The sequence below is a fragment of the Nicotiana tabacum genome, chromosome 24 (genome assembly GCF_000715075.1).
Source record: "Nicotiana tabacum cultivar K326 chromosome 24, ASM71507v2, whole genome shotgun sequence".
Lineage (NCBI taxonomy): Eukaryota > Viridiplantae > Streptophyta > Magnoliopsida > Solanales > Solanaceae > Nicotiana > Nicotiana tabacum.
The window spans coordinates 12,262,305-12,334,393 of NC_134103.1; the positions used below are offsets into that span (position 1 = coordinate 12,262,305).

The 72,089-nt window shown below is 37.5% G+C and overlaps 1 protein-coding gene and 1 long non-coding RNA gene across 2 annotated transcripts; both read right to left on the reverse strand.

The window, feature by feature from the left end:
* Positions 1–19,669: 19,669 nt before the first annotated feature.
* On the reverse strand, positions 19,670–22,657 carry LOC107817657 (uncharacterized). Its single transcript, XR_001655252.2, has 4 exons — positions 22,355–22,657; positions 20,593–21,441; positions 20,348–20,492; positions 19,670–20,242 (listed from the first exon to the last, which is right to left on the reverse strand). It is a non-coding gene; the product is annotated as an uncharacterized LOC107817657 (long non-coding RNA).
* A 19,808-nt stretch (positions 22,658–42,465) lies between these two features.
* LOC107764118 (F-box/FBD/LRR-repeat protein At1g13570-like) lies at positions 42,466–44,424 on the reverse strand. The gene is made up of 3 exons (XM_016582648.2): positions 43,473–44,424; positions 43,213–43,377; positions 42,466–42,935 (listed from the first exon to the last, which is right to left on the reverse strand). Exons 1-3 carry the CDS (start codon positions 44,298–44,300, stop codon positions 42,633–42,635), a joined length of 1,296 nt encoding a protein of 431 aa, XP_016438134.2. The 5' UTR covers positions 44,301–44,424; the 3' UTR covers positions 42,466–42,632.
* Positions 44,425–72,089: the final 27,665 nt, after the last annotated feature.

Here is a 72,089-nt window from a genome sequence, read left to right on the forward strand (position 1 = left end):
GCATTCCGAACCGGAAAGAAGCATTCAGGGCGGTGCTCGATCCGTAGCCCAAGACACCCAAAACCCAGAGGAGATCGGGGCCAGCTTACGCATGATCTTCGAGATGTTGCAAGCCCAGCAATTAGCGATAGCTCGGCTACAGAGCCAAACTCAAGCACAAAGCAGGCCAGTTTCCAATCCACTTCGAGAGGTCCGGCAGGGGTTACTTCGAGAGGTCACCCCCAGAACAGAGCCTGCCATAGTAAAATCTAACGAGCAGGAATCGGGGACTACTCCCGGAATTACTAAATTGCTCGAGGAACTCACAAAACGAGTCGAAGCAAACGGCAAGAGGGTGAAAACGTATAACGCCAGGGTCGATCAAATCCCGGGGGCTCCACCAATGGTAAAAGGGCTTGATTCAAGAAAATTCATACAAAAGCCTTTTACATCAAGTGCGGCACCGAAGCCAATCCCCAAAAAGTTTCGTATGCCTGAAATTCCCAAATATAACGGTACGACCGATCCTAACGAACATGTCACCTCTTACACGTGTGCCATAAAAGGCAACGATTTGGAAGATGATGAGATCGAATCCGTGCTATTGAAAAGGTTCGGGGAGACCCTCTAGAAAGGAGCTATGATTTGGTACCACAATTTACCACCAAATTCCATCGATTCTTTTGCCATGTTAGCAGATTCGTTCGTAAAAGTGCATGCTGGAGCCATAAAGGTTGCAATAAGAAAATCAGACCTCTTCAAAGTAAAGCAAAGGCAGGGAGAGATGCTGAGGGAATTCGTATCCCGATTTTAAATGGAACGCATGGAATTACCCCCGGTCACCGACGACTGGGCCGTACAAGCTTTCACCCAAGGGTTGAACGAGCTAAGTTCGACAGCATCACATCGGCTGAAGCAAAATTTGATCGAGTATCCGGCGGTAACTTGGGCAGATGTGCACAACCGATATCAATCAAAAATTAGGGTCGAGGATGATCAGTCGGGGACCCCGTACGGACCTGTTCATCAGAACAAGACAGTTATTAATCAAAAGCAGATCGACAGAGAGCAAAGGTCAAACAGAGACCGATATCGACCGTACGTCACCGATCGAGTACAATGGTTCAACACGCAGCGCAGTTCGGAACAGTCAAAGAATTGATCGGGGACAAAACTCTCGGGGGCTTATGAATAAGAGCGGCTTCGACAAATATGCCGAGCCTATAGAAGCACCTCGATTATCGGAATATAACTTCAGCGTGGGCGCATCCGCTCTCGTGTCGGCCATCGGACGCATCGAAGACACTAAATGGCCTCGACCAATGCAAACCAATCCTGCCCATAGAAATCTCAATCAAATGTGCGAATATCATGGTACCCATGGCCACAAAACGGAAGATTGCAAGCAACTAAGAGAGGAAATAGCTCGCCTATTTAACAAAGGGCATCTTCGGGAGTTTCTGAGTGATAGGGCAAAGAGCCATTTTAGAAGTAGGGATTTCAGCAAGCAGAACGAGCAAGAAGAACCACATCACGTTATCCACATGATCATCGGCGGCACCGATACCCCCCGGGGACCGATGCTTAAGCGCACTAGAACGTCGATGGTGAGGGAAAAGCGATCTCGGACTCAAGACTACGCACCCATGGGGACTTTGTCCTTCGGTGATGAAGACGCAAAGGGGGTCATCCAACCTCACAACGACACACTGGTAATATCCGCACTCGTAAATAAAACTAAAATTAAGCGTGTGTTGATCGATCCAGGTAGCTCGGCCAATATCATCCGATTGAAAGTAGTAGAGCAGCTCGGCCTGCAGGATCGGATCGTACCTCAACTCTGGTCCTAAACGGGTTCAATATGGCATGCGAAACTACCAAAGGGGAGATAGCCTTACCAATAAACGTGGCCGGAACTATCCAGGAAATAAAGTTTCACATGATCGAAGGCGATATGAGGTATAACACCCTTTTCGGAAGACCATGGATCCACAACATGAGAGCCGTGCCTTCGACCCTACACCAGGTCCTCAAATTTCCGGCGTCGGGAGATGTCAAAACGGTATACGGAGAGCAACCAGCTTCAAAAGAAATGTTCGCCGTTGACGAAGCCAAACCAATGTCCTCACTTTTGCCGATAAAAGGATCGGGCCCGGAAGGAGAACGGGACACCAAATAGCAATCACAGACAGCGACTTCAATCCAGCCAGACAACTAGAAAGTCGAAGAGGGTGAGGACCAAAGGGTCCCTCGATCTTTCATAATTCCCGATGATTCCGATGCCACAAAATCGACGATCGAAGAGCTAGAGCAAGTCATATTAATCGAGCGCCGGCCCGAGCAAAAGGTAAACTTGGGAACGGGGTTGAGCCCTGAACTCAGGAAAAAACTCGTTCAATTTCTTATCAATAACATAGATTGTTTCGCCTGGTCCCATTTAGATATAACAGGGATCCCGCCGGACATAACGATGCATCAGCTAAGTTTGGATCATAGGTTCAGACCGGTGAAGCAAAAAAGAAGGCCCCAGTCCGATAGAAAGAACGCCTTCATAAAAGACAAAGTAACCAAATTTCTCAAAATAGGGTCCATTCGGGAGGTAAAATATCCCGAATGGTTGGCCAACGTAGTTGTAGTCCCTAAAAAAGGAGACAAACTTAGAATGTGCGTGGACTATAAGGATTTGAACAAAGCATGCCCCAAAGATTCTTTTCCGTTGCCCAACATCGATCGCATGATCGATGCCACGGTCGGCCACGAGATCCTCACTTTTCTCGATGCCTACTCCGGGTATAATCAAATACAGATGAACCCGGAGGACCAGGAAAAAACCTCATTTGTCACCAAATATGGAACGTATTGTTATAATGTGATGCCCTTCGGGCTAAAAAACGCAGGGGACACTTACCAACGCCTAGTGAATAAAATATTCGAAGAACAAATAGGAAAATCAATAAAGGTTTATATTGATGACATGTTAGTCAAATCCCTACGCACAGAGGACCATTTAATTCATTTGCAGGAAACGTTCGAGATTCTGAGAAAATACAAAATGAAGCTCAACCCTGAAAAATGTGCCTTCGGGGTCGGTTCGGGCAAGTTCCTCGGCTTCATGGTATCACATCGGGGAATAGAGATTAACCCCGATAAAATCAGGTCCATCGAAGACATCACCATCGTAGACAGCGTGAAGGTCGTGCAAAGACTAACGGGTCGGATCGCCGCCCTAAGCCAATTCATATCGAGATCGTCCGATCGAAGTCATAAATTTTTTTCTCTACTAAAAAAGAAGAACGATTTTTCTTGGACCCCGGAGTGCCAACAAGCATTAGAAGAACTAAAACGATATCTATCAAGCGCACCACTGCTTCACACTCCAAAAATTGATGAGAAACTTTGTTTGTACTTGGCAGTATCGGAAGTCGCCGTAAGCGGTGTCCTAGTTCAAGAAGAGCAAGGTACGCAATTCCCAGTTTATTATACAAGTCGAACCTTGGGAGAGGCGGAAACTAGATATCCGCTCCTAGAAAGGTTGGCGCTTGCACTGATAAGTGCCTCAAGGAAGTTAAGGCCATACTTCCAATGTCACCCCATATGCGTATTGTCTACTTACCCACTTCGTAATATTTTGCACAAACCCGAGTTATCGGGCCGACTGGCCAAATGGGCCGTCGAACTCAGTGGGTACGATATTGAATATCGACCCCGCACGGCCATCAAGTCTCAAGTCCTAGCAGACTTCGTGGCCGATTTCACACCAGCCCTCGTACCCGAAGCCGAAAAAGAACTGTTGAAATCAGATACATCATCGGGGGTATGGATCCTTTTTACGGATGGGGCTTCAAACGTAAAGGGGTCCGGGCTAGGCATAGTTTTGAAACCACCCACGGGTGGCATTATTAGACAATCTATTAAAACTATCAGGTTGACTAACAACGAAGCCGAGTACGAAGCCATGATTACAGGCCTCGAGCTAGTTAGAAATTTGGGAGCAGAAATCATCGAAGCCAACTGCGACTCCTTGCTGGTGGTAAGTCAAGTAAACAAAACTTTCAAAGTTCGAGAAGGTAGAATGCAGAGGTATTTAGATAAACTGCTTATCACTTTGCGCCATTTCAAACAATGGACTTTACGACATGTGCCACGGGAACAGAATAATGAGGCCGATGCACTGGCGAATTTGGGGTCATCGGTCGAGGTAGATGATACAGGCTCGGGGAACGTAGTTCAACTTTCGAGATCGGTAATCGAAGAAGGACACGCCGAAATAAATTCTACAAGCTTAACCTGGGATTGGAGAAACAAGTATATCGAATATTTGAAAAACGGAAAACTCCCATTGGACCCTAAAGATTCCAGAACCCTACGGACCAAGGCTGCTCGATTCACTCTGGCTTCAGATGGAACACTGTACCGAAGAACGTTCGACGGACCATTGGCGGTATGCTTGGGTCCGGGGGATGTCGATTATGTCCTACGGGAAGTGCATGAGGGTACTTGCGGGAATCACTCTGGAGCCGACACATTGGCCCAAAAATAATTAGAGCAGGGTATTATTGGATCTATATGGGCAAAGATACGAAGGAATTCGTTCGTAAATGTGATAAATGTCAAAGGTTCGCACCAATGATCCACCAGCCCGGAGAGCAACTCCACTCGGTCCTATCCCCGTGGCCTTTCATGAAATGGGGAATGGATATCGTCGGCCCTCTGCCATCGACCCCAGGTAAAGCCAAATTCATTTTGTTTATGACTGACTATTTTTCTAAATGGGTTGAAGCACAGGCGTTCGAGAAAATAAGAGAGAAAGAAGTTACAGACTTTATTTGGGATCATATCATATGCCGGTTCGGAATACCCGCCGAAATAGTATGTGACAATGGAAAGCAATTCATTGGCAGCAAAGTAACAGGATTCCTCGAAGACCACAAGATAAGAAGGATATTGTCGACACCGTACCACCCCAGTGGGAACGGGCAGGCCGAATCAACGAATAAAACTATCATTCAAAACTTAAAGAAGAGATTGAACGATGCTAAAGGGAGATGGAGAGAAATCCTACCCGAAGTCCTTTGGGCATATCGGACAACATCAAAATCCAGTACGGGGACGACCCCGTTCTCCTTAGTATATGGATCCGAAGCATTGATACCAGTCGAGGTTGGTGAACCCAGTGCCAAATTTTGATTCTCGATGGAAGAATCAAATAACGAGGCTATGAACACAAGCCTCGAACTATCGGACGAAAGGCGAGAAACTGCCCTCGTTCGAATGGCCGCCCAAAAGCAGCGAATCGAAAGGTATTATAATCGAAGAACCAAGCTCCGCCATTTCAAGCCTGGGGATTTAGTGTTGAAAAAAATTACCATCAATACCCGAAATCCGAATGAAGGGAAGCTAGGACCGAATTGGGAAGGACCATATCAGGTACTCGAGGACATCGGAAAGGGGCCGTACAGGATCGGCGTTATAAACGGCAAGCAGTTATCAAACAACTGGAATGTATCACACCTAAAACGGTACTACTGTTAAGGTACAACCTTTCCATATTCGTTTATATCTCAAAACTGACCCCTGCAGAAGTCCGAACAAGGGACGGATCTCTCATCAGAAAGCACGCGTTGCACTCTTTTTTCCTTATACCGGTTTTATCCCAAATGGGTTTTTCGGCAAGGTTTTTAATGAGGCAACCACTGGTCGTGCAGCATTTATAATGATATCCGAGTCCCCGTAAGAGAATTACTTCACAGTAACAGGGTCCCGATAGGAAAACTGTAAAGAGACAAATGGTCGAAGCGAGCCATGCTCGTATAAATTGGCCCGAACCCGGGCGTGTAATAACATGCGAAGAATTAAGTTATAATGCGACGATTAAGCCTACGGGCTATTTTTTCATTTCGAGTTCGAGCAAACACTCACTCGACCAAATAGCCTACGGGCTGCATCAATTCGAGTTCGAATCATTCACTCGACCAGGCCTACGGGCTATTTTTTATTTCGAGTTCGAGCAAACGCTCACTCGACCAAATAGCATACGGGCTGCATCGATTCGAGTTCGAATCATTCACTCGACCAGGACTACGGGCTATTTTTCATTTTGAGTTCGAGCAAACACTCACTCGACCAAATAGCCTACGGGCTGCATCAATTCGAGTTCGAATTATTCACTCGATCAGGCCTACGGGCTATTTTTCATTTCGAGTTCGAGCAAACACTCACTCGACCAAATAGCCCACGGGCTGCATCGATTCGAGTTCGAATCATTTACTCGACCAGGCCTACGGGCTATTTTTTCATTTCGAGTTCGAACAAACACTCACTCGACCAAATAGCCTACGGGCTGCATTAATTTGAGTTCGAATCATTCACTCGATCAGGCCTACGAGCTATTTTTTATTTCGAGTTCGAGCAAACACTCACTCGACCAAATAGCCTGCGGGCTGCATCAATTCGAGTTTGAAATATTCACTCGATCGAGGCCTACGGGCTATTTTTCATTTCGAGTTCGAGCAAACACTCACTCGACCAAATAGCCTACGGGCTGCATTAATTCGAGTTCGAATCATTCACTCGATCAAGCCTACGACCTATTTTTTATTTCAAGTTCGAGCAAACACTCATTCGACCAAATAGCCTGCGGGCTACATCAATTCAAGCACAAGCGAACACCCGTTCGACCGTCAAAAGCCTAAAGGGCTACATTGCCCCAAGTTTGAATAAACGCTCACTCGGTTGCAGAAACCACGAGGTTCAAGTTTGATTAAGTGGTTTAATAGATAGAGATATGCTTATACACAAAAATTATCTACATAGGTGGCTACAGCAAAAAAAAAAAAAAAAAATTTAAACGGGAGCGGTCTCTTCTTTATCAGGTTCCCCCCGTTCTCGGATCCGCTTTTGCTCCCATCGTCGTCGTCATCATCATCGGAAACCAGAGCTTCAGTATCAGCTTCGAGTTCTTTTGCCCTTTTTATCTCTTCTGTGAGATCGAAGCCGCGAGCATGAATCTCCTCGAGAGTTTCTCTCCTGGATCGGTACTTAGCAAGTTCGGCGACCCAATGCGCCCGACCATTGGCGGATTCGGCTGCCTCTCTTGCCTGAACTTGGGCAGCTTCAGCATCAGCCCGATAGACGGCCACGAGCGCATCCGCATAAGTCTTTTCCATTTTAGCATCGGATTCGGCCTTGGCGAGTACTGAGGCCAACCGAGCCTCGAGCTCCACAATTTTTCTTGCTTGAACCAGGCCCTTTTCCTTCATTGTCTGAAGTTGGGTTTCAGACGATGATAACTGGGCTCGAGCAGTTTCTTTTTCTGCAGCAAAGCGGTCTATACCTTCTTTCCACCGCAAGGATTCCATCCTTACCACATCGACCTCCTCGCGCAGCTTCCCTATCATCTCGATTTTTTGCTGCAGCTGCGAGACCGAAATGTTAGCTACCATTCTGGTATCGAACCCATAGGCTTTCAAAATCATCATTACCTGCTCAGACAAATCATTCTGATCTCGATAAGCCTGGGCCAGCTCGGCTCGGAGATCTTTTATTTCCTCATCTCTCTGCACTAAGGAAAGTTTGAGAGAGTTCCTCTCATCGGTAGCGCGTTTCAGGTTGGCCGCGTATCGATGCAGCTCATTATGGGAACAAGAACATTGTTCTCGATGGACCGCCACAGCCTACGGAGGAACAAGAAGCGAAGTTAACGAAAGACGAACATAAAGGCAATACCAACAAAACGAACATAGAGACTCACCTGGTTCAAAGCCTGCCGCAAACCGTGAAAAAGATCTGATTCATCACTGGCACGGGCAACATCCTCGATACCAGTAAACAGGTCACGAAACGGATCCTCTTCATTGTGAGGCCTACCTAGATCGAGGGCTCCCAGAGCTTGAGCTTCCCGAATCACCCCTGCGGAAAAGGCGGGAAAAGTAGGCGAGTCCTCGATCGCTGCTGCCCTAAGTGACTCGCTCGGAGCATTCCCCTCGGCTTGGAGGGGTTCGAAGGGCTCTTCGATTATAACCCCTACCGGTTGATTCCGGTGAGAGGCGTCTTCGACGTCCGATAGTTCGGGGACTCTACCAGAACCTCTGTCCGGTATATTTTCAGTTCGAGATGGAGCCCCATAGGGCATCATCGATCCAACCGGCATTGAAGCATCAGTGGCTCTCTTCGTCCGGACCGCCATCGTGTACTCATTATCCTCTTCCTCTTCTTCCTCATCCCTTAGGCGCAAAACGGATTCTACGGTCAAAGGAATAACGTTCTTGTTTGGCTTACGAGCCGTCCTCTTCTTCGGTTTTGGACATTCGGGCAACGAAGCTCTCTTCCTTTTATTTTCCTTCACCGGCTTTGGAACGAAGGTAGGGACATCCTCCTCATTAGACAGAGGTCTCAAGACTACATCCTTACCCAAACCTACTTATGGGAAACCTTATAAAAAATATCGAGAAATGCCTCGTCAGAGTCCGAGAAATGAGCTTACCATGATTTTTGGCCTCCCATCGACCTTTAGACAAATCACGCCATGAGCGTTCGGCGTATGTGGAAGTCGAAACAAGATCCTGTACCCAATTCTTGAGGTCGGGAACCGCTCCGGGCATCCAGGGAACCGCTACATCACGAAAAGAGGAGCATTGATAAGAGAACAAATGAAAGAACCAAATAGAAGCAATAGCAAAATCACACTTACGTTTCAGATTCCACTCCTCGGGAAAAGGGCATCTTTTCAGTCGGGATCAGGTCCGAAGTCCTTACTCGAATGAACCTGCTCATCCAACCCCGGTCCCTGTCCTCGTCAATACTCGAGAATAAAGCCTTGGTAGCCCGACGCTGGAGTTTTATTAACCCTCCCCAAAAAAGTCGGGGACGATACAGCCGGATAAGATGATCGAGGGTGAATGACATCCCCTCGATTTTGCTCACGAAATATCGGATCAGAATAACGATCCGCCACAAAGAAGGATAGACCTGGCCTAAGGTTACCTGATACTGTCGACAGAAGTCGATAAAGATGGAATCGAGGGGACCCAAAGTGAAAGGGTAAGTATATACGTTCAAAAACCCTTTCACGTGAGAAGTGATGTCTTCGTCAGGGGTAGGTATTATCACTTCTTTTCTCCCCTAATTGCAGTCCTTCTTTAGCAGATCAAGGTGCTTCTCAGTAATCGAGCACATATACCTCGATACCGGCTCACACCGGCCAGGGACCGATGAACCTTTATCAACTTTAAAATCTGAAGTAAGGACGTATGCCTCGGGGACACACTCCTCTGGCCGTGGCTCCGCCGATGTCTCATCGGCGGCACAATGTGAAGACGAAGCTTTCTCTTTCTGAGGAACAGTTTGCGATGTTTTCGCCATTCTTTTTTGAATTCAAAAAAAAAAGGGAGTAGAAGAACGTGATAGAGATTTGGTAGAATTGAGGGGTCTTTTCGGAAAGAAATCACAGCTTTTTGGTAGGCTAGAGAGTATAAAGAAGAAATTGAGAAATTTTAGAAGATAGAAAATGCAGAAATGGTAAAAGATAAAGGTGAGAGTTATTTATAAGTTCAAAGCGACGGCGGTTCGTTATCAGCAGTGGCCGACCACCGCTGACATGCATTAAATGCCTTGAAAGACTAAACCGACAGGACAGCTATCATGTGTATCACGGTCGAACTTGATGGAATCGACAAGGTATAATCCGATCGAGCCGTTGAAAATCATATCGTTTCTTGCCATATTTCTTTCTGAGAAACGAGGGGACTATCTGTATACGGTCGAAATGAATCTCAGCCTTGGCATGTCCGGTACGGTTCGAAGGGTGGTGTATCGAAGTAAGATCCCGAAGGGGGAAACGAACTAACCTAGGGCCCGGGGAGGCCGGTCCGTGTTGAGATCGATATCATAATCAAACTCGAACAAGAATCGAACCATGGCGCGGGTTCGAAGCCAAGATCACGAGTTCGAGCCGAAGTCAAGCTCGAACCAAAATCGAGGATTCTAAGCAAGATCGAGCTCGCAGACAAAAGCCGTTGTAATCCCACTAGAGGGAATCTTGGCAGAAATTATGAAAAAACTGATTTATCATGGGTCTCCCACTGAATGTTTATTTTATTATACTTGGAGCCAAACCCCTTCACTATAAAATGGCTTGTTTATCATTCTGAGGAGGGCATCTTTTTGGAGATTAAGACTATCAAAAACTGTATTATTTTCTCTATAAGGAAAAGTGATCTTTCTAGTTTCTTAGATTGATTTTATTTTGTTAAATCCTAAATTCACTATTCATAATTGCTTCGCCTGGATTATGTTTTCTCTAACCCATATTCATCCTTTTATTTATCCTAGCATTCTGTGTTAAGTTGTACCACATATCTTCGGAACTGCGTATAAATTCAACTATATCCATTTTTCGGGTAAACAGAATAGTAATCTACAATATACACAACTTCTGCTTTAGATGACGCCCACTTATTTTGTTATTTCCGCTTTGAGAGATTCTTTGTCTTCTAATTCATAGGGCTCGATTACCATTCTCGCCAGCAATGGAGACTTTGCTAATAAAACCTTGATAAGGTGCATTTCAGCCTCTGCTCCTGCTAAACTCTTAATCTTAACTGTCCTCAGGTGATTTAACGTCATATCCGAGAAGCTTGAAGGAATCTCATCGACAGCATCCCGGGGCACAGGTTCATAATACTCCCCATCCATATCAACACATACCTAAGAAAAATCAAGAAAAACTCATCAGCCTGAATTTAAAATTGAAGATCAAATGGGCATGCCAAATAAGGAAGAGAAAAATAAACATCATTAACAACCTCAATTTCAATTTCTTCTAAATATGTATAAAATGTATATTGCCAATGAAGACAAATGACCTCAGCTTGAGGGTACTAATTTCCGTGGGGTTTGATGTATCTACGTGTTTCAGCACCAAGTTCTCAAGCAACGGGCACTTGGAGATTAAACTTCCAAGAAATTCAGAAGAAATTGTGACTCCACCTAGTTCTAGGCTAATTTGTATGGATTACTCCTGAATGGAAGTTGAAGAACAAGATGCTGAATACCATTCCTAGAGAGGAAACATATCAAGTTGTCAATCTTAGGACAGTTGACATGATCAGAAATGGAGAGGATAAACTTACAAATTGGTCCTGTATGAAGGGCCAAAAGGTGATAAATAATGTTTGTAAATTTAATTGTAGGAGATATTAAGTCCTTTATTGTTTTCCAAAACGTCAACTGTGGGAGTCTGCACCAGTTATATCTCCATTTCTTTGATAAGATGCTTGTCATCTCGTAAAGGCAACCTCATTAGAATGTTGTCAATTACACTATCGGGAAGGTCGCTAAACACCTTGAGAAGAGGTAAATGTTGCCTTTTTCCATAAGGAGGCATCATATTAAATGACTGCAACAAGAATCTGCAGAAATTTTTGTACTAATATCTTCACTGCTAATTTGTATGGTCTAATTAATCTTAGTAGTTTATCACCACAATGTACAAAATCTTAAGCTGACTTGGTATGTGTAAAGACTGTAAACACAACAAAAGCTGAATAATCCTGTCATACATCAACAGCAAAACAACTTAAGTTAAAGAGGCGACAATGTTATCAAAAGGCGCACTTAAAGCATGCTTAAGCCCTGAAGCAAGGCACGAAACATGTTGAGAGGTTCGACTCACTTAGCGGGTACTTAAGTATCGTCGTCAAGGCTCTAAGACATACTTTTCCTTGCCAATGAGTGTAACAAGAGCCGACAACTAAACAATTGATATTTTCTTTAGTGTATTCTTTTTTAATTTTTTTGTCAATATATTTGTTATTCATGCTTATAATTATTACTCTTGGACTACACAAACATGTTTTTTTTTAATCCATTGAAACCCATGCTTTATTGTGCTTTGCACTTAAAGCCCAAACAGACATTAGAGCTTTTTTGCTCCTTTCGCTTTTGATAACACTAAGGCGATCGATTTCTATGATCCCCTACCCGCCAGTTTGATTTGATTTACTAATCACCCTAACAAATGGCAGAATTCCAATCGTAAATCTAGTTTTTTGCTGACAAAAGAGTTTTTACCTATATGGAAAAGTAATTTCATATTGTAGCATTATATATCAATAGGTATCACTTGATACTTCCTTCAAGACCTAAATGTTGTTTCAGTTATCACAACTTAAAAACTGTTACCAAACAGTAGCGTCCATTGGATTTCTTTAAGTAGTTGTCAATCTATTGTCGCAATTTGGCTCGTATATACATCTTTTGGTCCGGGGCTGTGTGTTCTTGTTCCAAATTGATGTAAACTTTGCATTATTCTTTAAACGGTGTCAACTTATTGTACGTATACATATTGTTTTCAAGAAACCTACTTGGTCCTTGCACTGCCTAGAATGGGTGTCATCGGAGGCGGACCTATGCTTGGAGAAGAGGGGTCACCGGACCCCTTTAACTTCGGCAAAATTTCTAAATATATAAGTGTATATACGTTGATAAAGGTCATATATTTTACTTGGAATCTTTAAGCTCAAAAGTATAAGGAGGCACTAGTTAAACAGTTCGCTCATGTGCTGCCGACACCTTCAAATCCTGGATCTGTGTCTGGATGTTATCCGACACCACTTTGTCTGAAATTTTTTACCAAGTATATGTAGTATTTTTCTATAAAAGAACGTGTGTATATATAGAGTAAACCAACACTGCTTAGAAAATAATGCAAAGTAAACATCTATCAATATGCTACATCCATGATAACGTTAACCCCCATCAAGTTTTAAGCACAACCCTAGTCAATTTCAGCTGATTTAATTATACCCAAAACATAAAAATACAATCTCGATTTGAAAATTCTACAGAACCCCAGAACCATAAAAGCACTTTGAGTTGTGCTAACAATTAAGAAAACAGTAATAATTTAAAATAGGATAAATAGAGAGAGGAATTTATGAACCTAATGAAGATGAATTGTGAAGTATTCACTTCTCAAATTCGGAAGTGTTTGGAAGAAACTGAAGAGAGAAGCAATCTATAGTTCACACTTAAATGACGAAATCCAAAAGGCGACACCACACTGAAAAATTGGTAAATTGCAATAATGCCCTTATTATTGTATTCGATTTTTCTTACAAATACCCTCTATTAACCTATGTTGTAAAACCTTTTGTAAATGTGGATGTCCACTACTCCCGCTACTTTCACCTATGATGTAAATAATCTCCAATTACTCATTATTATTATGATTGTAACTCCCACACCTCCATAACGTCTTACCATTATCTTCCCCATGATCTCAACTGTTAATGTCATATTTAAGACAATCATTTTGTAACCTTTTATGTAATAGAATAAATAGAGACATGAAATGTGATATGGGACACACTTGAACACTCAATAAAATAAGAAAGTTATCTCTTCTTCTCTTATTCTACTATTTATATTCTTATTTTATATTGTTACTTTGAGCTACATTTCTTAAAACGTTATCAACACGACTTCAGCCTTCTCCAAAGTTAAGTGCAATTCTTCATCCGAAAGGTATAACACGTTATCTTCTACATTTCTTCTTCTCTTCTTGCCATTTCTAGTGGTATTGTACTGTGAATTAAGTCAAATTGTTATCATGATCAGTGATCATTTCGAATCAATATGAATCACACTACACTGTGGCAAACATGATAGATTGCTAGTTATTGGCGTTATAAGCCATCGCCTTAAACCTATATTATTATCAATATTTTGTCTTCATTTATAGAAATTGTTGTTTGATATAATACGTAACTTTACGTTCTGAAATCTGCATAAGTACTAATAAATAGATTAAGGTTATCATTACCACTATATTGTATTATGACAACACAATTTAAACATTCGTAATGTTCATATCCATGTATTTATTTTCACTATTATCTTAATCATTTCTAATTCATTTATTTTCTTTGATAGTTTTCGCTATGTCTTGTCAAAACTTGAGTTTGTGACACTTGATATTTCTGGAAAGAATTACCTATCATGGGTTCTTGATGTTGAGATTCACTTAGCAGCTAAAAGTTTTGGTGAGACCAATACTTAGGGTAATGAGGCATCAAGCCAGGACAAAGCGAAGGCCATGATTTTCCTTCGTCACCATCTGGATGAAGGTTTGAAGGTTTAATATTTGACAGTGAAAGATCCACTTGAATTGTGGACTGGCCTGAAGGAAAGTTATGATCACCTTTAAGGCTATAGTATTGCCAAGGGCTCGATATGAGTGGATGCACTTACGGTTGTAAAATTTTAAGACCATAAGTGAGTATAACTCTGATGTATTTCGAATAACTTCCCAATTAAAATTACGTATTATGAATGATGAGGATTTGTTGGAAAAGATTCTTACGACTTTTTATGCCTCAAATATGGTATTACAACAGCAATACCGTGAAATGGGTTTTAAAAAGTATTCTGAATTGATCTCATGCCTTCTGGTGGCTGAGTAACATAATATTCTTTTGATGAAAAATCCCGAAGCCCGCCCACAGGGTCAACTCCAATTTATGAAGCGAATATGGTAGCGAGACGTGATAAGTCTAGAAAAAGATAAGATAATTATAATGGCCATATGAATGTACGTGGCATGGCAATAGCAAGAGACGATATAATAATCGTCATTGTGGTGGTAATGCAAATGAGAGAACAATATAGGTTTTCAATACAATTCTTCAAGAGGCAAAAGTGATAACTGCCACCGTTGTGGCATGAAAGGTCACTGAAAAATTGAATGTCGTGCACCTGAGTATTTTGTCATGCTTTATCAAAACTCCATCAAAAGAAAGGCAAATAATGATGGAACATCTTCTGCTAATGCCCCAGTGGAGTCTCACTTGACCTTCAAAAATGATTTTGAGGCAGGGCCTTCAAACAAAAATGATGATAATGCCGATGCAGATCTTGCTTTGAATAATGATGATGATTTTGAAGGCCTCGATGATTTTACTCATTTGGAAGTGGAAGACTTCTTTGAGGATCAAAACTAAAGTTTGATCATTTTATTGGGGAATGCAATTATGTCATTATTTTCAGTATTTCTTTTTCTTGTTCTAAAGTTAATTTTTATTTTCAAGTAGTACTTAAGTTGTCTTATGTTGTTGTTGGTAGTGTTAGTTTTTTCGTATTTCTAATGGTGTACTTTTATTTTTTATGATGAAAATAAAATTCTCAGTCTTCAATTGGATCCAAGATGAGTAATAAAGATTTATGCCTTTTGGATAGTGCTACAACTCACATAATATTAAGAAAAAAGAAAATTTTCTCTTATTTGGTTATAAAAAAGGCATATGTTAATACAATATCTGTTAGTACAAAATTAATTGAGGGCTCTGTATGAGCGTCCTTATTACTACTTGGAGGAATGATATTGACTATTAATAATGCATTGTATTGTAGTAAGTCTCAAAGAAACTTGTTGAGTTTCAAAGCTATTCGCCAAAATGGCTACCATGTTGAAACCTCTAACGAAGGAAAGATTGAACACCTTTATATCACTATAATAAAAGCGGGAAAAAATGCGTGCATGAAAAATTACCTGCATTTTCTTCTGGGTTATACCACACAAACATTGGTGGGGTTGAATCACATGCCATAGTAAACAAAATATTTACTACTTTCAATAATTTTATCATTTGGCATGACCGGTTGGGCTATCCCGGTTCTAACATGATGCGCAGAATAATAGAGAATTCAAATGGGCACACATTGAAGAACAAAAAGATTCTTCAATTTAAGGAGTTCTCTTGTGCTGCTTGTTTTCATGAAATATTGGTTATTAAACCATCAACAACTAAAGTTGGGATTGAATCCCCTGCATTTCTGGAACGTATACAGGGTGATATATGTGGGCCTATACACCCTCCATATGAATCATTCAAGTATTTTTATGGTCTTGATATGCGCATCTACAAGATGGTCACATGTGTGCTTATTGTCAACTCACAATATGGCATTTGCGAGATTGTTGGCCCAAATAATAAGGTTAAGAGCACAATTTCCAGATTATGCAATTAAGACAATTCGTCTTGATAATGCTGGTGAATTTACATCTTTGGCCTTTACTGATTATTTTATGGCCACTGGAATAAAAGTTGAGCATCCAGTTTCTCATGTTCATACTCAAAATGGTCTAGCAGAATCGTTGATTAAATACCTCCAATTAATAGCTAGACCATTGTTAATAAGGACAAAACATCCCCTTTCTATGAAGTCTCTGGCCTTTGTGCGCATAAGGCCAACCAGTTACCATGAAGTCTCTCCATTACAATTGGCTTTTGGTCAAGAGCCAAATATTTTCCATCTAAGATTTTTTGGATGTACGGTATATGTTTTAATTGCTCCACCATAATGCACAAAGATGGGTCCCTAAAGAAGATTGGAAGTATATGTTGGTTATGAATCTTCTTCTATTATTAAATATCTGGAGCCTATGACATGAGATTTGTTTACAGCCAGATTTGCTGATTGTCATTTTGATGAATCAGCTTTCCCAACATTAGGGGGAGAAAATAAACAACTGAAAAATAAATAGATTGGAATGTATTATCTCTATCTCATTTGGATCCCCGTACAAATCAATGTGAACAAGAAGTTCAAAAGATTATTTATATGCAAAATATTATAAATTAATTGCCAGATGCATTTACTAACCTTTCACGGGTTACTAAATTGTATATTCCGGCTGTAAATACTCCAATTCGGGTTGATGTCCCAGTTGGACAATATGATAATGAAAATGAGCCCAGACCAAGCCTTAAACGTGGTAGACCAACCAGTTCCAAGGATAAGAATCCACGAAAAAGGAAAGGAGCAAATGATCAAGTTGATCATAACTCGGAGGCAATTGCTCAAGAAGAGCATAAAGACATAACAATTGAAAAGACATCACGTGAGATTCAAGTACCTGGAAATGATGAAAATGAAGAGATCTCAATAAGTTATGTTTCTACGGGAAAAAGGTGGAACCGAAATAATATTGTTGTTGACAACAATTTTGCATATAATGTTGCAGTTGAAGTAATGCAACAAAATGAGGATCTTGAGCCAAAACCTGTCGATGAATATAGACGGAGAAATGATTGGCCAAAAATAGAAAAATGCAATTCAAGTGGAATTGTTTTCACTCAAAAAACGTGAAGTTTTCAGACCAGTAGTCCGAACTCCTGAAGGTGTCAAGCCAGTGGGGTACATATGGATTTTTGTGCGAAAACGAAATGAGAAAGGTAAAGTCGTAAGATATAAAGTACGACTTGTGGCACAAGGGTTTTCGCAAAGGCTCGATGTTGATTATATGGAGACATATTCTCCTATGGTAGATGCAATTACCTTCAGGTATCTAATAAATCTGGCAGTCCATGAAAAACTTGATATGCGGTTAATGGATGTTGTCACAATTTACTTATATGGCTCATTGAAAAATAAATTTTTTATGAAAATCCCTGAAGGATTTAAAGTTCCTGAAGCACATAAAAGTTCAAGGGAAACTTGTTCAATAAAGCTTCAGAAATCCTTATACAGATTGAAGAAATCAAGGAGGATGTGGTATAATCGCCTTAGCGAGTATTTGCTAAAGGAAGGGTACAAAAATGACCCTATTTGCCCTTGTGTCTTTATTAAGAGGCATGGATATGAATTTGTCATCATAATCCATAGATGTGTATGTTGATGACTTGAATATCATTGACACTTCTAAAGAGCTTCCAAAGGTTGTAGAGTGTTTGAGGAAAGAATTTGAAATGAAAGATCTTGGTAAGACAAAATTTTGTCTTGGCCTATAAATTGAGTATGTAACAAATATAATTTTTGTCCATCAATCAACATACACTGAAAAGGTTTTAAAGCGATTTTATATGGATAATGCACATCCATTAAGTACTCAGATGGTTGTGAGACCGCTTGACATAAATAAAGATCAATTTCGGACTCAAGAAAATGATGAAGAGCTCGTTGGTGATGAAACTCCATATCTTAGTGCAATTGGGGCACTGATGTATCTTGCCAACAATACCCGACCAAATATTGCTTTTGGAGTAAGCTTATTAGCAAGATTCAGCTCCTCCCCAACAAGAAGATATTGGAATGTTGTTACGCATATATTTAGATATCTTTGGGGAACTATAGATATGAGATTTCAAGTTGGAGTTTTCAAATCTATATCTATATATTATTAAAAGGAGAGGGAAAAGCTCTCTCCTTAAGCCAAGTGGCAGCCTAGAGAAAAACTGCATGGTATTAGTAGTTAATAATTAGTTATTGGTTATTATTTTTGAATTTAAATATCAATAAAATAATAAAATAAAATATTTTATAATAAAAAACGAAAATTTTAAAAAAATTGTCCATTCAAATTGGAAAGTAGTTTCAAGTTGGAGTTTTTAAATTATTTTTAAATAAAAAACTAAAATTATAAAAAAAAAAATTAAATTAAAATAAAAAAATTACAAAAATAAAAAAATGCCAATTTAAAATTTCTTTGTTTTTTAAATAATTTTTGTTTTTATTTTTAAAAATAAAAAGTTTATTTATTCAGGAAATATTATTGAAAATAATAGAATAAAATATAAAATAAAAAAATATGTATCTTCTATTATATTATAAAAAGAAAGTAGTATACAAAAATTTAAATTAAGTAATATGCTAATAAAAGTTTCTATTAACAATGCAATAATACTGTATATTGGATAATATAACAAAGAAAAATATATAACAAAAACGTTATTCAATTATTATACAACTCTCTTTAATTTAATAGAGATTTTATTCATTAAAATTCAGATAATATTATTAAGAACAATATGATAAAATTTAAAATAAAAAATATTTCAAGATTAATAAAATATATATCTTCTATTATATTACAAAAAGAAAGTGGTAGATAGGAATTTAATTAATATTTTTTTAATATTGACCCCGCATCGCGTGGGTACGACTACTAGTTTTAAGTTTAATATGAACAAATCGCAATTGCCTGCTATTTAGTTTTGTAAAACAACAATTAGTCCCCTTGTATAGCTTTGTAATACGTTGGTTCTTTTTCCTCCTTTCTAACTACTCTGAACGTTACGGAAAATAAGGGAAGACCGCCTGAGCGAAGCGAGCAGCCTCGCTCCTTGATCAGCGGGTAGGACTTAGGAGCATCTCAAAGTATGAGGCAAAGAATATTGTGTTCTGACCAAAATGCTAAATTTTATGATTGTCAAGTATCAACCATTAAATGCTCTTCTACTTTAGTAGTATTACTACAATTTTTTTATGAACGATTTCATTTACTATCTAATTTCTAGTTTTTGTGGTTTGAAATTGTACCAATTAAGAGTGTTTTATACCCACCAAACACGAAAGAGAGAAATTATGGTAAGACAAAGCTGGGAAAGTTTTTGCTTTATAAAATTCGTTAAATATATATAAAAATTTAATTACAAATTTATTAGATATCAAATTCAGAATCCATAAATATCAAATCTTGACTCAGCCTCTGATCGCGGGATCTCACGTGCAATATTTCTACATACTGAGACCTTCTGCCTACAACTGAACTTGCCCAATCAAACCAATTACTTTTACAACTACTAAGTTTATGCTAGTACCAACTCTCCATGTATAACTATACCTTATAGGCATGTAAGTTGTGGAGTAAATGTTTCAAGCTTGCCAAAGGGAAATGATCAATTAGAGAATTAAAACACAAAACAAGTTTCAAATAAACAACTAACGTCTTATTTCATACTCATAGAACAATCAGGCATGAACTACTACTCAGAACATCCATCCAGATACACTTGTTCCCAAACTAATATAGTCTACTCACTATCTTATGGCAAAGGCAAAACACAACTTTATAGTACTGCATCAACATTTGTTTCTATTTTCACACTTTTAACTTCCAAAAACATTTTAGCCAAAGATTCATGAACTGATTAAAGGCTGGTGAAGATCAAGCGCAACTACGGACACTAATCTACATTATATACAACTTCTGCTTTAGATGACACCTGCGGAAATTTTGTTATCTCTGCGACTACTTTAAGAGATTTTTTATCTTTCAGTCCATAGGGGTCTCGATTACCATTGTGACCAGCACTGGAGACTTGGCCAATAGAAGCTTGATAAGCTGCATTTCAGGCCATGTTCCTGCTACACCTATAAGCTTAACTGCCCTGAGGTGATTCAATGTCACATCTGAGAAGCTTGCAGGAATTTCAGTAACATAATCCCTAGTCGCTGGATCAAGCATTTTAAAACATTGATACACCTAAGAAGGATAAAGAAAAATTGAAAATATACTGACTATCAAATAATATAAGTCATTATGTACGAATAACACAGATAAAAGAGTGAGAAAAACATCATTAAGAACCTTCATTTCAATATCTTCTAAATATGGAGAGCTCCTTATCAAGCAAAGAGCACCTTGAAGATCATGTAATTCATCTAGGCACACCGAGACAGTTCAGAGCAGAGGAAAGCCTTCTTGGTACTTCAACTGCTTCGGCAAACAAATGCTAGGAAGATAATGCAAGAAATCAGGATGACTCAAAGCCCAAAAGAAGGTACATACAATTATGAAAATGCATTACAATGAAGTCACGAAGCAACACTTACCCAAAACTTATAGCAATCCCAGTGGAGATGCTCAAGAGCATGAATAGGCTAAAAAAACTTGGCAAGATCAGGTTTTCTTGCCTTCACAGAAAATTGTCTAAACAGAATCGAAACTTTTGCGAGAAGAGGGATATTTTGCAGACGAATTATATGTATACCGCCTATGAAGAAAAATGACCTCAGCTTGGGAGCATCGACTTCAATGTGAGATAAATCACATGACGGTTCGAGCACCAAATGCTCAAGCAGCGGGGAATCGGAGATTAAACTTCCAAGAAATTCAGAAGAAATAGTGACTCGACATAGTTCTAGGCTAATTAACCTTTCAAATCCCTTAAAGACTGGTGGAGGACGTACTAGGCAATTTTCGAGAGACAAATGCCTCAACTGCGAACATGTGAAAAATGAAGAAGGCAATTCATAAGGGCTATACCAATAGGAATTTTAAGAACAAGATGCTGAATGCCATTCTTGGAGAGGAAACATATCAAATTGTCAATATTAGGACATTTGACAAAATAAGGAAACCAAAAGGTTAACTTTGTAATTGGTCCTGCATGAAGTTTTAAAATGTGGGAGACAATCTTTGGAAAATTACTTGCAATGTATGTTACATTCCTATTAGGTTTCCAGAGTGTATGATCAAGCGTCATCTGTGGAAGTCTACACCACTTATATCTCCATATCTTTGATAAGATGCTTGTCCTCACAGCATCTCGTAAAGGCAACTTCATTAGAATGTCATCGATTACACTCTCGGGAAGGTTGCTAAGTACATCCGGGGGGGGGGGGGTAAACTTTTCTTTTTGCCGTGTGGAGGCATCATAATAAATGGTTGCCAACAAGAATCTGCAGAAAATAAACAAGAATAAGATAGGTAAGGAATCTTCAAATAGTCTGTCCTTTATCAGGCTTATTTTAATTGAACCAAAACCATATGCACATGCCGGCTTTTCTTTCTCACAGCTTAAAATTACTGTAACATTGAACTCTTGGAACACATCTAAAATGTATTTGGTACACAATTAGAATATGCATACACATTTCTTTTAGACAAGACCTCCACTTCCAACCAAGAGGTTGTGAGTTCGAGTCACCCAAGAGCAAGGTGGGGAGTTCTTGGAGGGAAGGATGCCGAGGGTCTATTGGAAACAGCCTCTCTACCTCATGGTAGGGGTAAGGTCTGCGTACACACTACCCTCCCCAGACCCCACTAGTGAGATTATACTGGGTTGTTGTTGTTGTATACACATTTCTTTAAAAAATAATAACCGGTCCGAGTAAACTATTTTTACCCCCCAAAAAAAAGGTACTGCAGGAAGGAAAGTGAGAAAAAACCAAAACAAAAATTATATGCAAATTAAGAAGATTCTCAAATGACCTAAAAAGACTTCATGAAGCCTAAAACGAAAGAAACCATCTAAAGCCATGAACGTCTATTCTATTCATTCATTTAACATAACAATTAAGTGTACTTAAGGCTAACTGTTGTAGTTAGTGAGATATAAGCGTTAAGTATTGTAATTTAATTGGAGTTTCATTTTTGACTTGTTGAATGAAAATTTCCACTCCAACAAGTTTTAAGCAAAACCCAATTCAATTTAAGCTGATTTAATTACACCCAGTATATAAAAATACAATCTTGATTTCAAAATTGTACAGAACCCCAAAACCCTAATAAAAGCACATGAGTTGTGTAAACAATAAAGAAAAAAGTAAGTGAAAAAAAAAGAAGGAGAAACAGAGAGAGGAAGATATGAACCTGATGAGGATGAATTGTCAAGTACAGTGGAAGAAACTGAAGAGAGAACCTAAATGATGCACATTGTAAAATGGATAAACTGCACTTTGCCTCCTTGAAGAGAGAACCTACAGTTTGAATGCCTTGTGTTCACGGAAAGTTACTTTTTGAATGCCTTGTGTAGGGAGTGTTCGCGGAAAATCCAAAAATCGAACTAAACTGAAAACGAATCAGACTGATAAAAAAATTACTACTCCCTCCGTCTCATATTACGATGGTTACTAAAAATAGTTATCTCAAATTATTTGTCACTAGTCAAGCTGTCCGCGCTTCGTGCGGTCATAAAAGAAAATATATCATATAATCCCGTTATAAGCTTAATCGAGAGAGAAGAGATACAATTTATATGCGTTATATACAAATATACATATTTTCGTGGGTACTCCAAAATCCTGTGTTATATTAGCAGTCATATAATTGGAAGAAGTTTAACTACTTATGCAGCTCTTCTTTGTCAATTGTCAATACATACACTTTGTCATTTGGAAGAGGTTTTCATGTTTTGTGAAGCACTTAGAACTATCTCATTAAGACGATCCCAAAGAAATGTTAGTTATTTGTCAACTTGCAGAAAAGTTCAATCCTTCCATTTTCATATTTTTCTTCATACAAAAGTGGTAAATACATTGAAAGATTTATGTCATTAAAGTACTTGTGAATTGTGTATATCTTGCATTGAGCAATCCCTCATATTTTCCCACCTTGAATATAATATTTCCTTCCTCCTTTTTCTTTCAGCAACTTCGATCTTCTCCTGAGAATCCATATCCCAGGACTCTTTTCAGCAGTCCAACTTATTCAGTCATTATTCATGTTCATCTTCCCTTAAACACTTTTTAAAACTAAGAAATCCATGTTCAAGAACACAAACCTTTACAAATACACTATCTCGACTTCATAGCGATGTCGACACTCACAAAATAAATTATCATAGAAGAAAAATGACTCATTTTGACTGTTAGAAACAAGAACACGACAAAAAGGAAGAGACAGAATAACTTGAGATTAACTGAGCTTGGGTTTTAGGTGTAGATGAAATCCTCACATAAAGAGCATTAGCAGCGTCCCACAGCCAAATTGAAAAGTGGTAACAGTTTCAGGGACGAAAAAACCGTGAGAAATTGTTTGTTGTAATTGCTGTAGTATATATTCAAAAGATACCAAGTTGGAAATATAGCACCCCAACTGCAGATCTAAAGCAATTCACTCCTACCAATTCACAAGGCTTTTCACCCTCAAATTCTTCTGCATTTTGTCACCTGACCTTGAGCAGAGTTAGAGAACAATGACTTTTGAGTACCCGCAAGAGGGTGGTTGTATGTTCTCAGGTTCTTTTATTAGTAATTAATGATGCTGCAACTGCCAACCAATCTAGTTTGGTTATTTTTCTCGACGGTTTCAACTCTAGCATCGACAAAATCTCTGCACTATCAACTAATTTTCAGTGAAGAAATGATCAAGAGTTTCATGACCCCTTTTGCTACTCTTCTCTGGGAAGGGAGGATGATAGCACTTAATAATGAATTTCTTACAATATAGCTGTGTTAAACCAATAATTTGGAAAAGAAAAACTATGAAAGGAAAACAATCAATGGATAAAAATTGCTCAACCTGCCGGATTTGAACAAGCGACCTCAGGATTACTTGTTTAGGCTTTGCCCTACTGTAATCCTCCGCTCCACCAACTGAGCTAAGGCTGGTTTCTGATGAACTACCTTAAGAAATGTCATATTTCACATGCATCACATCACCCATAGAACTTACAAACAGTCTCATCCTATTTAGTAGAAATAGTTGCCTTTGATCCGATTGATTAAATAGATGAGTTTTTTGTTTTAACTAAAGAGAAGCCAGTCCTTTCAGCATTGCTAAATACTACATTTGATTTGGAAAATACATGTCAAATATGTTGGGGTAAAATTTCTTCAAGTAAGCTATTTCCCATGGACAAGAATGATTCTTCCAAAATTGAACCACAAAAAGAAACTTACTAATATGGATAATAGAGGTCTGCTATTGATGAACAAAAGTAGCTGATGATGTTCCACTTGAGTCCCTTTAGTGTAGTATGAGTTGATGTAGAGGACCATGGATCATATGACGGTTCGTATCCTTTAGGACATTCTCATATAAACTGCCACAATCATTAAAGAAGTGGCTGCCACCTTCATTATAAAACAACAGAACTAAGGAAAACAATACAAAATTTAAAGAGGTTCTTGAAATGTCTCGTGGATGAAGGTCGAGTGATATTCTTGCATATGATTTTATTCCCCACAGAGATGCACACCAAATAAACAAATAGAGAAAAAATCCATCACCATATAAAAGGTTAATGACAAGTTTTTCCCGCCTCTAAATATTTATGCGGATAATAATTCATTAAAATGATATCTTCATAGCCAGAAATGTTATCCTCATTGTTCTCTAAAACAAAACCAAATGGTCCTATTTATACATGGACAATACTATTTATGCACACTTCAAAAACTCTATATCCTAAGGTCATTTCTTAATGTAAAGTTGGCTTCTAGAACTCTACTTAGCCAATCTACTCTTCTCAAAGTTGTTAATATGTGTATGCTTGTACTCCAAAAACTAAAAAAGAAGAAGAAGGTTCTAGAAGAAACTTAACTTGATGAAAACATGAAAAACTCTTGACTTTGTGGCTTTGAAAAAAACTATGGCAGCCTTTTCTCCTGAGCAAGAATAAATGACTGTAGCCTAAGTACAATCTGCCACATGTAAGTAGAGCTTTAGTGTATTGATATATCATTAGGAAAGGTGGAGAATGTTTTTATGTACCTATGTCTTCTAACTTCTTCATCTAAAGTCTCACAACTTTTTACATCTGGCAAGCTATTTCTGCACCATAAAAAATCCATTAAAAATGCCATGTATTCCAAAACACCCCAGTAGTCGTGAAGTTTAGAACTACTACAGAATCAAGAAAATAGGAAAAATAAAAATCTTACTTGTTGCAGTATAGATATTGTTGAGTTTTTTATTTTTTTTTAAAGATGAAATAGTCTTAAAATGAGGGTGAATGGGAAATGGAGGGAAGAGGAAGAGATTTTTGGTGGGTATATATATAATTGCTCTTCTTGTAGCTCTTAAAGAGTTAAGAAGAAAACAAGCCTCGCGCCGTCGTCGTCGCTCGCTCGGCTCGGCTACGGTTTCGGCTTCGGATTTGGAGTAAATATTAACGTAAGATTATCCGCATTTGTAACGGATATTTTTCAATCCGTGTATTGACCATTTGGCAGCCGCCTAATGCTCTTCCCACCATGAATGTGCTTGCTCCACAAACATGAATGTGCTTGCTCCACAAACAAGCTAATGCTTGCTCCACCATGGAGGGTGGACGTTTGGTCTTCTTCAACACTGGCTGCTATATATATGTGCAGTAGATGTTGAAGAAAGATACTCAACACACAACGCACAAGAAACAAACTGAAAATCGCTCAACATATTTGGCTATACATTGCACTGCTTCCTCTCAGCATTTCCATACGATTTTCTGAGTTTCTACTCCTTCGTTCTGCATTGTTTTAACTTCAAACAAAGCAATTGTAAGTGTGATTTGCTACCGAACTTTGTGTTCGCTGAAACACTGGGGGTTGAAGTACCGCTACACCAGTGTGTGATTCGTTCAATCCTGGGAGGAAATAATCCATTACCTTGGGTACTAGGAGGGGATTAAATTCCTTAAGGAAACACTGTGAATTCAGTGGGCTCGAATTAATTATTGTTTCATTACGCTAACTTATATTTTGCAGAATTATTATTTACAAATACAGCAATATTGGGGGGAATAACAATCTTAAGAAATTTAATATTTATTTCTGTATTTGTGTTATTCTTATTATTCTGCAAACTAAAACCTTTGTGGTTTTGTGTACTCCCGTTTTGGAGAGTAAAGCCTTCGTGGCGTTTTGTTGGAAGATTAAAATCTACGTGATTTTTACTCCAGTTTGAAAACGTTTATTAAACGTTTGTTTGTGTCATTCTTTTACAGAAAAATGACAACTGAAAGCGAAAACCAAGCTGTTCCGATGGTGACTGCCAACGCATCGACAAGCCGAACACCGGCGTTGGCACCGGCAGAAAAACCCGGCAAGTTTTTCGGGATTGATTTCAAGCGCTGGCAGCAGAAGATGTTCTTCTACTTAACTACGTTATGTCTACAGAAGTTCATCAAGGAAGATGTTCCTGATCTGCCAGACAAAACTCCAGAGAATGAACGCTTTCTCGTGATTGAAGCGTGGAAGCATTCTGATTTTTTATGCAAGAATTATATTCTTAGCGGACTGGATGATAATCTGTATAATGTATACAGTAGCGTGGAGACGTCAAAAGAATTGTGGAATGCGCTTGAAAAGAAATATAAAACTGAAGATGCCGGGATGAAGAAATTCGTTGCCGCAAAATTTTTGGACTATAAAATGGTAGATAGCAAATCTGTTATTACCCAAGTCCAGAAATTGCAAGTGATTATTCATGATCTACTTGCTGAAGGTCTTGTCATCAACGAAGCATTCCAAGTAGCAGCAATGATTGAGAAGTTGCCTCCGTTGTGGAAGGACTTCAAAAATTATTTGAAACACAAACGAAAGGAAATGTCCCTTGAAGATCTCATTGTTCGGTTGAGAATCGAAGAGGACAATAAAGCTGCTGAAAGGAGAGGCCGTGGAAATTCAACAATAATGGGAGCAAATATTGTTGAAACTAACAAAAAGAGGAAGAAGGCTTCTGGTCCGAAATACAACCCAAGCAAGAAGCGGTTCAGTGGAAACTGCTACAACTGTGAGAAAACCGGACACAAATCTACGGAGTGTCGTGCTCCAAAGAAAGACAAGAAAAGGGGTCAAGCAAATATGGTAGTAAACCATGATGATGTTGATAACTTGTGTGCCATGCTTTCTGAATGTAACTTGGTAGAAAATCCTAAACTGTGGTGGTTTGATTCAGGAGCCACTCGCCATGTTTGTGCAGTTAGAGAGGCTTTTGCTACCTATGCTCTTGCTGAACCCGGAGAGACAGTTTATATGGGAAATGCTTCAACAGCAAAAGTTGAAGGATATGGGAAGATATTTCTGAAAATGACTTCTGGCAAGGTCATGACTTTGAACAATGTCCTTCATGTTCCCGAAATGAGAAAGAATTTAGTCTCTACTGGACTTCTTGTTAAGCACGGTTTTAAGTGCATTTTTGTGTCCAACAAGGTTGTAATTAGTAAGAATGAAATATTTGTAGGAAAAGGTTACCTCACCGAGGGCCTTTTCAATCTAAATGTAATGGTTGTGGAAAATAATAATAATATTTCAGCTTCTTCTTACTTACTTGAGTCAAATGATTTATGGCATGTACGTTTGGGTCATGTCAATTATAAAACTTTGCGGAAAATGATTAACTTGGAAGTACTGCCCAAGTTTGAATGCGAAAAATTAAAATGTCAAACATGTGTGGAATCTAAGTATGTTAAACATCCTTATAAGTCAGTTGAAAGGAATTCAAATCCTTTAGACTTAATTCACACAGATATTTGTGACATGGAGTCAATACCATCTCGCGGTGGAAAGAAGTATTTCATAACTTTTATTGATGATAGTACTCGATATTGCTATGTTTACTTACTGAATAGTAAAGATGAAGCAATAGACGCATTCAGACAATACAAAAATGAAGTTGAAACGCAACTTAATAAGAAAGTAAAAATGATAAGAAGTGATAGGGGTGGTGAATATGAATCTCCTTTTGAAGAAATATATTTAGAATATGGAATTATTCATCAAACAACAGCCCCTTACACGCCCCAATCTAATGGGATTGCGGAAAGAAAGAATCGCACATTAAAGGAGATGATGAATGCGTTGTTGATAAGTTCTGGTTTGCCACAGAACTTGTGGGGGAAAGCCATTCTTACGGCTAATCGAATATTAAATCGAGTGCCCCATAGCAAAACACAATCCATTCCATATGAAAAATGGAAAGGAAGGAAGCCCAACTTGAATTATTTTAAAGTGTGGGGGTGTTTGGCAAAAGTGCAAGTTCCTAAACCTAAAAGGGTAAAGATAGGACCGAAAACCGTTGATTGTGTTTTCATAGGATATGCGACAAATAGTAAAGCATATCGATTTCTGGTTCATAAATCAGAAAATCCCGACATTCATAATAATACGGTTATAGAATCAGATAATGCTGAGTTCTTTGAAAATATATATACGTATAAAAAGGAATGTGAGTCATTTGGTGAAGGATCTAAATGACCTCAGGAAGAAACAAAAGAAAGTACATGTAATCAGGAGAATCCAAGACGTAGTAAACGTCAAAGAACGTCTAATTCATTTGGACCAGATTTTGTGACTTTCTTATTGGAGAATGAGCCTCAAACATTTAAAGAAGCTATGACTTCTTCGGAATCATTGTTTTGGAAAGAGGCAGTCAATAGTGAAATAGAATCCATATTGAACAACCATACATGGGAATTGCTTGATCTTCCTCCTGGAAATAAACCTTTGGGTTCTAAATGGATTTTTAAGAGAAAAATCAAAGATGATGGCACTATTGATAAATTCAAGGCAAGGCTCGTAGTCAAAGGGTATAGACAACGAGAAGGTCTAGACTACTTTGATACATACTCTCCAGTTACAAGAATTACGTCCATACGGATGTTAGTAGCATTAGCTGCAGTGTATGGTCTTGAAATTCATCAAATGGATGTTAAGACGGCCTTCTTAAATGGAGGGTTGGAGGAAGAAATTTACATGGAACAACCTGAAGGGTTTGTGGTTCCAGGTAAAGAAAAGAAGGTATGTAGACTTGTAAAGTCTCTTTACGGACTAAAACAAGCACCCAAACAATGGCATGCGAAATTTGACCAAACAATGTTGTCAAATGGTTTTAAGATAAATGAATGTGATAAATGTGTGTACATTAAAAATGTTCCAAATTACATAGTCATTGTTTGCCTATATGTGGATGATATGCTGATAATGAGTAATGACATTGTCAACATAAATGCTACTAAGCGTATGCTCAATAGCAAGTTTGATATGAAAGACTTGGGAGTTGCTGATTTAATTTTGGGAATTAAGATCCATAAGACTCCTCAAGGTCTGGCATTGTCACAATCTCATTATATTAAGACAGTACTTGAAAAATTCAAGCACTTGGGCTTTAAAGTTGCAAAGACTCCAATTGACGTGAATCTTGCATTAGCAAAGAATAAAGGCCAAAGCATATCACAATTGGATTATGCTCGTGTGTTGGGATGCTTAATGTATATCATGAATTGTACACGACCAGATATAGCTTGTGCTATAAGTAAACTGAGTCGATATACGAGCAATCCAGGCCAATCTCATTGGATGGCAATGAAACGAGTTTTGGGATATTTAGAACATAAACAGAACTTTGAATTGCACTACAGTAATTTCCCTGCGGTGATTGAGGGATACTGTGATGCAAATTGGATCACCAGTTCAACTGATTCTAAGTCCACAAGTGGATATGTATTCACTATTGGTGGAGGAGCGGTATCTTGGAAGTCATCCAAACAAACATGTATTGCCCGCTCTACAATGGAGGCTGAATTCATAGCCTTAGATAAAGCCGGTGAAGAAGCTGAATGGCTCCGGAATTTCTTGGAAGACATTCCATTTTGGCCCAAACCGTTGGGACCAATATGCATACATTGTGATAGTCAAGCGGCAATTGGAAGGGCTGGGAGCGTTATGTATAACAGTAAATCTCGTCATATACGACGAAGACATAAAACCATTAGGCAATTACTCTCTAGAGGAATTATCACGATTGACTATGTAAAGTCAAGTGATAATGTGTCGGATCCACTTACAAAAGGCCTAACTAGAGAGGTAGTTGAGAAATCATCAAGGGGAATGGGGCTATGGCCGAGAACAAGTCATTGTGGCGGTAACTCTACCTAGAAGACTGGAGATCCCAAGATCTAGGTTCAAGGAGATCAAACAAAGTCATTAATGACGGTTCAACATTGTCAAATAAAATTTTAGTCCGTTCTCGTGATGAGACAATATTCAGTACCAAGGATAAAGCATTAAGGCTTTTTAATGATTTCTAAATTTGATACGGGGTATATCAAATAATATATCTACAGGATGACACGTTTAGGAATCACCTATGTAAGTGTAAAGTGTTAGCCGCTTCAAGGAGAACTTTGTAAGGCCAGTTCTCTACGCACTTATGAAACCAGGCGGTGTTCATGGCTGAAACGAACACAACAATGAGAACCAAAGACGGTTAAGGGTTGATTGTGTGACTTATGGTTGTCTAGGTATACACCAAAGATCGACGGTTCAAAGATATCAAATCTACCGATTGACCGAGTATATCCGACATAATTACTACGGAAAGTTCAAAGGGAAACCTACTTATCCAGATGCGATTAATCCTTGCTTGCAAATCACACAGTTTTTTCATGCATACTTTCGTGATATAGCCATTCCCCATTCATGTGGGGGATTGTTGAGTTTTTTATTTTTTTTTAAAGATGAAATAGTCTTAAAATGAGGGTGAATGGGAAATGGAGGAAAAATGAAATTTTTGAGTAAAATTTTAAGTTTTCCTATCTTGACAATGAGACATTGTCCCATATTGGAAGAGGAAGAGATTTTTAGTGGGTATATATATAATTGCTCTTCTTGTAGCTCTTAAAGAGTTAAGAAGAAAATAAGCCTCGCGCCGTCATCGTCGTCGCTCGCTCGGCTCGGCTTCGGCTTCGGCTTCGGCTTCGGATTCGGATTCGGATTCGGATTTGGATTTGGTCAAATGATCGATTGATTGATTAATTTTTTAGACCAAATTTATTTGTTAATAGTAAATATTAACGTAAGATTATCCGCATTTGTAACGGATATTTTTCAATCCGTGTATTGACCATTTGGCAGCCGCCTAATGCTCTTCCCACCATGAATGTGCTTGCTCCACAAACATGAATGTGCTTGCTCCACAAACAAGCTAATGCTTGCTCCACCATGGAGGGTGGACGTTTGGTCTTCTTCAACACTGGCTGCTATATATATGTGCAGTAGATGTTGAAGAAAGACACTCAACACACAACGCACAAGAAACAAACTGAAAATCGCTCAACATATTTGGCTATACATTGCACTGCTTCCTCTCAGCATTTCCATACGATTTTCTGAGTTTCTACTCCTTCGTTCTGCATTGTTTTAACTTCAAACAAAGCAATTGTAAGTGTGATTTGCTACCGAACTTTGTGTTCGCTGAAACACTGGGGGTTGAAGTACCGCTACACCAGTGTGTGATTTGTTCTATCCTGGGAGAAAATAATCTATTACCTTGGGTACTAGGAGGGATTAAATTCCTTAAGGAAACACTGTGAATTCAGTGGGCTCGAATTAATTATTGTTTCATTACGCTAACTTATATTTTGCAGAATTATTATTTACAAATACAGCAATATTGGGGGGAATAACAATCTTAAGAAATTTAATATTTATTTCTGTATTTGTGTTATTCTTATTATTCTGCAAACTAAAACCTTTGTGGTTTTGTGTACTCCCGTTTTGGAGAGTAAAGCCTTCGTGGCGTTTTGTTGGAAGATTAAAATCTACGTGATTTTTACTCCAGTTTGAAAACGTTTATTAAACGTTTGTTTGTGTCATTCTTTTACAGAAAAATGACAACTGAAAGCGAAAACCAAGCTTTTCCGATGGTGACTGCCAACGCATCGACAAGCCGAACACCGGCGTTGGCACCGGCAGAAAAACCCGGCAAGTTTTTCGGGATTGATTTCAAGCGCTGGCAGCAGAAGATGTTCTTCTACTTAACTACGTTATGTCTACAGAAGTTCATCAAGGAAGATGTTCCTGATCTGCCAGACAAAACTCCAGAGAATGAACGCTTTCTCGTGATTGAAGGGTGGAAGCATTCTGATTTTTTATGCAAGAATTATATTCTTAGCGGACTGGATGATAATCTGTATAATGTATACAGTAGCGTGGAGACGTCAAAAGAATTGTGGAATGCGCTTGAAAAGAAATATAAAATTGAAGATGTCGGGATGAAGAAATTCGTTGCCGCAAAATTTTTGGACTATAAAATGGTAGATAGCAAATCTGTTATTACCCAAGTCCAGGAATTGCAAGTGATTATTCATGATCTACTTGCTGAAGGTCTTGTCATCAACGAAGCATTCCAAGTAGCAGCAATGATTGAGAAGTTGCCTCCGTTGTGGAAGGACTTCAAAAATTATTTGAAACACAAACGAAAGGAAATGTCCCTTGAAGATCTCATTGTTCGGTTGAGAATCGAAGAGGACAATAAAGCTGCTGAAAGGAGAGGCCGTGGAAATTCAACAATAATGGGAGCAAATATTGTTGAAACTAACAAAAAGAGGAAGAAGGCTTCTGGTCCGAAATACAACCCAAGCAAGAAGCGGTTCAGTGGAAACTGCTACAACTGTGGGAAAATCGGACACAAATCTACGGAGTGTCGTGCTCCGAAGAAAGACAAGAAAAGGGGTCAAACAAACATGGTAGTAAACCATGATGATGTTGATAACTTGTGTGCCATGCTTTCTGAATGTAACTTGGTGGGAAATCCTAAACTGTGGTGGTTTGATTCAGGAGCCACTCGCCATGTTTGTGCAGTTAGAGAGGCTTTTGCTACCTATGCTCTTGCTGAACCCGGAGAGACAGTTTATATGGGAAATGCTTCAACAGCAAAAGTTGAAGGATATGGGAAGATATTTCTGAAAATGACTTCTGGCAAGGTCATGACTTTGAACAATGTCCTTCGTGTTCCCGAAATGAGAAAGAATTTAGTCTCTACTGGACTTCTTGTTAAGCACGGTTTTAAGTGCGTTTTTGTGTCCAACAAGGTTGTAATTAGTAAGAATGAAATATTTGTAGGAAAAGGTTACCTCACCGAGGGCCTTTTCAATCTAAATATAATGGTTGTGGAAAATAATAATAATATTTCAGCTTCTTCTTACTTACTTGAGTCAAATGATTTATGGCATGTACGTTTGGGTCATGTCAATTATAAAACTTTGCGGAAAATGATTAACTTGGAAGTACTGCCCAAGTTTGAATGCGAAAAATCAAAATGTCAAACATGTGTGGAATCTAAGTATGTTAAACATCCTTATAAGTCAGTTGAAAGGAATTCAAATCCTTTAGACTTAATTCACACAGATATTTGTGACATGAAGTCAATACCATCTCGCGGTGGAAAGAAGTATTTCATAACTTTTATTGACGATAGTACTCGATATTGCTATGTTTACTTACTGAATAGTAAAGATGAAGCAATAGACGCATTCAGACAATACAAAAATGAAGTTGAAATGCAACTTAACAAGAAAGTAAAAATGATAAGAAGTGATAGGGGTGGTGAATATGAATCTCCTTTTGAAGAAATATATTTAGAATATGGAATTATTCATCAAACAACAGCCCCTTACACGCCCCAATCTAATGGGATTGCGGAAAGAAAGAATCGCACATTAAAGGAGATGATGAATGCGTTGTTGATAAGTTCTGGTTTGCCACAGAACTTGTGGGGGAAGCCATTCTTACGGCTAATCGAATATTAAATCGAGTGCCCCATAGCAAAACACAATCCATTCCTTATGAAAAATGGAAAGGAAGGAAGCCCAACTTGAATTATTTTAAAGTGAGGGGGTGTTTGGCAAAAGTGCAAGTTCCTAAACCCAAAAGGGTAAAGATAGGACCGAAAACCGTTGATTGTGTTTTCATAGGATATGCGACAAATAGTAAAGCATATCGATTTCTGGTTCATAAATCAGAAAATCCCGACATTCATAATAATACGGTTATAGAATCAGATAATGCTGAGTTCTTTGAAAATATATATCCGTATAAAAAAGAATGTGAGTCATTTGGTGAAGGATCTAAATGACCTCAGGAAGAAACAAAAGAAAGTACATGTAATCAGGAGAATCCAAGACGTAGTAAACGTCAAAGAACGTCTAATTCATTTGGACCAGATTTTGTGACTTTCTTATTGGAGAATGAGCCTCAGACATTTAAAGAAGCTATGACTTCTTCGGAATCATTGTTTTGGAAAGAGGCAGTCAATAGTGAAATAGAATCCATATTGAACAACCATACATGGGAATTGCTTGATCTTCCTCCTGGAAATAAACCTTTGGGTTCTAAATGGATTTTTAAGAGAAAAATCAAAGATGATGGCACTATTGATAAATTCAAGGCAAGGCTCGTAGTCAAAGGGTATAGACAACGAGAAGGTCTAGACTACTTTGATACATACTCTCCAGTTACAAGAATTACGTCCATACGGATGTTAGTAGCATTAGCTGCAGTGTATGGTCTTGAAATTCATCAAATGGATGTTAAGACGGCCTTCTTAAATGGAGAGTTGGAGGAAGAAATTTACATGGAACAACCTGAAGGGTTTGTGGTTCCAGGTAAAGAAAAGAAGGTATGTAGACTTGTTAAGTCTCTTTATGGACTAAAACAAGCACCCAAACAATGGCATGCGAAATTTGACCAAACAATGTTGTCAAATAGTTTTAAGATAAATGAATGTGATAAATGTGTGTACATTAAAAATGTTCCAAATCACATAGTCATTGTTTGCCTATATGTGGATGATATGCTGATAATGAGTAATGACATTGCCAACATAAATGCTACTAAGCGTATGCTCAATAGCAAGTTTGATATGAAAGACTTGGGAGTTGCTGATTTAATTCTGGGAATTAAGATCCATAAGACTCCTCAAGGTCTGGCATTGTCACAATCTCATTATATTAAGACAGTACTTGAAAAATTCAAGCACTTGGGCTTTAAAGTTGCAAAGACTTCAATTGACGTGAATCTTGCATTAGCAAAGAATAAAGGCCAAAGCATATTACAATTGGATTATGCTCGTGTGTTGGGATGCTTAATGTATATCATGAATTGTACACGACCAGATATAGCTTGTGCTATAAGTAAACTGAGTCGATATACGAGCAATCCAGGCCAATCTCATTGGATGGCAATGAAACGAGTTTTGGGATATTTAGAACATACCCAGAACTTTGAATTGCACTACAGTAATTTCCCTGCGGTGATTGAGGGATACTGTGATGCAAATTGGATCACCGGTTCAACTGATTCTAAGTCCACAAGTGGATATGTATTCACTATTGGTGGAGGAGCGGTATCTTGGAAGTCATCCAAACAAACATGTATTGTCCGCTCTACAATGGAGGCTGAATTCATAGCCTTAGATAAAGCCGGTGAAGAAGCTGAATGGCTCCAGAATTTCTTGGAAGACATTCCATTTTGGCCCAAACCGTTGGGACCAATATGCATACATTGTGATAGTCAAGCGGCAATTGGAAGGGCTGGGAGCGTTATGTATAACAGTAAATCTCGTCATATACGACGAAGACATAAAACCGTTAGGCAATTACTCTCTAGAGGAATTATCACGATTGACTATGTAAAGTCAAGTGATAATGTGTCGGATCCACTTACAAAAGGCCTAACTAGAGAGGTAGTTGAGAAATCATCAAGGGGAATGGGGCTATTGCCGAGAACAAGTCATTGTGGCAGTAACTCTACCTAAAAGACTGGAGATCCCAAGATCTAGGTTCAAGGAGATCAAACAAAGTCATTAATGACGGTTCAACATTGTCAAATAAAATTTTAGTCCGTTCTCGTGATGAGACAATGTTCAGTACCAAGGATAAAGCATTAAGGCTTTTTAATGATTTTTAAATTTGATACGGGGTATATAAAATAATATATCTACAGGATGACACGTTTAGGAATCACCTATGTAAGTGTAAAGTGTTAGCCGCTTCAAGGAGAACTTTGTAAGGCCAGTTCTCTACGCACTTATGAAACCAGGCGGTGTTCATGGCTGAAACGAACACAACAATGAGAACCAAAGACGGTTAAGGGTTGATTGTGTGACTTATGGTTGTCTAGGTATACACCAAAGATCGACGGTTCAAAGATATCAAATCTACCGATTGACCGAGTATATCCGACATAATTACTACGGAAAGTTCAAAGGGAAACCTACTTATCCAGATGCGATTAATCCTTGCTTGTAAATCACACAGTTTTTTCATGCATACTTTCGTGATATAGCCATTCCCCATTCATGTGGGGGATTGTTGAGTTTTTGATTTTTTTTAAGATGAAATAGTCTTAAAATGAGGGTGAATGGGAAATGGAGGGAAAATAAAATTTTTGAGTAAAATTTTAAGTTTCCCTCTCTTGACAATGAGACATTGTCCCATATTGGAAGAGGAAGAGATTTTTAGTGGGTATATATATAATTGCTCTTCTTGTAGCTCTTAAAGAGTTAAGAAGAAAACAAGCCTCGCGCCGTCGTCGTCGTCGCTCGCTCGGCTCGGCTTCGGCTTCGGCTTCGGCTTCGGCTTCGGCTTCGGCTTCGGTCAAATGATCGATTGATTGATTAATTTTTTGGACCAAATTTATTTGTTAATAGTAAATATTAACGTAAGATTATCCGCATTTATAACGGATATTTTTCAATCCGTGTATTGACCATTTGGCAGCCGCCTAATGCTCTTCCCACCATGAATGTGCTTGCTCCACAAACATGAATGTGCTTGCTCCACAAACAAGCTAATGCTTGCTCCACCATGGAGGGTGGACGTTTGGTCTTCTTCAACACTGGCTGCTATATATATGTGCAGCAGATGTTGAAGAAAGACACTCAACACACAACGCACAAGAAACAAACTGAAAATCGCTCAACATATTTGGCTATACATTGCACTGCTTCCTCTCAGCATTTCCATACGATTTTCTGAGTTTCTACTCCTTCGTTCTGCATTGTTTTAACTTCAAACAAAGCAATTGTAAGTGTGATTTGCTACCGAACTTTGTGTTCGCTGAAACACTGGGGGTTGAAGTACCGCTACACCAGTGTGTGATTCGTTCAATCCTGGGAGGAAATAATCTATTACCTTGGATACTAGGAGGGGATTAAACTCCTTAAGGAAACACTGTGAATTCAGTGGGCTCGAATTAATTATTGTTTCATTACGCTAACTTATATTTTGCAGAATTATTATTTACAAATACAGCAATATTGGCGGGAATAACAGATATGATAAAGTACCAAAACTGAATCATCCATTAAAAAGATCAATAATCAGCAACACACAAGCATAAATATGATAAAAATACAACAGCGAAATAAAAGGAGCTGATAAGAGATATACATGGGATTATAAACCTGACTTGAGAACACCTGGGCAGAGCAAGAACAAAAATAAACAGCTTTCAATCAATGAATAAGTCCTATATAGAGGCATTATTTTTCAGCAATGTGTGACTATTTACAGAAAGATCAACGGGCTTAATTAGCAGATCAGTAAATCGATGTCGTTACCAACAAAATATTTATTCATTATTCCAATAAGTACTGATAAATACGTTAGAGAGACATCTCATCTATTTGGCTTCTCGAGTGAACAACATGCCTCCATCTTTGTGCCTAAATTCCCATAGGTAATGGTGAAATTCATGATATGGATTTGTCTATATAATAGATTTGGGGACTATTATATAGATATAAAAGAGAGAAAAACTCTAACTGTCAGCCTCTTTCTTTCCTACTGAAGAACAAAAACTTTACCCCAATTCTATTTGCCTATCTTCCTCGTTCTTTTCACCGTCGAGCGTTGCTGAAACCTGTTCCGCTGAAATATCGGATCGGTCTCTCTCTTGATTCAGAATTTGGTTTTGAGGACATCTATGTAACGTTCATCTGTGTAAAGTTTGTAAGGAAGAAGAGGAAGAGAAGGAACGGTGGTAAGTAAGAGTTTTAAAAGAAGTGACGTTTCGGAAGGAAAAAAAGTTGACGGTTGAATTTAACGTATGGGAAACCTTTTTCATCATTTTATTTTAAAAAATGGATAAAGGCAAAAGTCAACAAAACAAAAGATAAATGTTAATGCTGACAAAGTTAAAGAATCTTATGAAATTATGATATGATATATCATATTATTTTAATAAATTTTAGTTATTATTTTATTTTTTAATACAATATACAGAAATATAATAAAATTTATATAATTGAAGGATACACATCATATGATAATTAAACAAATTATTTGCTTTTTATTTTATTTTATTAAATTATCAAATACTTAGTACTAAATATTTACTAATGTAACTTTTTATTAACTTCTCAATTGGCATAATATTTTGTACCTATTTTTTTTAAAATAATATAACATAGATATATTTTTTCTTACTCTGAAAATATTTTTATTATTTTTGTTGTTTAAAATTCTTTAATTGTCTAAATTTACCAATATATCTTTTGAGTATTATTTACTTACCTCTTATTTTTATTAATTAATTTAAATTATAAATATTCTAATATTATCTTTATCCCTCTCTTTTTATACATTCTTTTCTACTGTGATATTTGCTTAGTTTTCTCGTTTTGCAGTCTACTTGTAATGAAAATTATGTAATATATTTTTTTGTTTAAATTATAATTTGGAATTCATCAAAAATATAAAAAGATAAGCCTTTAATTTTTTTAAAAACATATAAGAATATTTTTAATAATTGTTATTTTGTATTATATATATAATATTCTTATCTTATGTATAAATATCCTAATATTAATTTATTTTTTAAATTATTTTTTAATAAGGAATTATGAGTTATATTATTCTATTTAATAGCTGAGACTTCCTATATGAAAATATTAATTAATATATACATTTACGTTAACACTTGGAATTCTTTCTTCTTTAATATTCTTCCCTTATCACTCTTTGTTTATTATAATTTCAATTATGAGTATATGTACAAATTTTCTCATCATAATTCTACTTATAAGTCTTATATTACTATATTTTCTCTAAAATTTATATTTTTTTTGTTCCTTGCTTATTCTAATTGTATTATCCGTTACTTAGTATTATCAAATTATGACATGAAATTTTTAGTAACTTACTACATTAGTAGAATAAAATAGATATAGTTTTGTATTACTCATAAAATTTAACTTGACTTTATCTTATATGACTATTTCTCATAATTCTCTTGTTGTTCAAATTTATCAATAATATTTTTGAGTATTATTTATTTACTTATTTTTGTCAAATAAATTTAAAATATGGATAAAATCATATTATCTCTATTTTTCTCTTTATATATTAGTTTTTTTCTATAATATTTTAACCTTTTTATTTAGCTTTTATCTATAATATGAATATTGTTATATTATTTTTCTAAATGTGTGGTGTTGAATTAGTTCAAAGTTTAAACAGAAAAGTTCATTTATTATATGTCATAAATATACTAATAACTGTAATAATTATTATTTTAGTATCACTTTCAATAAGAAATTAAATTAAATTATCCTTCCTTTTTGTATTTAGTAAGAAAGTTGACTTTTAATGTTTTATTAAAATTATTACATAAAAATTGATATTATTTTTTATATTTTTATTTGTTTCTTAGAATTACGTCAATTGTCTATATTTTTTGTTTTTGTTTTATCTATTATAATATTTTTATTTATGTGATCTTATCTATATAGCACGGCCATATGAATTATTTCAAAAGACAATTCTCATCTTAAAGATCAAATAAGTCTTATCCTTTTATATATCTCAACACTGAAATTTGTATTTACATATTTGTTTTCTCCTTTTTTTTTTGTCCATGTTATTAAGTTACCCATAATTTAGAATTATTGATATCTTTCGCTACTCTCATTATAACAATGACTTTGGGTTTTCTTTTTCTTGTAATAAAAATTTCATCTACTTTTATTCTTGTGTTCTTTTATTCTATAGCTCAAATTAATGTTTAAACTTATCAATAATATTTTTGAGTATTATTTATATATTATCTTTATTTTATTTTTTACATTACTCAAAGTATAAATGTTCTCACACTATCTCCACCCCCTCTTTCTATATTATTTCCCTTACTGTAAAATTTGATATAATTATTTCATCTTGTATTTAATTTAATAATAAACAAAATAAAATAGAAGTGCATATGATCATACTTTATAATTTACCAAAATCTTAAGGTATTTTTTCGTCTTTGAAGTTTTGTTTTTTCAATTCAAAAGCTTGGATAAGTTTTTGTTTGATTTTGTTTAACAAAATAAATAGATAGAAGAATATAAACTATTATTATTATTATTATTATTATTATTATTATTATTATTATTATTATTATTATTATTATTATTATTATTATTATTATTATTACACATAACAAAAAAAATACGTAAAATCATGAACATATAGCTTAACGCATATGCCGTTATTTCAAGAGTAAATTTATTTTCTCCTTTATTTTCAATATAGAATATTGAGTTTTTATTTTATTTTAAATTTTCGCTATTTACTGTGTGGAAGAGCAATTTACTCTTTTCTTTTTTTTAACAGTTGATGTAGCTTTATTTATTTCGTCTTCCTTTTCTTTAAAGTAATTACTATAGCTTTTTATATTTATGAATGTTTGACGATTTTATCTTCTCTTGTTTTTGTTGTCATAATTATAGTATTCTATATGACATCTGCATCTTTATAGGAAATTGATATAACTTTTAATTATCTTAATAAATTCATACTTTTCCTTTTTTTCACTTTTGTCGGGACAAAAGAAACTACTAAACTGGATATGAAACAATTAAAGATCCATAACAAAATTGAATTGAAGATTGCCATATAAGAGTCAAAACTAAATTAAAAAAAAATTAAGATTTTCATTAAATGGGATTTCATATAAGTTCTATTTTCTTATTTGAAAATCTCTCCCTTAAACTCACTTTAAGAATGCCAAGTGGCTTTATTGCAGGCATTGCCACTTGGCTTAACCACAATGTCAATTATATATGACAACTTTATTCCTTTAATATATATATATATATATATATATATATATATATATATATATATATATATATATATATATATATATATATATATATATATATATTGATTTTAGAAGTTCAAGATAAAATTTTACTTTTTTACCTTTAGTAATAATTGTTCTTGAAGATAGAGATAACACATATATAGAATAAATATTCAAGAGAGATTATATTTAAAACATAAATAAGAGTAGAATAGTCTAATCCTTTTCCCAATTCATATTTCTTAAGGGGCGTGTAAAAGAGAAAACTACACATAATATGAGACGGATGGAGTATACTTTTTGTTTTGATTTGGTTTTGATTTTGATTTTGAATTTGAATTTAAGAAACCAATTAAATTTGTAAACGATGGCATGATGGACATTGATTATCATGTTTCTGCATTTTCATGGTTCATCATAATACTAAATTTTTGGAAAATTTAGTTGGTTTATTAAGCTAGATGACTTATGATCCCGTTTTTAGCCGTTGCAATTTCCATTGTGTAATAGCATGTTTGGCCAAGCTTTTTAAGGCAAAAAACACTCCTTTTTGTTTATTTTTTGTTTTTTAAAAGTATTTTTTTTTTCAAAGTTGGAGTGTTTGACCATGTTTTTAGAAGTAAGAAAAGTGATTTTGAGTAAAAACAGAACCATTTTTGGAGAAGCAGAAAAAAATATATAGCTTCTCCTCAGAAATACTACAACAACAACAACAACAACAACAACAACAACAACAAAGCTTCTCCCAAGAAGTATTTTTAAAAAAAAAATATTTTTGAGAAAAATACCCTTAAAAGCATCTTTTAAAAAGTTTTGCCAAATACTAATTGCTGCTCAGAAGTGATTTTCAAAATAATTAATCAAACACAAGTTTTTTCTCACCAAAAGTACTTTTGAAAAAAATATTTCTCAAAATAAGCTTATTTTAGAAGCTCGGCCAAACAATCTATAAATATGTGAATCTCTTTTTGGACTTTGTTAGCTCCTTAAATTTTATATACGAGCTAGCTTTATTTCGTAATAATTTCCACACTGAATGCTTTATCAAGAAAAAGAAAAATAAAAGGATAAAAAATAGTGAATGACAAGAAATTAAAGACATATAATTAGCATGGACCAGTGCCTTTCCTGGTTCATATATACAGAAAATTAAAGATGAATCAACTGGAAACAATACATTTTGGCATGAAAAAATAAAGAAACACAGCTTAACTACTGCATCAAACATCCGTTACTATTTTTCAACATTAACTCACAAAACGTTTAGCCAAAGATCATGATCTGATTAAAGACTGGCGAAGTCAAGCAAGATATTACTAATAGTAATATACATCATATAAAACTTCTGCTTTAGATGACGCCCGCTGAAATTTTGATATCTCTGCCTCTACTTTGACATATTTTCTACCATTCAATGTATAGTGAGGGTCGATTACCATTGTGACCAGCGCTGGAGACTTAGCCAATAGAAGCTTGATCAGTTGCATTTCAGGCCTTGTTCCTGATATTTTTCTTAGCTTAACTGTCTTGAGGTGATTCAATGTCATATCTGAGAAAGCTTCCACTTCAAGACATATCAGAGTTGGCCGAATATAATCATCATCGTCTTCTTCATCCACCTAACAAAGATTACCATAAACCCATCTCTCTAAACTTAATGAGGATAAAAAGTAGTATAAAAGGCAGCTCGGTGCACTAAGCTCTCGCTATACGCGGGGTTTGGGGAAGGGCCGGACCATAAGGGTCTATTGTACGCAGCCTTACCCTGCATTTCTGCAAGAGGCTGTTTTCACGGCTTGAATCCGTGACCTCCTGGTCACATTGCAGCAAGCCAAGGCTAAGGCTGCCCTTCATAAAATGTAGTATGAAAATAAGAAAGAAAGGGAAGTCAAAAACCTGAATTTCCAGATATTGCAAACATGGGAAGCTTCTAATCAAGCAAAGAGCAAATGAGATGACCTTGAATCCATTCAGAGAAATCTCAGATAGGTAAAGACGTTTGACACAATTAAGATCAAAGGGAAGCCTTTTTGGTACAACTTCACCTGCTCGAGCAAAGAACTAGGAAGAAAAAGCCAGAATTCAGGATGACTTAAAGCCCAAAGATGTTCCATAAGTAAATATACATACAAAATGAAATGATGAAGCATATTTACCTTGATACTATCGTTATCCAAGTGGAGAAGCTCAAGAGAAATAAAAGACTCAAAAAACATGGCAATATCAAAGTTATCAGCCCTGACAAATCCTGTATCTACAAGTGAAAGTTTTGCAAGAAGAGGGACATCTTTTAAAGTAATAAACTGTATACTGCCTGTGAACTTAAAGGATCTCAACTTGGGAGCTTTAATTTCAACAACGTTCAAATGTTGTGGGATTCGTAGCACCAATCGCTCGAGCAACGGGCAATGATAGATTAAACTTTCAAGAAATTTCGACGATATTGTGACATCATGTAGTTCTAAGCTAATTAACCTATCAAATCCATCGAATGCTGGTGGAGGATGTATCAAACAGTTTTCCAGAGTCAGATGCCTCAATTGAAAACATGTGAAAAGTGAAGAAGGCAATTTGTTAAGGCCACATAATGGAAGTTTAAGAACGAGATGTTGAATGCCATTCATAGAGAGGAAATATATCAAGCCATCAATCTTAGGACAACTTCTTGTACGAGGAACATCGAGGATATACTTTGTAATTGGTCCGTCATGAAGTATCAAAATATGGTAGATAATATAGGTAATTTCACTAGTACTAAATAGTGAAAAATCCTTTTTACTTGTCCAAATAGTTCTATCAAGCGTCAACTCTGGAAGTCTGCACCAGTTATACTTCCATTTCTTTGACAAGACGCTTGTCCTCACAGCATCTTTAAAAGGCAAACATATAAGAATTTCGTCAATTACATTCTCAGGAAGGTTGCTAAATATATCCGGAGGTGAAGTTCGATAACAATATTGTTTTGTGTCCTTAGGAGGCATCATGTAACAATATTCGCTAACAAAAACCTGTAGAAAATAAACAAGAATACAAAGATTAGGAAGATCTCCAACCTATCTGGACAGAAATTTTGCTCACATTACCAAATTAACATGCCACAACGGTAAGTAGAGCAGAAAAGGGTGTGTTCTAATTATCACAGAGTTGCATTCTTTATAGCAAGGATAGGGGCGGACCTAGAGCATTGAATACGGATTTCCGGGAACCCATTAACTCTTGCGTAGACCCTGTATTTATATTAAGAAATTCACTAAATATTTGTAAATATCTAACTGTGAACCCAGTTATTATTGCATATTAATTTGAAATTACGGTAGGAACTCATAAGCCTCAAATTCTGGATCCGCTTATGAGCAAGGATGCCTTTTGTCTAAAGCTTCGCTCGTGTTTATAGCAAGGATGCCTTTTGTCTAAAGCTTCGCTCGTGTTTATAGCAAGGATGCCTTTCCTCTAAAGCTTCGCTCGTGGCAGAGGCGGATCTAGGATTTAAGTTTTATGAGTTCAATATGTAAAGTTTTTATCATTGAACCCATTGTATTTTTAAAGTTATAGGTTCATATTGATATATATTGCAATATTAATGAATTTTTAAGCATAAATTTATGTTTCGCGCCAAAAGTACTGAGTTCGGTTGTGCTGACTTTTGGCGATGGAATGATAGTGCGTCGTGCAAGTGGTGACGCGCATGGGACTAAGCTCGGTACATGTCGAATGCGTGCAAGAGGACTAAACAGATTCGCTATACTAAAGGAAAAAGCAAAAGAAAAGAAACGAGAATCCTATTACAGTTTGCTTCTATTAGGCTTATCAAACTTATTATCGAAGTGAAATTGATGTATACACACAAGCAGAGTCGCAAGAAAGTTATAAAGTAAAGTTTAATGTCAGATATTCTCATCAAACTTCAAAGCAAAAAAAAAAATCAAGAATATTCTCGTAAAAGTATCTAATTGTGAATTATATGGGGTACCATATGAAAGGTATTAAGTGCAGAACAGAATCAAAGAAAGAAAAATACGTGGAATAAATAATAAATACTTATACCTTTAGAGAATGATGAAGAAAGTAGGGGAGCGGCGTTGCCGAGATTATGAAGTTGAAGCCGGTTAAAATATTTATATGTAGTTCATCCTACAAAGAGTTTGGGCTTTGACCAATGTTCTTCTCCCATACAATTTGGGATAAATAACATAGTCGTGTTGAGAAAAAAATGTTCAAAACAAAAAACAAAATATAGAATATGATAGTTTTTGGTTAAACTTTTAAAATCTACTTATTTGAAATATATTTTATGTTTTCGAGAAAATATTTTTGAAAAATAAGAGTTTGCGGACTAATCAATTTTGAGAGACATTTTATTAGAGTAGCAATTTCTATTTTATCAAGGTTTCAAAAGTACTTCTAGGTTGATGCTATTTTTTCAGCTTTTAAAAAATAGCTTCTGCTACTACTTGAAGGTACTTATTTTTTTTTTTTGCTTAAAAGCTTGGGCAAATACCCCACCTCTTTAAAATAATCATATGCTATGAGTGTCAAACTACCTAATTTTCAGTATGAATTTTGACATAAAATCTGCAAGTTTTTTTAAAAAATAAATAATATTTACATATTTAGTAAATACATAAAAAGCACTACTAGTTATAATAGTCCATACTTTAATTTATCTTTAAAATATCTTGAAAAATTATGGTCAAATAAAGGTTTCTTTACTCTCCAAACAGTAATAGTGCAACAAAAAGTAAAAAAAAAAGAGAGACTATAACCTCTCATAATGTTTTGCTCTATTACATTAATCTTCCCTATAGTTTATAATATTACGTTCACCTTTCTTATTTTGGTTTTGTAATAATTCTTTTTACATGTTTCATTAATGTAAATAAGACATAGTTTGATAAAAAAATTTCCTTCTAATTTTAGCTGCTCTTACAAATAATAGCCGACAAAATAAATTATATATATATAAAATACACACACTTTTTGACTAGAGAATATAATTAATTTCGAGCATAAGCTAAGAACAAGGTCCCAAATCGTATATATAAGTTGCACTTACACTTGTTACATAAGTCGCAAAAAGTTATTTACACATTTTTACTTTATGAACGATCTCTCACCCCCTAATCTTTTTTTAAGTGAATTTAATAACTCCTGATTCAATACATTTATATGGAGTAGTTCATCAAATTGACATAAAATAATTTTTCCTTTTTGCTAAAACATAAAAGTATATGCTACATTATTTCAGTTTACTGAATTGAACCGCTATTCTAATCCCTTTCAGAGTGACCTCTTAATTTTTTTTAAAAACAATTAAACTTTAAAGTATTTGGCATCCGAAACCTACAAGCAGATAAACCATAAATGAAGAAACAATTCCCTTTAATTAAATAAACCTCAACACTAACCATCTTTAGTTTTGAGCCTCAAAATTCCCTGAGCCTTAGTTATAGTGAATTGGTTGGTAGTGCTGTACTGTTTTGTTTCATTGCTTAAGAAAAGCATTGTGTTTGTTACACACAACCTATACTTCTTTCTTTTAATTATGTTAAGCCCTTTTCTTCAATATAAAATTTTCTGCTGGATAAAGCATGAGAAATACTATTACAGAAATAAACGATGTTTTTATACTACTTCATAGTTATTATATTTTGATTGTTAGATGATGATATTGTTGGGGTATATACTATTAATCATGCATTTAGATATAGTATATTCTAACAATTGTCATGGTTAAAAGTCTAAGTGAAAGATTGTTTGGGATATATATATATATATATATATATATATATATATATATATATATATATATATATATATATATACACACACATATACATACTATTAACCATGAGTTTGGTTTGGATATAGTATTTATTATGAAATAATTATTTATTCAATTTAATAAAGTTTTAAATAGATAATATATTAGTGTGTGTCCTTTGCTTATATAGTAGATGATTTAGTGTATAGAGTTTAGTTTATACACGAAAGATTAAATCATTTGTTATTATAAGTATAAAGTTTGAGTTCACAATCTAACGATGGAATTGGACAAACCATCAGGAATGATTGTAGCATAAGATTGAATACAATTTATCTTGATTATAGAAATGGTTTAATTCCAATTTCTTGTGCTAGTACATTAATTTGTATGTATTGAACGGACCAAGTAGAGATAAGTATTTTATACTGACTTAATAAAATAAATTCTCTAGCCATTAAATGTACTTATACTCTAAATCTTGATATATTTATTATTAGATGTGTATATTATTATTGTTTTGATTTATTAAAAGGCGAGATCCTTTCGTAGGTCAATATACCTGGTAAATTGGATAATAATAATGTACATTGGCGAAATAATAGTTAATTGATGGAATTCATATCTCGGTTTAGAGATTGATGATACACCTTTATGAAAGCTTATAAGTTTTCATGTGTAAACCCGACCGATGAATTTTGTATCCGGCACATGAAATAAGCTAAGCGAAAGTCTAAAGGAAATAATCAATAAATTAAATCGTCAGTAATCTAATTTAATTGATTAGTATTTGAATCTTAACATGGGGAGTTAAATAAGATTTAATAGATGAATTTCGAAATTGAATAAGGACTGAAATTATAAATTTTTAGTGGGAATAATTCATAATTAATTATGGTGAATATTAATTTCGAAAATTGAAAATTAATTCCATAATTGGAAGCTTTGTTAATTAAATTCTGTGGTCTCTGATGTGCCTAAAGAATAGGAAATAAAGGAATTATTTTTCTGGTGGAAAAGAAAACCCAACAGGTTTTGAAAAAAGGTTTTAACCCTTAAAACTTGCGTTATAAATACATAAGGTTTTCCACATAGAAGAGGTAGAACAAGGTGACCGAAAATTTCAGCCTTTTTCCTAGAAATTTCGCCCGCACAAAATTACTATTTTCGAATATTATTTGGGTAACACAGTAGAAGACCGTAGAACGTTCGAAGATCGTAATCGTGCTGGTGATGGAGATTCCATTGAGACGCTGTGGTTCTGAAGGCGTACATGACTGAAAAGCCGTGTTTACGCTTTAAGAGATAACCCGGAAAACTCTGTATATGCTAGTTGTCTAGATTACATGTGATTTTGATGTTGGGATTGCTTCAGCAGCATATAATAATCCATCAGATACATGTCTAGTAACTACCTTTGCATTTCTTGATGTAAAACCTAATTAAAGTTTAGAAGAGATGTCACAATTATTCTAATCATGCTTGAAATCATCAATAGCCTCTTTCTTCTTTTTCCCCTTTTTCTGTTGATTTATCTGTCTTAATTCCATCTATCTTTATGACCTTTGTCGTTGTTATTGTTTTATTATTTCTTTTCATCTTAATGAGCCGAGGGTCTATCAGAAATAACTTCTCTACGATTCTATCCCAGGGTAGGGGTAAGGTCTGCCTACATACTACCTCTAGACCCTATTTATAGGATTATATAGGGTTGTTGTTATTGATGATGATGATTTACCTGCCTTGAAACATAAAATTAAGTGCCTTTCATTGTGAATGCATGTAAAAGACTAATGTCATCCTTTGTTATAGAATATATTGCATTTCACTTTCTTTCTCAACGAGCAAAAATTGAACTGATTACATTGGCTACTTGCTTTTTCATTCTTAGGAGATATGCTTCCAAATGGTATCAAAGGAGAAAGATTAGGCAGAAGCCATGAATCAGTTGATGATGTAGATATAATCAGAAACTTGCCAAGGGATATAATTAATTGCATTATGAGGAAAATGCCTATACGCGATGTTATAAGAACAAGTGTTCTGTAAAAAAAAAATGGAGATTTTACTGTTAAGTTATATTTCAAAGTTTCAATGATGACAATGTTCACTTACCTTGGTTTGCAGGAATCGAAATCATCAAAAGGAAAGAATACTAATGAGAAGTTGTTCAAAGATGTGATTGCTGAATTAATGGACAAGAAGAAGGAATCAAATTTTAGCACATTCATTCGGCCTCAATCAAAGGAAATCAGATTACAAATCAAGGAGCTATTGCCAGCAAATATTCAGTATCCTTAATTAAGCTCAATAGTAGGCTTGAATGTTTCCTCAATGTAAGCCTGTGACAAGGAAGGTCAATATCGAATCCGGTCCCTCCCAAGAGTAGGATTCGAAGAGGCACCCCTTGGGTCAAATCCCTTTGAAGATCTCGTGCCTCTATTTTTGGTCAAGGCTCAACGGCTCTCTTCTCTCCTATAAGAAGTCTGCTAAAATCAAATGGAAGATTTGCGCAACTACACACATTATTTTCTAAATCTCTCTACTTCTTAGCCTAAATACTGTAATCCTCAGTTTATCAGTGTCTCAAAAGATAGGAAGAATTAGAATACAAAAGAGAGTTGTGTCATTATTCAAAATTCATTGTTGCTATACTTCTTTGGTGGCGAACGAATCAAAACCATTTGTATTGTAATACTTTCAAGATATAAAAGAAACCCTTGTGACCCAAGAAAAACTGGATGTAAGTACCATACTGGTACCGAACTAGTATAAAATCACTGTGTGTTATTCTCTCTACATTTACTGTTATCTTACATTCTGCTCTTAATCTAGTCAACTAAAATCATCGTTAGTCGACTAATTTTTTAATAGACCACAATTCACCCCCCTATTGTACCTTCAATTAGTATCAGAGCAAGGCTCACAATCTCTGCTTAACAGCTGGTGAGAAAAAGACCATGGGATCTAACACTGTTGTTGGTGCACTATTTCAAGAAGGAACCTCTCAGGTTCGACCTCCTTATTTCAACGGACAACACTTTTCTCATTGGAAAGTGCGTATGGAAACATATACGATGTCACATGACATTAAAGTTTGGCGTGTGATCAAAAAGGGAAATCTTCCAATCCCACCAAAGAAGGATGCAAATGGTCAAGTCATCGTATCAACTGATCCTCTTGACTTAGATGACTACACTGATGAACAAGCTGCTGTCATAACTATAAATGCCAAAGCAAAAAATCTACTGTACAATGCTATCAATGGAGAAGAGTATGAAAAGATATCAAGTTGTGAAACAGCCAAAGAAATGTGGGACAAACTGGAAGTCACGTACGAAGGAACCAACAAAGTAAAAGAAACAAGAATCAATCTTTTGGTTCGAGACTACGAGCTATTTCAAATGAAGGATGGAGAATCAGTGGAAGAGATGTTCTCCGGGTTCAGCAAAATTCTTGGAGATCTGAAGTCCTTTGGCAGACCTATCAAAAGTGGTGAACAAGTTAGAAAAATTCTCAGGAGTTTACCTACCATTTGGCAGCCAAAAGTCATCGCTTTGGAATGTCAGGATCTTGACAAAATTTCCTATGATGAACTCAGAGGTGATCTAATTGCTTTTGAGAAAACTCACTTGGATAGATAAATTCAAGAAAAGAAAAAAACGGTTACCTTTAAGGCAACTGTGGCTGAACCATAAAATGAAGAAGAAGAAGAAGAAGGAGGAGAACAAGATGAAAACATTGCCATGCTCTCTCAAGTTGTAACAAGCATGATGAGGAAAAATAGAAATAGCAGAATAGGGAAGCCTAACTTCAGGAAAGGAAGGATAAACAATAAAACTAATAAAAATGATGGAAGGTGATGCCAATGTGGAAAGTTTGGTCATATTCAAGCTGATTGTCCCGAACTAAAGAAGAAACTCAGCAGAAACATGCAAAAGAAGTAATCCTTCGGAGCATGGAGTGATGAAGAAGAGTCTGATCATGAGAAAGTTGATAATATATGTTTCATGGATATAAATAAAAATGAAGATTCAGGGGAGCTTGGACTAATGGCAGATGGAGATGATGAGGAAGACAGCACAAGAGAACTTGGCCTTATGGCAGATGAAGGAACTAGTGAGGTACGTCTTCCCACATGCCCTAATTGTTATGAATTTCAAGAATTTGTTGATATTGATCTTGCAGATATCGAAAAAGTTGTGAATGAACTTAGAAATATCAAGAGAGAAAAGAAAGACTGGGCCCTGAAACTGGAAGTATGTGAAATTGAGTGTGATATGCTACAGGATAACGTTAATGAGCTTCAACTTCAATTGAATGGATTGCAAAAATTCACCAGTCACATCTCAGTCAAATCAAATCAGACTACTCATCACAAATAGAAATTTCTTGCCTGTTCCTTTTGTGGTAAAAATGGCCATAGTACTAACCAATGCATGAACAGAATTAGAGTAGAAAAAGGTTTTGGAAACTCTAATAGTCCACCATGTTTTTATTATGGTAAAAGGGGTCTACCTCTAATCGTTGCAGGTTCAAGGATAACAGGAGATGGGTCTGGAGACCTAAATCTTCAAATCAAGCTAACACTCAGCATTCTAACCATTCAGGACCCAAGCAGGCTTGGGTACCTAAAAACAAGTAACTTTGTTTTGTAGGAACACCCCGAGAAGAATCGAAAAGGAAAATGGTATCTCGACAGCGCGTGTTCCAGACATATGACTGGTGACAAACAATTGTTCACATCAGTCACCAAACTAGATGGAGGAACATTTACATTTGGAGATAAATCCAAAGAAAATGTAATTGGTGTTGAAAAAATTCCTCCGGGATCAATATGTGATGTAGATGAAGTCTACCTGGTTGATGAACTCGGCTATAATCTTCTCAGCATTAGTCAACTATGTGACAACGACTATAAGGTTCGTTTTAAGAAACATGGTTGGTTTATAGAAGATGAATCAGGTAAAATCATTCTTTCTGGCAATAGAGACAAAAATGTCTATACTATCAGCAATTTAGATAATCTTGGAGATCAAATTTGTCTTACTTCCATGATTGATGATCCCTGGGTCTGGCATAGAAAACTTGGTCATGCCAGCATGCATACTATTCAAAAGCTTTCTAAACATGATCTTGTAATTGTTCTTCCAAAACTAGATTTTTCAAAGGATCATATCTGTGATGCATGTCAACTGGGAAAACAAACTCGCTCTTCTTTCAAAATTAAAAATATTGTTTTCACCTCCAAACCTCTTCAATTATTGCATATGGATTTATTTGGTCCAACTAGAACTGCTAGCATAGGTGGTAGTAAATATGCTTTTGTCATTGTAGATGATTTCTCTAGATGTACCTGGGTTATATTTCTAAGTCACAAAGATGATGCTCTAAAGATTTTTGAAGTTTTCTGTAAGAAGGTTCAACGAGAAAAGGGATACTACATATCTACTATCAAGAGTGATCATGGAGGAGAATTTGAAAGCAGAGCTTTTAAAATTTTTTACAACGATCAAGGAATCTCTCACAACTTCTCTTCACCAAGATCACCGCAGCAAAATGGAGTAGTATAGCGTAAAAATAGAACTTTACAAGACATGGCAAGAACTATGATTGTGGAAAATTCCTTACCTCATCACTTCTAGGCAGAAGCTGTGAGTACATCATGTCACATCATCAATAAGTGTCTGATTCGACCAATCCTCAAAAAGACTCCTTATGAACTATGGAACGGTAAGAAACCCAATATTCGCTACTTTCACCCTTTTGGATGAAAATGCTTTATCCACAATAATGAAAAGGACAATTTGGGTAAGTTTGATCTTAAGAGTGATGAAGGTATATTTATTGGATACTCTTCTTCAAGTAGAGCATATAGAGTTTACAATAAAAGAACTTTATGCATTGAAGAATCAATTGTTATTTTTGTTGATACTAACCCTCGCCCAAGGAATGAAAAAATTCCTGAAGATGAGAAAATTTCTTTTGTACCTAAATTTGTTATTGTAGGAAAGGATCATCAAAGTGAGTCAGTTGTTCAACAGACTCAACCAGCTAAAGAGCCCGTAGAAAATTTTGAACTATCTCCAGCAGATCAGTCGACTAATGTAGAAAGAGAACCTTCCTCAAACACTCCAAATGAATGGAAAAGTGAACCTGGCTATCCTCATAAATTCATTATAGGAGATCCACAGGAAGGAATCACTACAAGAAGGTCACAAAAGAACAAATCTCATGTGGCTCTTATTTCTCAACTTGAGCCAAAGAAAGTGGATGAAGCTCTCAAAGATACTCACTGGATAAGTGCTATGAAAGAGGAACTAGATCAATTTGAAAGAAATAAAGTATGGGAATTGGTTCCAAGACCTTCAAAATCATCCATCATTAGAACTAAGTGGGTATTCAGAAAGAAATTGAATGAATCAGGTCAAGTAGTTCGAAATAAAGCAAGATTGGTTGCTCAAGGATACTCTCAGCAAGAAGGAATCGACTATGATGAAACCTTTGCGCCTGTAGCAAGACTCGAATCCATACGAATATTACTTGCTTTTGCTGCTTACAAAGGATTCAAGCTATTTTAAATGGATGTTAAAAGTGCGTTCCTAAATGGCCACATCTCTGAAGAAGTATATGTGAAGAAACCACCAGGATTTGCAAACGTCACCTTTCCTGATCATGTATACAAGCTGACTAAAGCTTTGTTCGATCTCAAACAAGATCCTCGTCCCTGGTATGAAAGGTTAAGCTCTTTTCTTCTAAATCAAGGGTTTAAAAGAGGTAATATCGATACAACTCTTTTTGTTAAGCATTCTAGTTCAGGTAATCTTATTACTCAAATTATGTTGATGATATTATTTTTGGTAGTCCTAACTTTGTTCTATATAATGAATTTGCTCTTTCCATGAAAGGAGAATTCGAAATGAGCATGATGGGAGAACTGACATTCTTTCTCGGACTTCAAATCAAACAGTTTCCTAAAGGGATTTTCATTAGCCAAACCAAGTACACTAAGGAGCTTATCAAAAAAGTTTGGCATGGAAAATGCTAAGTCAATCGGCACTTCAATGAGTCCAACAACAATGCTCGATGAAGACAGCAATGGAAAAAAGGTTGATGAAACCATGCATAAAGGAATGATTGGATCCTTATTATATCTCACTGCTAGTCGACCAGATATTATGTTTAGTGTGTGCAAGTGTGCAAGATTTTAGTCAGATCCTAAGGAATCCCATCTCACTGCTGTTAAACGAATTATTAGATATTTAATTGGTACCTCTGAGCTAGGATTATGGTATGATCGTTCTAGCAATTTTGCTCTAAGAGGCTTTTCAAATGCAAATTTTGCAGGTGACAAGATTGATAGAAAAAGCACAAGTGGCACGTGTCAACTCTTGGGAAATGCATTAGTATCTTGGCATAGCAAGAAACAAAATTGTGTTGCCCTATCAACGATTGAAGCAGAATATTTAGCTGTTGGAAGCTGTTGTACCCAAGTTCTATGGATTATGCATCAACTTCTCGACTATGATTTATCTCTTACCTCTACTCCTATATTTTGTGATAATACCAGTGCTATTTATTTATCAAAAAATTCTATGCATCATTCTATAGCAAAGCATATAGAAATTAAGCATCATTTTATCCGTGATCATGTCGCTAAAGGTGATAATGTTTTAGAATTTATTAATACTGATTCTCAACTTGCTGATATTTTTACAAAATCACTTTTGGAAGAAAGATTTTGTTTTCTTCGAAAAAGATTGGCATTGTGCCAAATTTGTAAAAAAAATCTTTTACTGTGTTCTAAAATATTTTATTTCCTTAAGTATGTGTGGTTTAATTAATTTTCTTGCAAGTGTAATAATTGCTTCTTCTTCAGTACCGCCGATCAGTCTCTTCAGAAGCATCACTTCCTTCTGAACTCGTCTTTTCTTTAACCAAAGTGACCCTTCGTTCTTCCCAAAAAGTACCGATAAAAACACTTCCTTCCTTGTTACTCTCTCCATTCTCATCAAAGAAAAACTCTCACCATGGCCAAAAGAAACCCCTCTTATTCCACTGCAACCAGATGCAACTGAAGATTTCAAAAACCCCTTAACCCTGAAGAACCTGTAGACTTGGAGTCATCCATTGACTCAGATTTTCTCAAAACGGACAATGAGAGTAGTGAATCTTCCGAAAATCCTCTCATTAGCCAGAAAAAAGCAGGCAAAAGACCTATGGAGCAAACCCCCCAAAAGGCGGCATGCAAGAAAGGAAAAGTGGAGAATACAGAATTTGGTCCCGAGGACAAATTATTCTTTTATGGCCCTAGTGAAAAAGCAAGGTTTGAGTCCTACAAGTCAAAATCTATGGCTTATGGACGCTCTGTAAGTCTCTCTCTCATGAAAAATCTACACTTTGATGTGACTGCTATATTTGATTTTCAACATCTTTCTTCTCTGTTTGATACCATTGGAAAATCTGTTTATGAGGAACCAATAAGGATGTTTTATGCAACCTTTTTGTGAATGACAAAGATGATTTGGAATCTATGGTGTTAGGCACTAGAATTGTTTTGGATTCTTATCAATCTGAAAAGATTTTCTCTGCTAAGTTTAGTGGGTTTGATGTGTTTGTGCAAAATTCGTGGCCAAAATATTTTAAAGTTTCCTTTGAAGAAGCAAAAACCTTTTTGTTTGATAATCCTCCTGATATCAGTCCCAAGAACCTTAAGTTTGAACATCGTGTCTTGGCCCACATGATTGCTACTACTCTTCTCCCCAGAACTAGGTCCTTTAGCTCTTTATCCACTAGAGATGTTTTTGTACTTTATTGTCTTGTTAACAATAAAAGACTAGATTGGTTTGTGTGGATTCTCCAATACATGCTTGAAAGTATCAGGGACATATCTTCGTCTACTGCCTGTTTACCATATGATCTTCTCATCTCACATATTCTCGAAGTCATGAAGGTAGATTTGGCACCCTTTACACCCAAGCACATTACCAGCACTTATGATAAGACAACTTTTTCAATGATGGGGTACACCTTGGGTGATGATGGATGGGTTAAGCACGCCAAAGTTGAAAGCATTCCAGTGCCAACTGAAGTTCAAATTGAACAACCAGCATCTCAGTCGACTGCCTCTCAAAATCTTCAGCAAATTCAGCATTATCTAGATGGGGTGACTGCTACTGGTTAAGATGAAGGAACAAGTAGACAAAATCAGGGAAGTTACTGAGGAGACAGGTACAAATGTGGCTAAACTTAGAATGGATATAGGAGCCACGCGGAGGCAAGAAACCAGGGCATTCAATTCCATGAGTGAAAAGATGGATAAACTTATCAAAGATGTTGAAAACTCCTATGACTCCTTCTGCACCAAAGTGATAAACACTCTTAAGTACTTCCTGGGAAGAATTTAATGTGATTCTGTGTGATGGCGTTACAAACAATATTTTTTTATGCTCTTGCTTGCTTGCTGGTGGTTTTACACAAACTTTCTTTTGCTTGGGTCTGTATAACTATTGCCTCTGCTGAAGGCACTACTTTTGATGCACTACCTCACTAGTTATTATGTATATTACTTCCTATATTACTTGTATTGTGTTCTTTTCTTTCCTTTTTGATTGATGTCAAAGGGGGAGAACAACGTAGAGAAGTAAACCACTCAGGAGGAGACAACACTCATTCAGGGGGAGATGGCATCAACTCAAGGGGAGCAACTTAGAGTGTGAAATAAAAAGGGAAGTCTCATAATTAATGTTTACTCTCTCTTGATTGTTATCATCAAAAAGGGGGAGATTGTTAAGTTATATTCCAAAGTTTCAATGATGACAATGTTCACTTATCTTGGTTTGCAGGAATTGAAATCATCAAAAAGAAAGAATACTAATGAGAAGCTATCCAAAGATGTGATTGCTGAATTAATGGACAAGAAGAAGGAATCAAATTTTAGCACATCCATTTGGCCTCAATCAAAGGAAATCAGATTACAAATCAAGGAGCTATTGCCAGCAAATATTCAGTATCCTTAATTAAGCTCAATCGTAGGCTTGAATGTCTCCTTAATGTAAGCTTGTGACAAGGAAAGTCACGATCGAATCCGGTCCCTCCCAAGAGCAGGATTCGAAGAGGCACCCCTTGGGTCAAATCCCTTTGAAGATCTCGTGCCTCTATTTTCAGTCAAGGCTCAACGACTCTCTTCTCTCCTATAAGAAGTCTACTAAGATCAAATGGAAGATTTGCGCAACTACACACATTGTTTTCTAAATCTCTCTACTTCTTAGCCTAAACACTGTAATCCCCAGTTTATCAGTGTCTCAAAAGATAGGAAGAATTAGAACACAAAAGAGAGATGTGTCATTATTCAAAATTCATTTTTGCTATACTTCATTAGTGGTGAACGAATCAAAACCATATGTATTGTAGTACTTTCAAGATCTAAAGGGAACCCTTGTGACCCAAGAAAAACTGGATGTAAGTACCACACCGGTACCGAACCAGTATAAAATCTTTGTGTGTGATTCTCTCCACATTTACTGTTATCTTACATTCTGCTCTTAATCTAGTCAACTAAAATCATCATTAGTCGACTAATTTTTTAATAGACCATAATTCACCTCCCCTCTCTTGTACCTTCATTTACTACTTAAACATTCCAAAGTTGTTTTTGATGACCAATTCTACAAAGAACTTAAAGACTTTACTGAGAAGAAATAGACTTGTTAAGTGGGTCGACCCGACCCGAACCCGAACCCGTTGACTCTTGGCCTGGTGGGTCCTTAATAGGGCCGATCCGGTTCACTTTCTTATTGGGACGGTCCGAACTTGAACCGTTAATCAAAACATGTTGACCCGACCCGTAATCCGTAACTCGTAACCCCTTAACCCAGGCCATAATGGGCCGAATCCAATTTAATTTAAAAAGTTTAAAACTAATAAATGATAAAAATTTCAAACTTTATACATATATACGAACTTGAAATTACTACATATCCTTGAAGCCAATTAGAATAAAAATGAAAGAAACACTATACTTTATTAATATTAAAACTTGAGAAAGATATGAAATTCAACTATTTCTATTACTAATAGTCTAAAATATACGGAATTCGCCTATTTCGATAAGACGCCTCATAGTGTATGGTACTATATTCTTTCTTCAATATTTGAATTCAAATTTTTACCACTTGTCTGAATATATATGTGAGTTGGTCCGATCCAGTGGTCAGCTACCGATTCGCGTCCGGTTCGGTTCAGTGGGTCAAAATATTATAGCCCGGTTCCAGGCCCCTTAAATTAATGGGTTGTTCCGGTTAGGATTTTGTGGGTCATGGGACCGGTAAAGGGTCAATTTTAATGGGTTATGTATGCCAGTTTGTGGGTCGACCCGGCCCATTTGACAGGTCTAGTTAAGAAGAAATCCCGCGCGTTTATGCATAAATTTGATGTAACTATCACCAAGTCTCTTTTGCGTCATCCTAGTCGAATAGAGAATTTTGAAGTTTGTATTCCTGATTTCAAGTTTAGTAGGATTCTTGATGTGAACAAATGGATGTTGTAGTTATCTCGAAAGAACATTAAGAAACTAACCTTAATACACAAGAACAATGGCATTGAACGCCTTAAGTTACCTCCTAATTTCTTTTCTTGTCTGGACTTGACATCTTTGAAGCTCCAAAATTTTGTTCTTTCGCTACCACTTAAGTTTAAAAACTTTCAAAATCTTGACCAATTAATACTTTCTAAGGTTCACTTTGCATAAACAACTGTTTTGAAAGCATTCTTTTCGGCTCTAGAATCTATTGAAGTGGAAAGTTTCTCATATATATGTATACGGGTAAAATCGAACTAAGAATTTGACCGAGCATCCAACACGACAATTTGGATCGAGAGATGGTGATAAAATCTCGGAGATAGGTTCCTGTCTGACCAAATTAGCCATCGGAACCACCAGACTTGCCTTTGAGTTTATCGAGGTTATAACCGGTCCCGGTCATAACGGTCTTAAGGAATATATTGCCAGCTTATTTGATAGGGGTCCAAAATTTCTGTAACTAACCGGGCGTACGGTAGAAATCACGGAACATACCAACAAAGGGATCAACGGTCAACAAATCAAGGACTTTTTTTTTTTTTTACCTTTTATGAAATAATAGAATAATACCTTAAAAGTAGGTTACTCTAATATATAAATGGGGCCTCACAATTTATGAAACATATTGTAAGATACACTCATAAGCAATACATTACCGTTATTCTCTAAGTTCTTATTCTTTTGGTATCTGGGTGTCAATTAAAGTACATTCAACTAAAGGGTGACAACTTTCTTAGGCTGAAATTAGCTAATCTGTGTGGTTTGCAGTTAATTTATCGTTATTTATTTCAATTACAATCTAATTTATCATTCAGTATCAAGTTAATCCGAATATCCTTTAAATCACTAATAAATTTAATTGTTATCTGATTTTGAGGGTAAACAATTTGGCGCCCACCGTGGGGCTAAGGATAATAGCGGCAATTTGATACGAATCACCATAATATACCCCATTTTTCACTTGTTCTTTGAAGTATTTCTGATTTCAGGTCAGAATCGAAAATGTCAAACCCACAGTCTATCCCTCTAAACATAGACACAGAATCCGGCCACCATGGTAGGAACAATAACGCAGCACTCGGTAATGATATAACACCGGCTGATGTGGGGGTTCCCATCGACGCCTGTTCGCATATGGCCATCGACACAAACCAACCCACCGATCCCGAAAATAGCGTGCGCAGGGAAGTGCGCTCGATTGCCAAAAAACACTCATGACGGCGAAATCAACCTGCGTATGATATTCAAAATGCTACAGGCTCAACAAACGGCAATAGCTCAATTGCAAAACCAAGGTCGAACACTGAGCAGGAATGAACCCGAACTCCCTCGGGAAGCCATCCGTAGGAGCGAACCAACCTCGAAAATAACGAGCGAGAGTGAATCGGGGACTAACCCCGAAATCATAAAATTGCTCAAAGAATTGACAAAATGGATGGAGACAGGGGAAAAGAAAATCGAAGCCAATGATAAAAAGGTGGAAACCTACAACTCCAAAGTCGACCAAATCCTAGGAGCACCTCCAATATTGAAGGTCTTGGATTCTAAGAAATTTATTCAAAAACCTTTCCCCCAAGTGCGGCTCCAAAGCCGATTCCCAAAACATTTTGCATGCCCGAAATTCCTAAGCACAGCGGAACGACCAATCACAAGGAGCATGTAACCTCTTATACCTGCGACATCAAAGGGAGTGACTTGGAAGATGATGAGATCGAGTCTATGTTGTTGAAAACATTCGGAGAGACCCTGTCAAAGGGATCTATGATATGGTACCATAACATTCCTCCTAATTCTGTCGACTCGTTTGCTATGCTTGCAGATTCCTTCGTAAAAGCACAAGCCGGTGCTATAAAAGTCGAGACTAGGAAGTCGGACCTTTTTAAAGTAAAGTAGAGGGATAACGAGATGCTCAGAGAGTTCTTTTCTCAATTCCAGATGGAACAGATGGATTTTTCCCCGGTTGCGGATGATTGGGCCGTTCAGGCTTTCACCCAAGGACTCAACATTCGAAGATCATTGGCTTCACAGCAGTTGAAATAAAACTTGGTAGAATTTCTAACCATCACTTGGACCGACGTCCATAACCGGTATCAATCAAAAATCAGGGTCGAGGATGACCAACTCGGGATCCCTTCCCGGATCCGTACACCCCGTCAGGATCACCGAACGAGTCAAGAGAGACACCGATCACGAACCTAGATCAAATTGAGATCGGTATCAACCGTACAATAGGGATTGGAGAAGAGGTGGGTCCGGGCGAAACCCTATGAGAAATGAAAGAAGGAATGACCGAGGACACAACAACCGAGGACTCATGAGCAAAAATAACTTCGACAGACCCATCGGGCCTAAAGAAGCACCGAGGCTCTCAGAGTATAATTTCGGCATCGATGCCTCTGCTATCGTGTCCGCCATCAGACATTTCAAAGATACCAAATGGCCTCAACCTTTGCAATCTGATCCAGCCCAAAGGGATCCTAATCTTATGTACAAATATCATGGCACTCATGGACACAGAACGAAAGATTGTCGACATTTAAGGGAAGAAGTAGCCCGACTATTCAATAATGGGCATCTCCGAGAATTCATCACTGATTGGGCCAAAAGCCATTTCAGGAACAGAGATTCGAATAAATGAACTGAACCAGAGGAACCTCAGCACGTCATAAACATGATCATCGATGGGGTCGACATCCCCTATGGACCGATGTTGAAGCGCACCAAACTTTCCATCACAAGGGAAAAACATACTCGAGATTACCTACCGGAAGGAACCTTGTCGTCCAACGACAAAGATACAGAGGGGATCACACAGCCCCACAACGATGCACTGGTAATATCGATACTCATGAATAAATATCGAATTAAACATATGTTGATTGATCCTGGTAGCTCGGCCAACATCATCAGATCGAGGGTCGTAGAACAACTCGGCCTACAAGGTCAGATCCTACCTGTAGTCAGAGTCCTAAACGGGTTCAATATGGAATGCGAGACCACTAAAGGGGAAATAACATTACCGATAAACATCACCGGAACCATTAAGGAAACCAAGTTCTATGTAATCGAAGGGGGCATGAGATACAGCGCTTTGCTTGGAAGGCTATGAATTCACAATATGAGAGCAATACCCTCGACATTACACCAGGTGCTGAAATTCCTGACGCCCGAAGGAACCAAAACAGTGTACGGGAAACAACCGGCTGCAAGAGAGATGTTCGCAGTTGATGAGATGATCTCGATATCCACACTCTCGGTATCTAAGAGTCTGAATCCGGTGATAAAAAATGGGGCCAAATAGCAATCACCTATACCAACCTCAACAGAATCGGAGGAGCGGGGAATAGATGAGGGTGACGACTACGGATAACCCCCATGATTCCGACGCTACAAAATCAACGGTCGAGGGACTGGAGCAAGTCGTACTAATTGAACACTTGCCTGATCGAAAGGTTTACCTGGGCACGAGGTTAAACCTCGAACTCAGGAAAAAACTCATTTAATTTCTTATAGCTAACAAGATTGTTTTTCTTGGTCCCACCTCGATATGACAGGGATACCACCAGAAATAACTACCCATAAGCTAAGCTTGGATTCGAAGTTCCACCCGGTCAAGCAGAAGAGGAGGTTCTAGTCCGAGGTTAAACATGCTTTCATCAAGGACGAGGTATCCAAACTTCTTAAAATAGAGTCTGTTTGGGAAGTTAATTACCTGAATTGGTTAGCAAACGTAGTGGTAGTTCCCAAGAAAGGGGATAAATTAATAATGTGTATAGACTATAAGGATTTGAATAGAGCATGTCCCAAGGACTCCTTCCCATTGCCCAACATCGATCGCATGATCGATGCCATGGCCGGCCACGAGATACTCAGTTTTCTCAATGCCTACTCCGGGTATAACCAAATACAGATGAACCTGGATGATCAAGAAAAAACCTCCTTTATCACTAAATACGGCACATACTGCTATAACCTAATGCCATTCGGGTTAAAAAATGCTGCTGCCACTTACCAACGCCTAGTAAACCGGATGTTCGAAGAACAAATAGGAAAATCTATGAAAGTTTATATTGACGATATGTTGGTTAAGTCCTTGCGAGCAGAGGACCATTTAAAACACTTGCAGGAAACTTCAACGTATTGAAAAAATGCAACATAAAGCTGAACCCGGAGAAGTGTACGTTCAGAGTTTGATCAGGTAAATTCCTCTGATTCATGGTATCCAACCAGGGAATCGAGATTAACCCTGATAAGATCAAAGCCATCTAAGATATCACGGTTGTAGATAACGTAAATGTAGTGGAGAGGCTAACCGGGCACATAACCGCTCTGGGGCGATTCCTCTCGAGGTCCTCCGATAAGAGTCACCAATTCTTCTCATTATTGAAGAAAAAGAGTAACTTCTCATGGACTCCGGAATGCCAATGAGCCTTGGAAGAGCTCAAGCAATATCTATCGAGCCTACCACTACTTCACATGCCGAAGACAGACAAACAACTATACCTATACTTGGCAGTCTTGGAGATAGCGGTAAGTGAAGTCCTGATCCGGGAAGAAAAAGGTACACAATTCCCAATTTACTATGTTAGCAGAACTTTAGGTGAGGCCGAAACTAGATGCCCTCACCTAGAGAAATTGGTGCTTGCTTTGCTAAGCGCCTCTAGGAAGTTGAAACTGTATTTTCAATGCCACATCATACGTATTGTGACTACTTACCTATTAAGAAATATAATGCATTAACCCTAACTCTATGGACAGTTGGCCAAGTGAGCCGTTGAGGTCAGCGGGTACGATATTGAATATCGGCCTCGAACCGCCATTAAATCTTAAATTCTGGAAGACTTTGTGGATGCTTTTACGTTGGCGCTAGTACCCGAAGTTGAAAGAGAGTTATTATTGAACTCGGGGACTTCTTTGGGGATCTGGGACCTCTTTACAGATGGGGCCTCAAATGCGAAGGGGTCCGGACTTGACATCGTGTTAAAGCCACCAAAGGGCAATGTAGTTAGACAATCTATTAGAACTATAAGATTGACTAACAATGAGGCCGAATATGAGGTTATGATTGCAGGTCTCGAACTAGCCAAAAGTTTGGGGACGGAGGTGATCGAAGCTAAGTGCGATTCACTCCTTGTGGTAAACCAAGTTAATGGGACCTTCAAGGTAAGAGTAGAACGAATGCAGAGATACCTAGATACCAGATACGTTTTGAGGGAAATTCACGAAGGCACCTGCGAAAATCATTCAGGTACCGAAGCACTGGTCCGAAAAATAATCAAGGACGGTTACTATTGGATCGACATGGAAAAAGATGCAAAATAATTCGTACGCATATGTGATGAATGCCAAAGGCATGCTTCGGTCTTATCACCATGGCCATTCATGAAATGGGGGATGGACATCGGTTGCCCGCTTCCACAAGCACCCGGTAAGGCCCAATTTATTTTATTTATGACTGACTATTTTTTTTAAATAGGTGGAAGCCCAGGCATATGAGAAGGTCAAGGAGAAGGAGGTCATCTATTTTATCTGGGACCATATCATACGTCAGTTCGGAATACCGGCCGAAATTGTGTGCGACAATGGGAAACAGTTTATTGGCAGTAGAGTAAGCAAGTTTCTCGAAGATCATAAGATCAAAAGGATCTTATCAAATCCCTACCACCCTAGTGGGAACGGACAAGTAGAATCCACCAATAAAATCATAATCCAAAACCTCAAAAAGAGGTTGATCGATGCCAAAGGAAAATGGAAAGAGATCCTGCCCAAAGTCCTGTGGGTATATCGTACGACTTTCAAATATAGCACTGGGGCCACACCATTCTCACTAGTTTATGGCACCGAAGCTATGATACCTATTGAAGTTGGAAAACCGAGTCTCAGATTCCGATATGCTGCCGAAAAAACAAATAATGGGACCCTGAACACAAGTTTGGAGCTACTAGACGAGAGACGTGATGTTGCCCTCATTCGAATGGCAGCCCAGAAACAACGAATCGAGAGATATTACAATCGAAGAGCCAACCTTTAACATTTCAATATCGGGGACTTGGTATTGAGGAAGGTCACGTTAAACACTCAAAATCCGAACGAAGAAAAACTGGGACCAAACTTGGGAAGGTCCGTATCAGATTACTAAGATTGTCGGAAAAGGGTCGTACAAATGCGGAACAATGAATGGTGAACAATTACCGAATAACTGGAACATAACCCATTTATTATTGCTAAGGTACGATCCTGACCATCTTCTTTTACTAAGCTACATTTTTAACTAACACTTTCAGGTACCCAACACAATTTTTAGGCCTGAAAGCACGCGTTGCACTCTTTTTTCCTTGATCCAATTTTGTCCCAAATGGATTTTATGGCAAGGTTTTTAATGAGGCAACAGTGAAATCATGCTAACTTAGAATCGAAGTCAACAGTATTTGAGGCTTCTTTACGATAAACCCCGAACACTGGGGGGCATAATCCTGGGGGAATGATTTTTTCTTGTGCTCGAACAATCTAGGCTCGCTCAATAAGATTTTCTGTAGAGGCCAAACGGTCGATTGAACCGTGCCCACATAGATCACCCGAGCCCGGACACAAAATACAAGTTTAACTTTGTATACTAAGCACAAAATTGGAAGGAAGTCTATGCCTTTTGGATATAAATTCCTGTCCTTTCAAAAACAAAATTCATTTGATTCCCCGAAGACATCGAGCCCAAGAGCCACTTCACTCGGAGACTTCCACTTAGGCATTACCTAAATTAAAAGGCTACGGCCATTCCGGGTTAACAAAACTCAAGGGCATGAAGCTTATTTGGCATTGCCCAAACTAAAAGGCTACGTCCATTCCGGGTTAACGAAATCCGAGGGTACAAAGCTTATTTGGCGTTGCCCGAATTAAAAGGCCACAACCATTCCGGGTTAACGAAACCCGAAGGTACAAAGCTTATTTTGTGTTGCCCTAATTAAAAGGCTACGACCATTCCGGGTTAACGAAACCTGAGGGAACAAAGCTTATTTGGCATTGCCCAAATTAAAAGGCTATGACCATTCCGGGTTAACGAAATCCGAGGGCACAAAGCTTATTTATAGTTGCCCGAATTAAAAGGCCACGGCTATTCCGAGTTAACGAAATCCGAGGGAACAAAGCTTATTTGGCGTTGCCCGAATTAAAAGGCTACGACCATTCCGGGTTAACGAAACCCGAGGGCACAAAGCTTATTTGGCATTGCCTGAATTAAAAGGCTACGACCATTCCGGGTTAACAAAACCCGATGGCACAAAGCTTATTTGGCGGTGCCCGAATTAAAAGGCTACAACTATTCCGGGATATAAAAACCCGAGGGCATGGAGCTTATTTGACATTGCCCGAACTAAAGTCTAAGGCCATTTTCGGGTTAACAAAACCTGAGGTTACAAGATTTGACGAAAACCTGAGCAACACACACTTTCGGCAAGTCATATCCTAAAAAGTATAAGTATTTTGGGGAAACGTTCTCGGACATACTGGATCCCGTGATTCCTTAGAGATAATGAAATCGAAGGCAAAGTTTGTTCGGAATTCCGAACATGACTATTTAAAGCTAAGGAATTCCAATCTTTGCAAAACATAAAAAGGAAAGCAAATGAAGAACTCGAGAATTATCAAAAGAAATAGAAAGCTTGTATTTATGAAGTTTTGTCTTTACAAAGGCCGAGCGGCCTAAACAAAAAGTGCTAAGTGCAAAAAGAAATAAAATCAAATAGAAGCAGCCTAATCTTGGCCAGAGCTTGCCTCGTCAACGGGATCCCCGGGGCCTTCTCCACCCTTGGACCTGCTTGAGTCCTCGGAATCTTCCTCCTCGGGATAGGCCAGCTTCCTGGCCTGGGCTTCGAGCACCTTGACATCCTTGATATCAGTTGATAATTCAAAACCCCGAGTGTGAACTTCCTCGAGGGACTGCCCTCGAGATTGCCACTTCATATGCTCGACTATACATTTTGATTGGTCTTGAGCAGCTTCGACATTGGCCTTGTACTGGGACACCATTTCGGCAGCTTCGGACTTGTCTACGATGACCTCTTACTTGGCCATTTTAAGCTCCTTGGCCAGATTATCTCGATCTGAGACAATCGAAACGAGCCGAGATTGGAGCTCCTCAACCATTTTTGTGTGAACCTCGGCCTTTTCCTTTGCGGCTCTTAGCTGGATTTCGTCTGAAGTTAGTTGTGCCCGAACAACTTCTTTTTACCAGGCCAAACGATCCATTTTGCCTCTTCATTCATCGGTCTCATCTTTGACCATATCCATTTCAGCTCGGAGCTGAGCAATCTGATCGAGTTTTTGCTGGACCTGCGGATTTTGACCATCAGTCACCGAATCAAATTCATCATCACTTACTTCAAAAACTTTTACCTGCTCGACTAAGTCAACATGTTCCTTCTGAGCCACTTCCAGCTCGGCACAGAGGCTCTTAGACTCCCCTTCGAGTTGCTCACTAAGAAGTTTAAAGGCGTCTCTCTTCTCAGTAAGCTCTCAAACTTCGGCTTCGAGTTGTTTTAGGTCATCCCGGTACCTCAAAAAAGCCTCGTGATGAAGCACCGAAGCCTACGAACAAGAAAAACAACGCTAAGTCATCTGCGAAATAATCTAAGTGTAAATAAAAAATTCACTTAGGAAAGCATGAAGTTACCCGGTTCAATGCCTGTTGTGCTTCATTGAAAAGGCAGGGTGCATTCACCTTGTTCATCTTAGATTGATCATCCTATGGGGGGGGGGGGAGAATCTGGCGTCCTCTAGAAGGGAAAATATAATGGTACATTTCCGATCGGGATACGCACTCGGAGTAGAAAAATTAACTGACCAATCTCGGGCTCGAAGATGGCCCGCTTGCTTCCGGGGATTGACTTTTCCTCGGTATGTCTAAATCTCCCAACCCGGTAGCATATTCCGTGGCCGTCGAGTCCACACCATTGAAGATACCGCGGAAAAGTTCGTTCGATCCATGAGTCCCTTAGGCGGGGCATTCTTTAGCAGGTTGCGCCTCGTTGAACATCGACTCTGTGAATGAGGGCGACTCAGCAATCTCTATTACGCCAAGTGCTTCCTTCGAATCATTGGCCACAGCTCGTGAGGCTTCGACCCCGGCTGCCTCGGTTTCTCTAACTTGATGAGGGTTAGCCTCAGCCCCCACCGGCTCAGAAGCTCCTTGCCCTTCGGGCAAAGGTGGCACGCTGTCCATCAGGTCAAAGGCCCCTCCTTCCCAATCAGACTCATCTCTCAATCAGTGAAGTAAATCCAAAGGCGGTGCTCGAGCACTTGTGCTTTCCTTGGGTTTTCGCACCAATCGCCTCTTAGGTGTGTCCTTCTCGGCGGCCGGAAAACTCAGAGCCTTTTTATTTTCTTCTATTTATCCTACTTCGAAGCAGGGGGCTCGGTGAAGACATCATCGTCACCAGATGGAGGCCTCATTTCAACATCTTTTGGTAAAAATGCAAAAAGAAAGAAAAATAAGTCAGAAATCAACACCGTAAAATTAAGGTCAAATTTTACTTAAATATAAAATCTCACCATGGGAACGGGCCTCCCATCGGCCTTTTGAAAGCTCACGCCACGAGTGCTCAAAGTATGATTTCTGTGTTGTAATACCCTCGACCCACTCATTGAGTCGAGGAACTGCATCCGGAATTCGAGCGACAACTACACCACCACAAGGCACTAATTAGAAAAGAAAAGGAAGGGAAAAGTAATTAAGAAAACCTTGAAAGTAATATTGCACTTACGTGACATATTCCACTTCTCGGGAAATGGCATATACTCGGTTGGGATTAAATCCGAGGTCTTCACTCGGACGAATCGGCCTAACCAGCCTTGATCTAGGTCTTCATCTATGCTCGATAATAGGGCCTTACTGGCCCAACGTGCAAGCTTGATTAATCCCCCTCAATAGAGTCAGGGGCTATACAAATGCATGAGATGGTCGATGGTGAAGGGATACCCCTCGATCTTGTTAACGAAGAAGCGAAGGAGAATTACTATCCTCCAGAATGAAGGATGAATTTGACCTAGGGTCACTTTGTACCTCTTACAGAAGGCAATGATGACCGGATCTAAGGGGCCCAACATGAAGGGGTAAGTGTAAATACTTAAAAAAAATCCTTCATGTGGGTAGTAATCGCTTCCTCAGGCGAAGGGACCACTACGTGCTTATCAGCTTAGTTGCAATCTTCCTTGTACCTCTTATAGAAGGCAATGATGACCGGATCTAAGGGGCCCAGCGTGAAGTGGTAAGTGTAAACACTTAAAAAGCCCTCCACGTGGGTAGTAATCGCTTCCTCAGGCGTATGGACCACTACATGCTTATCAGCCCAGTTGCAATCTTCCTTGACCCTGGTGAGGACATTGTCGGTGACCGAGCATATATATCTCGAGACCGGCTCACCCCGTAGGGATGAACATTTTTAGAGGAGGTTCCGGTGTCGGTTCATCAGTAGCAGTAGGCAAAACGTTCTCAAACGACCGCGAGGAAGAGGTTTTTTTTTTGGGGAACAATTTTTGAAATCTTTACCATTGTTTTTAAATAGTGAAAAAAGTGGAGAAAGGAAGATATTAATGAAAGAGAAGGTATGATTGGCATATGAGCAACTTTTACGGAAGTTTTCAGCAAAACCAGAAGGGAAGAAATTTGAATGTAAACCAGAAAACTAGAAAGTGAGAGTGATGAAGTTTCTTAAAGCACAAGAACAAAAAGCTTGAATATAAAGTTCAAATGAATAGATGAGAGGGCATTTATAGTTTTCCAAATGACGGTTCACGTCTTGGAGTGGTCGACCGTTAACTGACATACATTTAATGCTAAGAAGACTGGACCGATGGGATGTTTCAACTGTTCTTATCGCTTACGTCATGATTTATCGAAGAGAAAATCGGGAGCTCACATCGTTTCTCGTCATTTACTCTCCAAAAAATGAGGGGACTATCTGTATACGGATAAAAGCAAACTCAGGATTTGACCGAGCATCCAACACGACAATTTAGGATCGAGAGATGGTGATAAAATCCCGGAGATCGGTTCGTGCCTTACCAAATTAGCCATCAGAACCACCAGACTTGCCTTCAATTTTATCGAGGTCATAACCGGTCCCGGTCATAACGGTCTCAAGGAATATATTTCCAGCTTATCCGACAGGGGTCCGAAATTCCCGCAACTAACCGGGCATTACGACGGAAATTACGGAACATATCAAAAAAGGGACCAAAGGTCAACAAATCAAGGACTTGTTTTTTTACCTTTTATGAAATAATAGAATAATACCTTAAAAGTAGGTTCCTCTACTATATAAATGGGACCTCACAATTCATGAAATACATCGTACGATACACTCATAAGCAATAAATTACTGTTATTCTCTAAGTTCTTGTTCTTTTGGTATCTGGGTGTCAATCAAAGTACATTCAACTCAAGGGTGGCCAGCTTTCTTAGACTGAAATTATCCAATACGTGTGGTTTGCAGTTAATTTATCGTTATTTATTTTAATTGTAATCCAATTTATCATTCAGTATCAAGTTATTCCGCATATCCTTTAAATGCTAATTTATCCTAGTGCTAATGAAAATGCTAATTGAACTATGGCTAGAAGATGTCTCTCTTGATAAAACACTCAAAATACTCGTTGAGATAACGAAATTTCAGCGAACATCACCTTAAGCAGAAGTTGTCTATAACTTAGACAAATATCCATAACATAGTCTTGTTTGATCTTAACGAGTCTCTAACAGAGGTGAATTTTAATTTGATCAGTTCAACCTTTAATTTCTTACAATCGATCACATTACAGTTTTGAAATTATGGTTTCAGAATCTTGTATTTATTAAATTTTTAGTTATATTTCACACACACACACATATAAGATGCCATGGATCGCAATTGTCACGATATAAACTCATATCCCAACTCCCAAGTATAAATTTTAGAACGTGTGTTGATTGATCCAGGTATCTGATCTCGTCCAAGCCACACTTTTATTTGGGGTTGTGAAACGGTCGGAGCAATAATAGTACCCAACAAGGAGTCGGGGTCGATTTTCCACAGGGAGCTATGAATGGGGCTTAGGAGTATATATTCGAATGAATGAGATTGAATTATCTCAGATTACACTTCCGCAAAAGTTGGTTTGTTTTAAAATCTATTTTAAACTAAGAATGACAACTAAGAATTAAAACTAGCAAATTATAGTTGTTTGTTTTTCAAATGGTAAAAAGGCCTAGGGCTATGACCTTCACCTAGGTGTTCGCTTAATGGGTTTTAAGCCTTAAAGCTTGTTTTCTGGGTCGGGGTGTATTATAGCTATCAAAACTCAAGTACCCACTCAATACCACTCGGTCATAGCATGATTTTGCCAAATTTAGCTTTCTCAAGTCCAAATGGGTATTGAACAAAGCAGTTTATAATAAGCTCAAGTCGGGTTGTACTATCTCTTGATTCAACTCTTTAATTGGGTTTATCAATCTCTTAATTGACCCAATTTCTTGCTAGCCAAGGTTTTCTAGACTAAGTCTCTCTTTCTCAAGTAGAGACCAAGTCAATTAGGCATGAGATAATGTTTGCAACCATTAAATCTTCAAATAAAAGCAAGAACTAGGCTAGATAATCAACACTCAACCATAAACAAGCAATAAATCAAACGCCCATTAAGTTCACACCCTAGGGTTGGGTCACAACCCTAGTAAAAATCTAGCTACTCATGATTAAATTAAGAGATGATGAAGAAGAAGTGATAATTAAACCCATATTAAATATTGAAATGATAAAACTAATATTCAAAAAGATCAAAATGGCAAAAATAAATAAAAGAAGCGAAGTAAACGCCTGCTGATGTCAAAAGGTACATAAGTTGACCTAAAAAAGTGAAACTATTCTATTTATACAGTGCTGAAATTTTCGGACAAAATTGCCCTTCTCAGAGGTTGTGCGGCCGCACAATTCCATGTGCGGTCCGCACTCTACTTCAGTCTTGACAGGATTTAAATCTGCGGCCGCACAATTCTGAACCGCGGCCGCATCTCTCATATTCTGTGGTCCGCACTATTCTGGGTTCAGATCACTCCTTCTTGAGTTGGATTTTATCTTTGTGGCTCATTTTCCAATTACTCCTGCAATTAAGCATATTTCATCAGTTTTCGGGAATACAATTAAATGCTTTCAAACTAAAACAAAAGTAAAAAAGTGCTAATAAGTAGTCAAAATCCCCACTCATCAACTCCCCAAACTTAAGCTTTTGCTTGTCCTCAAGCAAATAAAGTAATTCCCACCTCTCCAAGTTAAGAGCTATTCCAGCCAATTAAAAATGCATCAATCACACCTCAATTGGGACCAACAATCACCCACACACTCATGAATTATTAACAAGGCAATTGATTGAACTTTTAAGCACAAATAGTTCTAATGTGACACTTGA

Coding starts and splice junctions, on each gene's coding strand:
- LOC107764118 (XM_016582648.2), bottom strand. CDS start 44,300: ATGATGCCTCCTAAGGACACAAAACAATATTGTTATCGAACTTCACCT. Junction 43,378..43,472: donor TGGATAACGATAGTATCAAG/GTAAATATGCTT, acceptor TTTTCTTCCTAG/TTCTTTGCTCGAGCAGGTGA. Junction 42,936..43,212: donor TGCAATATCTGGAAATTCAG/GTTTTTGACTTC, acceptor AATCTTTGTTAG/GTGGATGAAGAAGACGATGA.